Source organism: Apium graveolens, chromosome 1, assembly GCF_009905375.1.
Source record: "Apium graveolens cultivar Ventura chromosome 1, ASM990537v1, whole genome shotgun sequence".
Taxonomy (NCBI): Eukaryota; Viridiplantae; Streptophyta; class Magnoliopsida; order Apiales; family Apiaceae; genus Apium; species Apium graveolens.
The window spans coordinates 39,350,275-39,422,363 of record NC_133647.1 but is presented as its reverse complement, the minus strand read 5'-3'; the positions used below and the strand labels follow the sequence as shown (position 1 = coordinate 39,422,363).

The 72,089-nt window shown below is 35.2% G+C and overlaps 2 protein-coding genes across 6 annotated transcripts; both read right to left on the bottom strand.

The window, feature by feature from the left end:
• Positions 1–38,913: 38,913 nt before the first annotated feature.
• On the bottom strand, positions 38,914–39,980 carry LOC141665454 (uncharacterized). Its single transcript, XM_074471462.1, has 2 exons — positions 39,676–39,980; positions 38,914–39,409 (listed from the first exon to the last, which is right to left on the bottom strand). Exons 1-2 carry the CDS (start codon positions 39,978–39,980, stop codon positions 38,914–38,916), a joined length of 801 nt encoding a protein of 266 aa, XP_074327563.1.
• A 1,345-nt stretch (positions 39,981–41,325) lies between these two features.
• On the bottom strand, positions 41,326–64,100 carry LOC141663075 (uncharacterized). Of its 5 annotated transcripts, none has more exons than XM_074469259.1 (26): positions 63,754–64,100; positions 62,281–62,361; positions 61,314–61,451; positions 60,647–60,757; positions 60,485–60,535; positions 60,258–60,358; positions 58,579–58,672; positions 58,210–58,341; positions 57,797–58,051; positions 57,604–57,682; positions 57,066–57,154; positions 56,898–56,981; positions 55,897–55,971; positions 55,764–55,811; positions 54,992–55,087; positions 54,128–54,357; positions 50,078–53,595; positions 49,896–49,975; positions 49,652–49,732; positions 48,617–48,688; positions 48,430–48,535; positions 48,265–48,319; positions 46,776–46,904; positions 46,549–46,666; positions 42,421–42,497; positions 41,326–41,954 (listed from the first exon to the last, which is right to left on the bottom strand). In XM_074469259.1, the coding sequence occupies exons 1-26, from the start codon at positions 63,916–63,918 to the stop codon at positions 41,561–41,563; spliced, it is 6,459 nt and encodes a 2,152-aa protein (XP_074325360.1). In that variant the 5' UTR covers positions 63,919–64,100; the 3' UTR covers positions 41,326–41,560. The 5 variants fall into 5 exon arrangements, with proteins under 5 accessions (XP_074325360.1, XP_074325362.1, XP_074325361.1 ...); XM_074469261.1 differs by having other exon boundaries at positions 61,314–61,447; positions 63,754–63,891; XM_074469260.1 differs by lacking the exon at positions 63,754–64,100 and adding an exon at positions 63,022–63,327.
• Between the last annotated feature and the right edge of the window lie 7,989 nt (positions 64,101–72,089).

The following is a 72,089-nucleotide window of genomic DNA, read 5'->3' as shown; positions in this document are numbered from 1 at the left end:
GACAATCTAGGGCAACATTTCATAGCCAACCACGTGCCCCAATACCAGAATGTCAAACCTGTAAGAAGAGGCACCTTGGAGTGTGTAACCAGACAAGAGCCCCTCTGAGATGTTCCCTGTGTGACCAAATCGGGCACCTTGCCAACAGTTGCACCCGGCCCAAATTAACGTGTTTCCAATGTGGGAAGGTAGGATACATGAAGAGGGATTGCCCAACGTTGAAGCCCCCAGCCTCAAGAATGAGTAGAGCGCATCCAACCGACCTCCAGCCGCTAGGACCTTCAACATGACTGTTCAGGATGATGTCTGAAACACTGACGTGATAGCAGGTACCCTTTTGTTAAATTCCGAACATGCAAATGTCCTATTTGATTCTGGAGCAACCAAGTCTTTTATATCTCAAGATTTTGCTAGCAAGTTAAAACTTAATGCCATACCCTTACGTGAGGTATTACGAGTGGAAATAGCAAACAAGGAAATAATCCCTGTAAATCAAATATACCCTAAGTGCAAGCTGAAATTAGAAGAGAAGATCTTCGAGGTCGACTTAATACCATTCACGTTAGGAGAATTTGATGTGATCTTAGGAATGGATTGGTTATCCAGTAACGGAGCGCAAATAGATTGTGAACAGAAGAAAGTTAAGATAAGAGAGCAGAATGATAAAGAAGTAGTGTTTAAAGGTCAACGACAAAACCAGAAATTTTTGACCATGCTTCAAGTAAAAAGATTGTTAAGGAAAGGTAACGAGGCCTATTTGGCTTATGTAATAGATACCCAGAAGGAGGTCCCCAATATACAGAACATACACATAGTAAACGAATTCGAGGATGTATTTTCAGAAAACTTACCAGGATTACCACCTGACAGAGAAATAGAGTTCGCTATAGAGTTAGCACCAGGGACGACACCAGTATCCAAGGCCTCATATAGGCTAGCCCCAGTTGAGATGAAAGAACTAGCTTCTCAACTGCAAGAATTATTAGATAATGGAATGATAAGGCCCAGTGTGTCACCATGGGGAGCACCAGTACTATTCGTAAAGAAAAAGGACGATAGCATGAGATTATGTATAGACTATCGAGAGCTGAATAAGCTGACTATAAAGAATAGGTACCCTCTTCCTAGAATTGACGACCTATTCGACCAACTCAAAGGAGCTGTACATTTTTCCAAAATAGATTTAAGGACAGGATACCACCAGTTGAAAATCAAACCGGAAGATATACCAAAGACTGCTTTTCGCACTTGGTATGGACACTATGAGTTCTTAGTCATGTCGTTTGGATTAACCAATGCACCCGCAACCTTTATGGATTTGAATAACAGAGTGTTCAAAAAGTACCTGGACATATGTGTGATAGTTTTTATAGATGATATTCTGATCTACTCAAAGACAGAGCAAGAACATGCAAAACATTTGAGGATAGTCTTAGAAATCTTGAGGAATGAGAAATTGTATGCCAAATTTTCGAAGTGCGAATTTTGGTTGAGAGAAGTTCAGTTTTTAGGACATGTGGTGAGTAGCAAAGGAGTTTTAGTTGACCTTGCCAAGATAGAGGCGGTATCCAATTGGGAAAGACCAGCAACCCCAACAGAGGTTAGGAGTTTCGTGGGTTTAGCAGGATATTATCGCAGATTCGTGCAAGACTTCGCTAAGATAGCCGGTCCACTGACTAGACTTACCCGGAAGGCAGAAAAGTTCATATGGACGGAAAAGTGTGAGGAGAGTTTTCAAGAACTGAAAAAGAGGCTGGTGTCAGCACCAGTGCTCGCTCTTCCCGATGGAAAGGGAGAGTTTGTAATATACAGCGACGCATCACTTAAAGGATTAGGATGTGTACTAATGCAGCACGGCAAGGTTATAGCGTATGCCTCTCGACAATTGAAGGAATATGAGAGCCGATACCCTACGCATGACCTAGAATTAGCAGCCATAGTATTTGCCCTAAAAATTTGGAGACACTACCTATACGGTGAGAAATGCGAGATCTACACTGACCATAAAAGCCTCAAATATATTTTTACTCAGAAGGAACTGAACATGAGACAGAGGAGATGGTTAGAGTTGATAAAAGACTACGACTGTGAAATTTTGTATCACCCGGGTAAAGCCAATGTGGTGGCTAACGCCCTTATTAGGAAGGAAAGACTCAAGATGATAATGACATCGGAGGAATTAGTTAAGGAATTTGAGAAGATGGAAATTGACGTAAGAATGACCGGTAAGGGAACGGAAGGATTATTTGAGATTAAGCTAGTACCAGAACTGACTGCAAAGATACGAGTATGTCAGGAAAAGAAGATGAGTGAAAAAAAAGGGATATTGACCGGTGAAGAAATGAGATGCGAGAAGGATGAGGAAGGGATCATGAGGTATGCGTCCCGTATTTGGATTCCGAATATGCAAGAATTAAAGGACGAGCTGTTGCATGAAGGGCACAGCTCTAGATATTCAATCCACCCAGGAAGTACGAAAATGTACCGTGACCTTAAGGAATATTATTGGTGGCCTAACATGAAGAGAGAAGTAGCGGAGTGGGTTAGCAAGTGCTTGACATGCCAAAGAGTGAAGGCGGAACACCAGCAACCTAGTGGACTGTTACGACCCCTAGAAATTCCGGAATGGAAATGTGAATACATAGCCATGGATTTTGTGACAGGCTTACCTAGGACAAAGACTAATCACGATGCTATATGGGTTATCATTGATAGACTGACCAAGTCCACACACTTCCTACCAATCAACGAAAGGTACACCGTCGACAAGTTGGTAGATATTTACTTGAAGGAAATAGTAATAAGACACGGCGTTCCTGTAGCCATAGTGTCAGATAGAGACCCGAGGTTTAATTCCCGATTTTGGAGAAGCTTCCAGGAATGTGTAGGCACCAGACTAAACATGAGTACCGCTTACCACCCCCAGACTGATGGACAAAGCGAAACGACTATACAGACCTTAGAAGATATGCTGCGAGTATGTGCCATCGACTTCAAAGGAAATTGGGATGATCACTTACCCCTGATAGAATTTTCTTACAACAATAGCTATCACGCTAGCATAGGAATGCCCCCGTATGAAGCTCTTTACGGGAGAAGATGTCGCTCTCCCCTGTGTTGGGATGAAGTTGGAGAACACAAGCTATTAGGACCAGAGTTAGTCCAGCAGACCAGAGAAATGGTAAAATTCATCAGGAAGAGACTGGTAGCAGCCCAGGACAGACAAAAGAAGTACGCCGATCAGACCAGGAAGGATAGGGAATATGAAGTAGGAGATTTTGTGTTATTGAAGGTATCTCCGTGGAAAGGAGTGATGAGATTTGGAAAGAAAGGGAAGCTGAGTCCCAGATTCATAGGACCCTTTGAAATTTTGAGGAGGATAGGACCTCTAGCTTACGAGCTCGCCTTGCCTCCTAATTTGTAACAAGTACACCACGTGTTTCACATATCCATGTTGAGAAAGTACCATGCCGATGCCCGACATGTAATAGAGTACGAGCAGGTAGATTTACAACCAGACCTGACCTACATCGAGCAGCCAATAAGGATAATGGACCAGAAAGAACAAGTGCTGAGGAACAAAACGGTGAAGCTAGTTAGGATCTTGTGGAGAAATCAAAATGTTGAGGAATCAACTTGGGAACTTGAAGACACCATGAGGAATAGATATCCCCACTTATTTCTAGTTGATTCCGGGACGGAATCCTTGTTAGAGGGGAAGACTGTAATAACTCGAATTTTTGAGACCCTATAAAATGTTTAATGAATAGTAACCCTGACAGGCGGGAAAAACTTTTGAGCCCACACTATATAGTGCATAAGAAAATGAGTTTCGGAATCGATATTACAACTATACGTACCAAATGAGTGTATGTAAACGCTATTAGTTTTCGAAGAAAACGAACTTTGAAAAATGACCGTAATTACGACTTATCAAGGACTACGGGAATCACAATATAATTACGAGATTAAAATCCTACGGATTTATATTCAATTAGGATAAATAAAAATATAAGGAATAAATACGAAAAGAATTACATTGCGAACCATTTACGAATAAGTATTGCGGAAAACGTTTAAGTAACCGAGCGAACGCGTAAATGATTAATTAAACGTAACGTGCTAACTAAATAATGGTAAGGAAGTAACCATGGTTACTTCATCAAATAGTGAGCTAACCCTAGGATGACCAAGCTAGCTAGTAAATAGTGTGCTAAGGAGCTAACCTTGTAGTTTTGCTTGTAAGCTAGCAAGCTACAAAGATATGTCCATGGATTTGGAGACAAGGAATAAACCTAAAGCTATCCTAGGAAGAATGAAGATCAACTTGCAAAGATATCAAGTCACCTTCCAAGAAGTAACCTAGAAATTATCCAAGAGAAGCAACCAAGTGTTATAAATACCCCCCCCCCACCCCCATTTGCTCCCATTCGGCTATTTTGAAGAAAATAGGGAAATTGCAATTCAAAACTCCAAGCTCTAGTTCTTGTAAAATCCCAAAATTATTTCCCAAGCCTCCTAGCAACTAAATTAAGGTAAGAAAAATCTTTCATCTCTTTTTATCAAGGTTTGATGGGTGGAATAAATTCAAGAAACTCACTAGTGAATAGTGTGAATAGTAACCTCTCTTTGATTTCTTAATTTTAATGGTGGTTTTAGGTTCCAAAAATCATACCAAGCACTTCCAAGCCTCCACCATCTTCAAGAACACATCTCAAGCTTTCAATAAAGGTAAAAATCCTTGGCCTAACTTTATTTAAGGTTCATGTTTAAGATCCATTTAGTGGGTGTTAGTAAACCTTGCTTACTAAGTGTTGTTGATGAAATCTTGATGATTAAGCTAAGTAGATTTAAGGTTGGTTGTTGTTGCCTCAAGAACATGATGTTCTTGAGAGTATTTTGTGTTTTGATGATGATATGATGATTGTTGGTGGTTGTGTTGATAGTTAAGGCGTAAACGAAACCCCGATCGTAAACGTAACTTCGTTAAAACCAACAAACCGTAACTTTAAGTTTCTGCAGAAAGTCTCGAAGTTGTAAACTGTAGATTCTTGAGAAATAACATTTTTTTAAGATAGACAATGTTATAAGGATCGTTTAGGAGCTTGAATCGGTTAATTCCGATTTGCGGATCAAAAGTTATGATCGTTTTAGTAAAAGTGTTTTACGCGACAAAAACTGCTGCGAATCACGAACTTTGAAAATATAAAGGATAGACTTAAAAGTATTCATAAATCATAAAATTTTTACAGAGAGTAACATATGGAGTTTCCTAACTGTCATAAAAATTTCAAGTGAAAATAATGATTTCTCAATTTTATAAAAATATCGGAGCCGAGACCGCGCGAGTAGAAACCGTAAAAATCCTTAAGCGGAGCCGACGTCGATATTGAGAATGAACTAAGATACTTAGGAAAATGAAGTGACCATAAAGTGTTTATGACTTAAAAGAAATGTTAAGGGTAGTATGAATTGAGAGGGTGTATAATGAGTAGCACATGAGTGCGAGTTACCATAAGTTAGGACGGAACCTAACGAAATGAAATATGTTTATGGTTATAGATTTCCGAGCGGAACCTAGAGCATCCTCCACCTCGAGATACCCAGGCAAGTTTACAAACCCAACTCCATTTTTACTATTGTGTTGTGAAAAGATTATTTTACTATCATCGCTTAAATACCATGTTTGCCATGATACGTAGTTTTTGAATTTTCGCATAATATAGCGATGTTGTATGCTAAGTATATATCGTGAAATGTTATTTCGCTTTAAGCGTAATGTATTATATAAGACCGAGGGTCGGTCGGGATTTAAGATAAAACCCGGGAATCATTCCGGAGATATTATAGGGCGGATATAAGTCCATAATAGTACATTTTAAAGGGACTCATCGTCCACTTACGAAACATTAAAACACCTTAAACTTTTAAAACGATTTCCCAACGAGCATATTCCCTCAACTATATTTTATTGATTCGGATATTAAATATTATATACGTATTCCTTTATTATAGGAGTAGTATACTTCAACGTTTATTTAATTCAAAACCGATTAATCATGATAGATTATTAATTATGTAAACACAAACTAGTTGAGGAATACTATTTAAATAAATCTTTTAGAGAATAACTCATTCGAGGTATGATTAATATCAATTATCATTTAAATTATTTATAGAATACTTTTTAAGTAATGATTATTTATTAAGGATTGTTATTGGTTGAAAGATCATAGATCCTGATATACCTTCTGATTTAGAAGTATTATTCGAATAATTTCAGATCATCGGTGAATATTATTCCGACTTATTGTTATATTAAATATAGTTTCAAGAAGAAACTTTTCCCCTTATTAATTATCTGTTGACAACGGTCAACTCACATCCCTAGTACTTCCTCCGAAATTCTAGGAAGTACGTATATACATATATGTACACTTATATTTAAAAAGATAAACTATCTCTATCAACAAGCAAAACGCTTGGGGAAATTCGATGTGGTTCAAGTTCCCGAGATTGATAGAATTCTGTTGAAGGACAATGAAGGGGTAGACTCTGGTACTACGTGTGCTGGATGGGCTACCAAAGGTACCGCAGGCGAAGGTACTTTGTGTACTCAGGAACTTGTGAAGTATGTGCATACCCGAAAATGGGACACGTAGCCCGAATGCGGCCAGGGTGATACCCGAGAGATGACGGTATTCGTCCTTTTACTAGTAAAGAAGGTTACTTCCGTAGTACGACTGATCATCGTATGCGGTGGCTCCTGTGAGATGTCCAAACTCTTCCAATTGGAATTGATATGCAATACCGTAACCCAAGCCTAGGTGCTGGGATTACTATTAAGGTATTCGCAGGTTATAAAACCCCCTTAAAAGAATTGTTTTCATAAGAAGGTGTGGGACACCAAGAAATCTACTTTTAAATAAAACATATATATAATATATGATGTTATTATACAGTCATTTTCATACTGTACATTATTATGCTGAGCATCTTAGCTCACACTTGTTTTCTTAAATTGACACAACACAATAGTGAATCAAGATGCCTGCCATGAGAACCACAGCCAGGAAACGGGTAGGAAATGGCCAGTTGTTCCGTAGATTGTGGTGTAGTACCTCAGGTAGTCGGAATAAGCTGGATTAGTTTTCAGTTGTTTATAGTTCGGCTTATTTATAAGTATGGTTTATGTAAGATAAGAAATAAGAAACGTATATTCGGCCGGCGGATTAACTATACTTAAAGGTCACCCCCTGTAAGACTAATTATATTTGGGTTGTAATAAAATTTCTCTAGTAATGATGGTTCATTTCCAAGACAATAACTTGTAGTGTGTGTGTGTTAAGTGTGGGGTCGTGAAGCGTGAGTATTTACATATCATATTGTGAGTTGTGTAAGTTTAGATAGCGTGGCTTCCGAGACTCCTGACCCCGGGTTTTGGGGCGCCATAGTAACTCGTTCCAATTTGATGAGTTAGCTGAGGGGTTAAGCTGTGTCGTTGGACCGTCAAGTCGAACGGGACCTGTGTTATAAAGGTATTAAAATGTTTGTAAATGTGTATGCGAGATATTATTTGATGATCTGAATATGTCTGTCTGATATGTACTATGTGTCGAATCTGAGATTTTTCTAGAATTTTAAGTATTTATAAAAGGATTTATAAAGAATTTAGTGATCTTTAAACATTTTTATAAAATCAAAGGAATGTGATTAAGGTATGAAATTTACTTCATTCTCTTCAAAATATATCAAGAGACTTTCTAAAAATATTAGTTGGATTTATGTGAGTAGTTTGGCATTTTAAACTGATTTTATGAAGTTTAAATCCTATTATTTGGAATTATTTGTAAAATCCATAACAAATTATTTATTTGTTCAAAAAATTATTTAAAAATACTAGTGGAAAGCTAATTTTGTATTCTAGTTGATAAAAATTAAAATTTTAATTATGTGAATGTAAAATGTGGGTCATTATTTCATTATAGATATTTTTTAAATGGAAAAATAGATAGAATAAAGGAAAGTGGATTTGTGTTAATTACCGAAATTCCCCTGAGTGTGTATATATATACACCTCTCCCCTCTCCGTTTTCTTCTTCCTCACCCTGGCCCTGTCTCTTTTCTCTCATTTCTCTCATCTCTCTCGGCTTTTCTCTTCTCTCTCTTGGTATAATCTCTCTCTCTCTCTTATTTCTTCCATAACCTCCATTAAAACTCAATCTTATACTAAGATTTGAGTTCCTTGTACTCTAAAGATGCATGAACATACTTACATGTGGGTGTATGTGTGTGTGTGTATGTTCGGTGTGTTTGGGTTCACCGAAAACCTCTCGGTTCTTGGCTTCACTTCGTTTTTGAGCTTGATTCCTTGCAAATAAATGATATTTGAGTTATGCATGTTAGTTATTTTGAGTAATTGATGGATAATCGTAGGTTTCGTGGTTGGACACCCTCAAATGAGGGCACCACTATAAAGTCACCGCCACCGGTGATGAACTCCGATCAACCGATGGTGAGCTATGAAGCGTGCCTGAGCGCTACATATTCAAAAGAAGTTACTTTGAGTCTTGCATGTGATGCTTCTTTTAAACCCCGAATGGGTTCTTGATTTTTTGAAAATATTAAGTTGATTTTGTTGATGAAAATGACTTGTTGATAATTGTTCTTAGAAATTGTTGGACGATTATAATTATATTGATTTGTGGTTTAGAGACTCAATTTGATGTATGCATGTGATGGTTTTGTTTAAGTTTGAATTTGGTTCGGATTTTAGTCAAAAGAAAGTGATTTTAAAGGTTGTTCTTGCTAAAGTTGATTTAAACTAAGTTTAATTGGTGAAATTGTCTGTGCATGGTGTTTTATTTGATTAGGGTTGAATGGTGCATTGGTTTTAAGAAAGAAATTGATCAAAGTGACTTTTTTAACTCAGGTTTCTGGTGATAAATAAGTGTTATGAAGTCGTTCATTGAATCTAAGTTATAACGAGGCTTGGATGTTAATTTAGAATTATGCATGGAAAGATATACGGATGCATGTTAAGTTAGTAGGAATTATTGAGTATATTATATAGTTTTGGTTCGAATTTTATGGATTAAGAAGGGAAGAATAAGTCATTTTGATATAGGGTTATACAAATTGTTATTATAACTCAAGTATAGAGTTTTGGGTATAAAGGTATTACATGTTATATGTTATGGTAGTGTCGTATTATGTGATTCAATGATTACTTGTGAAGTTGGGAATATGTGAGTGTATCGTATTATATGCTATATGAATATGGTTGAGTTTATGTTTTAAGTGTTATCGCGATAAGGGGTAGTTGTTAGACGCTCTACTAAACGTCGAGTATTGAATAAGTTGCTAATTAGGGATTTCTGTTTGGATTGTAGATTTGGATAGCGGAGGCATTCAGGCTAGGAAAGGAAAAGCTATCTTAGGTGGCAGTAGCTCCATACCAGTTAAGCTGGAAAGCGAATTAAGACAAGTAACTCTGCCTTCTCTTTGATTTGATTATAGAGAGGAAAATTATTGATGCCATGATAAAGTAGTGATTCCCTTATAATGTTCATCATAAACCTGTTGTTTATTCTTGAGAATCCTTGTTATTGTTCCTTGTTACAATTTGTTATCAAACCATGTTTGATCTATTATAGTAACCCTGTTTGATCCTGACCCTTAATGTTTTACACTTTTACTTTGCTATCTTACGATCTCGTGACCTTAATAGAACCTTTATAAGCCTCCTTATGTAATGTTCTATTAACCTAAATTCTTCAACAACCCGTATACCTTGTCATATATTGCTCGTTGGAACTATTTTGATTTTCGAACTAGAATACCCCATTTATCATTTGATCAAGATCTTTGGTATTGATCCTTGTTTACCTTCGATTCGCTCGCATCATTCGAATTTTGAATTGAACTTAAGAATGATTTTCGACTTGAAAATGTCCGAATGATTTCACATTCTTGGTAATGATAAAATGAACTTAGTCAATTTTTCCTTCTTCAAAAACAAAGGTTTTCCAAATGAATTCCTGATGGATTGGATTGAGACGTAAGAGATTATTGTGACTAGTCCAGTCATGTAAGAGGCTAGCGGGGCCAGTCCAATTTAAGAGACGTAAGAGATTATTGATGTTGATATTGAAATTAATTTCCGTAGTTTGATTAGATATTTTCCTGTCAATTGAGAGACTTATTGAAATCCTACTATTGATTTGTGATGAAAGTCGGCTTTCACCATATATTGAGCCTTGATCCTTGAAAGCCCAAATCTTTCCTCATTACCTTTGCATAGCCAAAGATAGAAATCTGCCACCTAGAGATATAAAGTAGAATGCCTCAAGAGTTTATTTTGATATTGTTATTGTGGCATTATAGAACTGCCATATAATTACTTGTTGAGCTTTTGTGCTCATATAATTTGCTTTGTTCTAACCATGGCAATTAAGAAAGACGATGGCCGGACTTAGGCACACTGCTCGTAAGAGCGTACCTGGTGGCCCCTACCGTGTCGTAGGCTTCCAGATATCAGAGCAGGTAGTTACAGGATGTGTGAGCAAGCATTTTAGTTAGAAGGACTGTAAAAGATATAATGGGTTATTTGTCGGTTCCATGTCGAAATCAATTGTATTTGAATTTATAAATATTTTGGGTTGTTAATTATATTTTCTAGTTGGTAGTTGTAATCTTGTCTCAAACTTAATCCTGTTTAGACCCTGTTATTATTTATTCGGGGTTTATGTTATAATTGATGTTAGTTTAGCGGTCCGTGGGTCATTATTTCCTAACCCCGAGATTGAGGGCGTCACAAGTTGGTATCAAAGCTACAGGATCTAGTCCCTGAGACAAGTTAGGAAAAAAGGGTATTTTAGGGTATATATATCTATATCGCGAGAGTGTTCGACTCATATAGATTTGAGTTAGACTATTAGGTATAGTCTAAGCAAAGTGAATAGGTTAAGGTAGCAACTAGATCTAGGGTGTGAGTCAGTTGGAAGTCTTATTTAACCCTAACGCTATTTTTGGTTATTGTTTTGTGTTTTATCTCAGGACCCTTGTAGTGGTAGTGATTCAGACTCAGAGATTAGTTTGACCGGTACCCCAGTGGACTCTATTCCACCCTCACCAGAGGAGCTTGTGTATGTTAGTTCAGATCAGGAGGAAAATCCATCAGAGAGTAGTGAGACCCCTATGCAGGTATCTCCCTTGAGCTCAGAGCCAGAGACCCCAGCCCCTGAGCCAGAATCTGCATGCCTAAGCTTGTGCATGTTCGTGTTGATGGCAAGTTAGCCCAGGATCGAGACTTTGTTTACTCTGCATTCCTGAGTTGGGAGCTTTGGTTTTTAGGCTAGCTCGAGAGTCTAGGCAGAGGACTTCAATGGTGGAGGATGAGTGGAGAGTTCGTATTCAGATGGTGGAGCAGGTTTCCCGGAGGAGATTGGACGAGGGACCGTCTACTAGTGATGCAGATGTCGAGGCCCGGAGGGTGCATAAGATCATTCATTGTATGTTGACTGTGTTGAGTGAGATCTTGGATGGTTAAATGGTGATGATCAGGTGGGACATTTGGTGGAGCCCATAGTTAATGTTATTGTTTTTATTTTTTTCTTTTTCAATACCGGTAGGCTTAGGATACTTGGTCAGATGCCAAGTCCCATTTTATGATTGTATTCTGTTTACCGTACTGTTAGTTGGAGCCAGTAGAGGCTAGATAGAAGTTGGGGGTAGATATGGGATATTTTCCAATTTTTCCTCTGTTTAACTCTGCTATATTATTGTACCTTATTCCAGAACTTATTGTATTTGAACTTCTCTATTTATGCACTGTTGAATCCTTATATAAATCTTTCATCTTGTTTTATATTTTGGACCCCGAAAATCATTATAAACTGTTTTACATACCATGTTTCTAATTAACCGTATTTAATACCTTGTAAATCATACCATGTACCATATGAGAACACATAACTGATGAGAGAATTGTATAGTAATAGGATTGTATGCGTAAAATTGGGTAAAGTTTAAAACCCGTAAAAGTTATTTCTAAAATCACTATTGTTATATATTAATGCCATGTTAGTGTATTGCTAAATAATTGCTTAATCAGGTTTGTAAGAAATGGTCAACTCACCAAATCACCAAGAAGAAGAAACTCAAACTCAAGACCAAGAACTAAACCAAGATACACCTATGATGAACCGACTTGCTCAACTTTTGCAACAACCTGTAGCCCCTAAAGTCAAAAACTTCAAACATTTTCAGTCCGTACATCTGCCAGAGTTTGTAGGTTTACCAGACCCGTGGTTAAGAGAAATGGAAAAATCTTTTAAGTTAGTGGAGAAATAAACCAAACATAGTATTATAACTCTTCGATCAGATCGAGGTGGTGAATACTTTAATGGAGAGTTTCTAGCTAAATGGTATAGTCTCCCAGTGGACTCTTTCATATACTCCACAGTTGAATGGGGTATCTGAAAGGAGAAATTAAACTTTGTTAGACATGGTTCGGTCCATGATGAGCTATACGAATCTTCCAGTATTCTTGTGGGGTTATATATTGGAAACCTCAGCATATTTACTGAATAAGGTGCCTTCCAAATCTGTTCCTCAAACTCCATATGAGATATGGAAAGAAAGGAAACTGAGTCTTAAACACGTTAAGATTTGGGGATGTCCAGCCTATGTCAAGAAAGTTGACCCAGATAAGCTGGAATCTCGATCTGTAAAATGTAATTTTGTGGGATATCCTAAAGAGACTTTAGGGTATTACTTTTACACCGATCATCGGGTGTTTGTCTCCAGACATGCTACCTTCTTGGAAAAGCAGTTTATCCTTGAAGGAAACAGTGGGAGCAAAATTGAACTTGATGAAGTTCAAGAAGCACAAACTACTACGGATCAAGAGGAAACACCTATTCAGACTGAACAACCTTCTGTGGTATAGCCCATTCGTAGGTCAGGGAGAGTGTCTCGCCAACCTGAGAGGTATTATGGCCTTGTCATTGAGAATGACAATGAGTTGTCAATCATTGATGATGACGACCCTGTGACCTATAATGAGGCTATGAGTAGTGTTGACTCAGAGAAATGGCATAGTGCCATGAAATCCGAAATGGAATCTATGTATACCAACCAAGTATGGACTCTGGTTGAGGGGCCTGAAGGTGTTAAGCCTATTGGGTGCAAGTGGGTATACAAAAGAAAGATTGGAGCAGATGGGCAGGTGGAGACCTATAAGGCCAGGCTTGTGGCAAAAGGATTCAGATAAAGGCAAGGGATTGACTTTGATGAAACTTTTTTTCCTGTAGCCCTGTTAAAATCAATTCGGATTTTGCTTGCGATTGCTGCTTACTACGACTATTAGATCTAGCAAATGGACGTGAAAAAGGCCTTCCTTAATGGGAAACTTGAAGAGGAAGTGTATATGACACAGCCAGAGGGTTTTCTTTCCAAGGGAAATGAACACCTAGTGTGTAAGCTGCTGCGAACCATATATGGTTTAAAGCAAGCTTCTCGTAGATGAAACATCCGTTTTGATGAGACAATCAAAGAGTTTGGTTTTATCAAAAAACATAGATGAACCATGTGTCTACAAAACGGTTAGTGGGAGCGCGGTAACATTTCTTGTATTGTATTGAAAGAGGAGACGTCAAGTGAGTTGACACACATAACAACGTAGCAGACCCACTCACAAAGCCACTTTCTCAAAGTCACTTTGATCATCATAAAGACAAGATGGGTATTAGATACCAGAGTGATTGGCTTTAGTACAAGTGGGAGATTAAAAGAGATGTGTCCTAAGTCCAATCATGTATGATGAGTTAGGAATAACTTTTATGTAATCTGTTTTGATTTCATTGATATTAATAAAAGACTTGTTTTGGTTTTATTGCAGGCTTTATCTATTTAAGTGTTTAAATAAGATATACCATAGTTTAGAGTAAATCTTTTTATGGATTATGATGAAATCATAATAATGAGAGCTAAAAGATGATAACTCTAAACTTAAATATTTCCTGGTCGTAGGATTACTAACTGGTAATTAGTAATCCGAAAGAGCGGTACATACTATGCTTGCTTCATTATGAAGGATGTCTGTTCTCATAGACATTTGTGTGGTGACACTATAGCTAGTATGTAGGTGCTTATTATAGAATAAGTTCACTGAATATGACTCGCACAGCTGAACAACTGATAGAGTTCACTCACGTGTCAGCAGTTGTTCACATAGTGATAGTTGTACAAGTATCCTTAGACTTGAGGTCATCATAGTCATCTTGTGTACACTGAACTATGCTTTGGTTTAGTTCTTAGTCTCCAGGGACAATTATAAGGGCTCTACTGGGTATAGGAATCTGTACACGAAGATAGTGTATGATCAATAAAGGATCTACCCCTTCCAGTGAAGGAAGAGAATGTTCAATGCTGATCCACTTATGCTAGTTCAGGAATCTCTGGCCAGAGTGAATGAAATTAGAAAGGAGTTTCTAATTTACATTAAATAGAACTAAGCATAGTGAATGGGAAAGCAAGTGATTAAATAAGATAGGCTTGACACAAGTTCCATGCCTTGTATTTAATCGTGACATTGCAGGGTAGAAGGAATTGATTGTACGGTAACTACTCACTGAATAGGTTCTTGGTATTCTAAGCAGTGAATTCGAATTATCCGGATAGTCGCGATATGCTGAGAAGTATCCCTCACGATGTAGAATAAATATGATTAATTTATAAATTAATCATATTTAATGAATTAGAGAATTTATATAAATAATGATAAAATAGTTTTATTATTATTTATTTCTACTACAGGCTTAATATTGAACCTACAGGGTCACACCATAAAAGAAAATGATTTAATGGTGGAGGAATTAATTAATAATGGCTGGTAATTATTTATTTGTGAAATAAATAATTAATTAGAAGATTTAATAATTGATTAAATGAGATTTAATTAATTCTTAATATTATTAATTAAGAATTTTATGTTAGAAATTAAATCAGGTGAGAGAATTATTTTTCTAAAGTGTTTAGAAAAGGGATTAATGATTAAAAGGTTTTTTAATTATTAGTTAATTGGTTAATAAGAATAATCAATTAAAGGGTTAATAATAATAATATTTTATGGAAAATTTTCAGCTGAAAATTTTGCCTATAAATATACTATTATAAACCCTATTTGCCTCAAACCAAAATAATTAACCCTAATTCTAAAGTAGAACAAGAGGGAGGCAACTAATTCTCTCAACCTCTTCCTCCTCCATCACATTGTACTCTTGGTGGATACCGGTGGAGTGCTTCACACTTGAGGAGCAGCTGCTAGGGATTTTCGTTCATCGTTCTTGGATCGCTATTAAAGACCTCCATATTTCCATTAACGTAAAGCTTCTTAAGGTAAACATACTGAACTACGAATTAAATATTATTTTTCGCATGGATCCTGCGGAGGGTTTCGGTTTTTTTTTAAGATTTAAATTTACGTTTTCATTGCATTTATGTGCTAAAAACCCTTCAGATGTGTGCCTGAGTATGTTAATACTGAAGCAAAGTAGGCCAAAAGGTTCCAACAAGGACTTAGGTCGTGGATTCGGAGTCAAGTGGCTCTTTTGGAAATTAAGAACTATGCGACACTTGTGCAAAAGGCCATGATAGTGGAAGGTGAGCGGGAAGCTACAAAAAGAGAGAGAACGAAGGTAAGAAGAGGAAGTTTGAGGACTCTACACAAGATCAGGGAAGTTCGAAGTTTAGAGGGAAGTTTGTGAAGAATGTTGGTAGTCAGAATCAGAAGTTTCAGAGATTTAAGCATGGGAATGATATTCAGAAGAATAGGTTCCAGAAAGATGGACAAACAGTGAAAGACAATAAACCTCATATTGTGGAGTGTAAGGTTTGTGGAAAGAGGCACCCGGGGAAGTGTAATAAGTTGAATGTGATATGTTTTAAGTGTAATCAGAAAGGACATTATTCGACAGAGTTCCTAAGTGGAGTATGGAAGCCGAAATTGACTTGTTTCAAGTATGGAAAGGTAGGCCATATGGCTAGGAACTGCAAAGAGCCTGTTCAGAAGGCAAATGTGCTTAGAATTGCTGGACCATCGCCTTTATAAGCACCAGCAGCCCAACCAAAGGCTAGAACCTTCAACATGACAATGAAAGATGTCGCACAGAACACGGATATGGTGGCAAGTACGCTTGTTATAAACTCAGTAGAAGTCAAAGTATTAATGGATTCTGGAGCAACTAGATCTTTTATTGCTGAAAGTGTTATTGATAGATTAAAGTGTATTCTGTACCCTCTTGAACCTAATTTGATTATAAAATTAGCAAATCAAGAAAGAGTTACTGCCAATAGGATTTGTCCCAATTGCGATATGGTTATAGAAGGTCGGCATTTTTCTGCGGACTTAATCACTTTTAAGTTAGGAGAATTCGACGTTATATTAGGAATTGATTGGTTGTCAAACCATGATGTTCAAATCGAATGTAAAAGCAAAAAAGCGAAATTAAGAACTAAAGATGGAGTTGAAGTGATATTTTTAGAGGGAAGAAGCAAGAAAGGAAGTTTTTAACGGCTATCCAAATGAAGAGATTGTTACGACAGGGATGCGAAGCGTATTTGGATCATGTAAAGGATATATAAGCGGAATCTTTAAGAATTGAGGATATTCTAGTAGTTAAAGATTTTCCCAATGTGTTTCCAGATGAATTACCTAGACTACCTCCAGATCGAGAGATCGAGTTGATGATTGATTTGGCTCCTGGAACGGAACTAGTTTCGAAAGGTCCCTATCAAATGGAGCCTGTTGAGATGAAGGAATTAGCGACATAATTACAGGAATTATTGGACAAAGGAGTTATTCGCCCGAGTGTATCCATGTGGGGTGCACCAGTGCTATTTGTGAAGAAAAAAGATGGAAGCATGAGGCTGTGTATCGATCATCGTGAATTGAATAAGTTGCCGATTAAGAATAAGTACCCTCTACCGTGAATCGATGATTTATTTGATCAGTTAAAAGGAGCTACTTGTTTCTCGAAGATCGATTAAGATTTGGGTACCATCAGCTAAAGATTAAAGTGGAAGATGTACCCAAGACGGTGTTTCGAACAAGATATGGACATTATGAGTTCTTGGTAATGGCGTTTGGATTGACGAATGCACCAGCAGCATTTATGGATCTTATGAATATGGTGTTCAAGCAATATTTGGATAAGTTCGTGATAGTATTTATCGATGATATTTTGATATACTCCAAGACTGAGGAAGAGCATATGGAACACTTGAGGATTTCTTTGAAAATTTTGAGGAAGGAGAAGTTATACGTGAAGTTTTCCAAGTGTGAATTTTGGTTAAAAGAGGTTCAATTTCTTGGACATGTAGTCAATAGTGAAAGGTATCAAAGTAGATACTGCGAAGATAGAAGCTGTAATGAATTGGGATAGGCCCAAGACTCCTACCGAAGTCAGAAGATTTCTCGAATTAGCGGGATATTACAGAAGATTCATACATGACTTTTCTAAGATTGTTGTTCCATTAATAAAGTTAACAAGGAAGAACGAGAAGTTCGTGTGAACGGATAAGTGCGAAGAAAGCTTTCAAGAGTTAAAGAAAAGGTTGGTAACCGCCCCGGTACTAGTTTTACCCGACGAGAAAGGAAAATTCGTGATCTATAGCGATGCTTCGTATAAAGGATTGGGATGTGTGTTAATGCAACACGAGATAGTAATAGCATACGCGTCAAGGCAATTAAAGCCGCATGAACAGAAGTATCCTACGCATGATTTGGAATTAGCTACAATTATATTTGCTCTTAAAATTTGGAGACATTACTTATACGGAGAAAAGTGTGAAATCTATATGGATCACAAGAGCTTAAAGTACAATTTTACACAGAAGGAATTGAACATGAGACAAAGGAGATGGTTGGAATTGATTAAGGATTACGATTGTACAATAAGTTATCATCCCGTAAAGGCAAACGTTGTAGCATATGTGCTAAGCCGTAAAGAAAGATTGAATGTGTTAACTTCATCTGAGGAATTAATAAAGGATTTTGAGAAGTTGGAAATAGAAGTGCAGATTCCAGAAATGGGAAATGAGGTAATGTATGCAATGACATTTCAGCCGGAAATTTTATAAATGATCTGATATTGTCAAGAGCAAATGATGAACCACGTGAAGGATAAGTTATCTGGAGAAGAAATTAGAGCTCAAAAGGATGATAAAGGAATATACCGAGTTTGCTCGTGTATCTGGATTCCTAATGTTACGGAATTGAAGCATGAGATTTTTCACGAAGCACACAATTCAAGGTTTTCGATTTACCCTAAAAGTATGAAAATGTACAAGGACTTAAGAGAAAGTTATTGGTGGCCAAATATGAAAAAGGAAATTGCAGAATAGATAAGTAAATGATATACGTGTCAAAGAGTAAAAGCGGAATATTAGTGACGGAGTGGATTGCTTCAACCACTAGACATACCTGAATAGAAATTGGAGCATCTCACGATGGATTTCGTGGTAGGATTACCAAAGACTAGGTCTAATCATGATGCGATTTGGATAATAATTGATCGATTGACAAAGTCAGCGCATTTCTTGCCTATCAACGAAAGATTCTCACTAGAAAAGTTAGTTAAGATGTATATAGATGAGATCGTGATGCGTCATAGAGTTCCAGTGTCTATCGTTTCCGATAGAGATCCGAGATTTAACTCAAGATTTTGGCGACAATTTCATGATCATTTTGGAACTAAGTTAAAAATGAGTATGGTGTATCATCCGCAAACTGATGGACAAAGTGAAAGGACTATTAAGATAATCGAGGATATGTTGCGAACTTGTGCATTGGATTTCAAAGGAAATTGGGATGACCATTTTCCGTTGATTGAATTCTCTTACAACAATAGTTATCACGCAAAGATCGGCATACCACCATACGAAGTGTTATATGTAAAGTGTAGATCCCCTACGCATTGGGATGAGGTTGGCGAGCGCAAACTAATTGGCCCAGAGCTAGTTCAGCAAATGAAAGAGAAAATGGAAGTGATTCACAAAAGGTTAATTGTTGCTCAAGATCGATAAAAGAAATACACAGATCAGAACCGGAAGGATATGCAATTCGAGTCCGGAGATAAAGTATTATTGAAGATATCTTCATGGAAAGGTTTATCTAGATTCGGAAAGAAAGAAAAGTTGAGTCCTAGGTTTATTGGTTCTTTCGAAGTGCTAAGACAAGTCGGAAAAGTGGCATATGAGTTAGCGTTACCTCCGCAGATGCAATATTTTCATAACATGTTTCACGTTTCTCTTCTGAAGAAATATAATGTTGATGCCAGTCATGTGATCGAATTGGAACCAATAGAAATTCAACAAGATTTGTCTTATGTGGAACAACCAGTGCAAATCTTAGATCGAAAAGAGAAAGCACTTAGAAATAAAGTGGTGCCTTTAGTTAGAGTATTGTGGAGAAATCCTAAGATCGAGGAATCGACTTGGGATTAGAAAGTGAAATGCAAGAGAAATATCCCCATTTATTTGTTTAGACTAGATTCTGAGGACAAAATCCTTTTAAGTGGGTAGATTGTAGCGACTGGGATTTTCGCGACGTGATTAAGTGAATAAAGTATAATTTGTGTTATAATTGTGGATTATGTGAATAAATAAAGGGCTAATTTATTTTGTTGGTTAATTGTCGTTATTTTATATTAGTAACTGGGAACGTAAAGTAACACGTTCCAGTTTGATGAGCCAGCTAAGGGGTTAAGCTGTGTCGTCAGGCCGTCAAGTCGAACGGGACCCGTATTATAAAGGGATTAAAATATTTGGAAATGTGTATGTGAGATATTATTTGAAGATCTGAATATGTCTGTATGATATGAACTATGTACATATTCGAATCTGAGATTTTTCTGGAATTTTAAATATTTATAAAAGGATTTATAAAGGATTTAGTGATCTTTAAGCATTTTTATAAAATCAAAGGAATGTGATTAAGGTATAAAATTTGCTTCATTGTCTTCAAAATATATCAAGAGACTTTCTAAAAATATTAGTTGGATTTATGTGAGTAGTTTGGCATTTTAAACTAATTTTATGAAGTTTAAATCCTATTATTTGGACTTATTTGTAAAATCCATAACAAATTATTTATTAGTTCAAAAATTTATTTAAAAATACTAGTGGAAAGCTAATTTTGTATTCTAGTGGATAAAAATCAAAAGTTTAATTATGTGAATGTAAAATGTGGGTCATTATTTCATTATAGATATTTTGTAAATGGAAAAAAATAAAGGAAAGTGGATTTATGTTAATTACCGAAATACCTCTGAGTGTATATATATATACACCCCTCCCATCTTCTTTTTCTTTTTCCTCACCCCGGCCCTCTCTCTTTTCTCTCATTTTTCTCATCTCTCTCGGCTTTTCTCTTCTCTCTCTCGATATAATCTCTCTCTCTTGTTTCTTCCACAACCTCCATTAAAACTCGTACTCTAAAGATTTATGAACATACTTGCATGTGGGTGGGTGTCTGTTGTGTGTGTTCGGTGTGTTTGGGTTCACCGAGAACCTCTCAGTTCTTGGCTTCACTTCAATTTTTAGCTTGATTCCTTTTAAATAGATGATATTTGAGTTATTGCATGTTAGTTATTTTGAGTAATTGATTGATAATCGAAGGTTTCGTGGTTGGACACCTTCGAATGAGGGCACCACCGTGAAGCCACCGGTGATGAACTCCGGTGAACCGGTAGTGAGCTATGATGCGTGCCTGAGTTCTACCGATTCAAATGAAGTTACTTTGAGTCTTGCATGTGATGTTTCTTTTAAACCCCGAATGGGTTCTTGATTTTTTAAAAAGATTAAGTTGATTTTGTTGATGAAAATGACTTGTTGATAATTTTTCTTAGAAATTGTTGAATGATTATAATTAGATTGATTTGTGGTTTAGAGACTCAATTTGATGTATGCATGTGATGGTTTTGTTTAAGTTCGAATTTGATTCGGTTTTTAGTCAAAAGTAATTGATTTTAAGGGTTGTTCTTGCTAAAGTTGATTTAAACTAAGTTTAATTGGTGAAATTGTCTGTGCATGTTGTTTTATTTGATTATGGCCGAATGGTGCATTGGTTTTAAGAAAGAAATTGATCAAAGTGACTTGTTTGACTCTGGGTTTTGGTGATAAATAAGTGTCATGAAGTCGTTCATTGAATCCAAGTTATAACGAGGCTTGGATGTTAATTTATAATTATGCATGTAAAGATATATAGATGCATGTTAAGTTAGTAGGAATTATTGAGTGTATTGTATAGTTTTGGTTCAAATTTTATGGATTAAGAAGGGTAGAATAAGTCGTTTTGATATAGGGTTATACAAATTGTTATTATAACTCAAGTATAGAGTTTTAAGTATAAAGGTATTGCATGCTATGTCTTATGATTGTGTCGCAATATGTGTTACTTGTGAAGTTGGGAATATATGAGTGTATCATATTACGTGCTATGTGAATATGGTCGAGTTTATGTTTTAAGTGTTATCGCGATAAGGTGTGGTTGTTAGACGTTCTGCTAAATGTCGAGTATCAAATAAGTTGTTAATTAGGGATATCTATTTGGATTGTAGATTTTGATAGCGGAGGCATTCAGGCTGGGAATGGAAAAGCTATCTTAGGTGGCAGTGGCTCCATACCAGTTAGGCAGGAAAGCGAATTAAGGCAAGTAACTCTGCCTTCTCTTTGATTTGATTATCGAGAGGAAAATTATTGATGCCATTATAAAGTAGTGATTCCCTTATAATGTTCATGATAAACCTGTTGTTTATTCTCGAGAAACCTTGTTATTGTTCCTTGTTACAATATGTTATCAAACCATGTTTAATCCATTATAGTTACCCTGTAACCTTAATCCTTTACACTTTTACTTTTCTATCTTACGATCTCGTGACCTTAATAGAACCTTTGTAAGCCTCCTTACGTAATGTTCTATTAACCTGAATTCTTCAATAACCCGTATACCTTGTCATGTATTGCTCGTTGGAACTATTTTGATTTCCGAACTAGAATACCTTGTTTATAATTTGATCAAGATCTTTGGTATTGATCCTTGTTTACCTTCGATTAGCTCACTTCCTTCGAATCTTGAATTGAACTAAAAATTGATTTTCGACTTGAAAAGGTCCGAATGATTTCACATTCTTGGTAATGATAAAATGAACTTAGTCAATTTTTCCTTCTTCCAACACAAAGGTTTTCCAAAAGAATTCCTGATAGATTGGATTGAGACGTAAGAGGCTAGTTGGACTAGTACAGCCATGTAAGAGGCTAGCGGGGCTAGTCCAATTTAAGGCTGAAATAATATCATAGGTACCATAACGACCAGATGGAGGTTGGTATGGGTTGATCACCTGTATTATATATAAAAGATAAGTATTCCAATCAAGGGTTCCCTATCATTTTATAAAAGAGTAAATGATTACATTCATTTAGCATTTACTTCCTTCGAAAGAAAATGAATTGAAATGAGTTGAATTGTGACATCATTTAAAATTCTAGAATTTGAGAACCCTGATTCGTATCATTGATATTGATGTTGATATTGAAATTAATTTCCGTAGTTTGATTAGATACTTTCCTGTCAATTGAGAGACTCATTGAAATCCTACTATTGATATGTGATGAATGTCGGCTTTCACCCTATCTTGAGCCTTGATCCTTGAAAGCCCAAATCGTTCCTCATTACCATTGCATAGCCAAAGATAGAAATCTTCCACCTAGAGATATAAAGTAGAATGCCTCAAGAGTTTATTTTGATATTGTTATTGTTGCATTATAGAACTGTCATATAGTTACTTGTTGAGCTTTTGTGCTTATATATTTTTCTTTGATTTAACCATGGCAGTTAAGCAAGACGATGGACATACTTAGGCGCACTGCTCGTAAAAGCGTACCTGGTGGCCCCTACCATGTCGTAGGCTTCCAGATGCCAGAGCAGGTAGTTACAGGATGTGTAAGCAAGCGTTTTAGTTGGAAGGACTGTAAAAGATACGATGGGTTATCTGTCGGTTCCATGTCAGAATCGATTGTATTTGAATTTATAAATATTTTGGGTTGTAAATTATATTTGCTGGTTGGTAGTTGTAATCTTGTCTCAAACTTAATCCTGTTTAGATCCTGTTATTATTTAATTAGGGTTGATGTTATAATTGATGTTAGTTTAGCGGTGTGTGGGTTCTCATTTCCTAACCCCGAGATTAAGGGCATCACAAATGGTCAACAAAATGTCTTCTGATACGCCTTGATAAATTGCTGCAAGGGCTACCTGTATCGTCTTCTCGTCTGCGATTTTCTTAGGATCCTTTGGATCAATCGCATCCCAAACTCCTTGCGCTTTCATGAAGACTTCCATCTTCAAGGACCATACTGTGTAGTTGTTCTTAGTAAGCAGTGGGTAGCTTAAACCAAGAAGACCTTCCTTCATTTTTGACATTTCCATCTGTGCACTCGTGTGTCTGGGTTGTATTTTAGGCATGCACGTACCTACTATAACCAAGCTCTGATACCACAATGTAGCGAGTTGAACAAAATCTGCAAAATAAAATGAAGCTACTATTTGGAGGAGAACTTGTACTTTCTTATTCAAATCCAATGTTTTGTGTTACAGACTTAAAGTAGAAAAACACAGTACACCATAGTGCTAAAAACTAGGAACTAGAAAAACTGCATCATACTACTACTCCACAACGTACACTACTTCCTGATTTATCTCCACTACATTGAGAATTATTCAAACAAGCTACTACCTAATTAATTTATTTCCAACAAAAGTTTAGATTAATAAAAACATAATTCCAACAGCTATGGTGTCCGTTTATTTTCCCAAATGAGATGGCTCATACAAGTTTATTCTCAAAAAAGCTTCTTGTGCTAGAATTAATTTAGAATTTTTTTGTACTAATATGCGTCACCTTGTTTTGTTGATTTTTTGTATGTATGAGGAGAGGGACTGATACAGAATTTTGTACAAAAAAATTGTACATAATAACATGGTAATTGATGTGTGGTGTTTTAATTAATTTTGCTGATGTAAATATAGGGGCCCATTCCAATTAAAACACACCACATATCATTATATACAAAATTTTATACAACATTCTATACACCAAATATTTTCCTTCATGTTGATCTTGGACACGCATCATATATTATTTTTGAATTATTATCAAGTTTTTCCCAGCAGTTTTGTATTTATGATCATGACCGGACAATTTCCCGGCTATTTTATATTTATTTCATTTAAATTAACATAAAAAACTTATTAATATAAAATCAGGTGCATGAAATAATATATTTTAAGTTGATTTAATTAATTTAATAAAATTATTGACATATTTAAGCTTTTTTAAATAAATTTAATAAAAATTCTAAATATATAATAATTATAATATATAAATAAATAGTATGCAAACCTATCAAAAATTATAATAATTATATTTTGACAATATAAATTTTAAATAAATTAAGTATCTTGATAAATATTATTGATGAAATATAAGAAATTATGAAATTAAATAAGTATTGATAGAGGAGAAAACAAAAGTAAGAAAATCAGGGGAAAAGAAATAGAATTTTTAAGAAAATTAATGTATTTAATTGATGAGTAATTTAAATATTTAATTAAGAAAATTAATATGTTTTGAGAAGAGAAAATTATTTAATTTAGAGAAATGGAGAGGAAGAACTAATGGAGAAATTAGTGAAAATAGAAATGGAGGAAGGATTGGGTAGAAGAGAAAGAATTAGTGGTAAAAAAGATGATAAAATATTTAATGCAACGTAATTAATAATTTTGAAGAATAATAAAAAGAAATGATGACATGTGTACTCTTTTAATTTTGGAGAAAAGAATGTCAAGTATGTTATATAATATAAAAGTAGAGAGAGTAAGAAAGAATTTAAGATTTCATGTATATTCATATCACAAGATAATGTACATGCAAGCCTTTTATAGGCTTCTAAAATATAGGTTACTTGAGAAGTGAAAAGCCAAGAGTTTGTATCAATTAATGGGGTAAAGGTCAAAGGTCAAAGGACATCTAGAAAGTTAAGAGTCATACAATAATATCATAACACTCCCCATTGGATGACTCTTACAACTACATGCCTCATTAAACCCTTACTAGGAAAAACCCTGTGGGAAAAACCCTAGTCAAGGAAAAAGAGTATGTAATAACCCCAATTTTTGGAAATTTTTGAAACCCTTATGAATAGTGTTTTTGCAGAATGAGAAAACTTTTCATGCCACACTATGTAGGGGTTCTGTTATGGATATTCTGAGATTTTATTAGTACTCTATATGGTATATAAGTGTGTGTAAAGATCGTCAGAATCCAATTCCGAATACTTTGATTTTTCCCGAAAATCTACCAGATACCGACAGAATTGAGTATAAGGTAACATGATTGAAAGGATTTTAATTCAAGGATTATAAATGAGGATCATTAAAGGATTATAAAATATTAGGAAAGATTTAGGGAAGCTCAAATAATGAGATCCCGGATATGATCCCTCAAATGGGTATCGAGAACGAAAGTTAAGCGAACCGTAAAACAAATACGCAACCAAGAGATAAGCTTGTACAAGAATCCAAGGTATTATGACATCATCAAACCACAAGACAAAGATATGTGGCAAATAGATGACACAAGCAAGATGACATAAGCATGACAAGGGGTTTTGTTTTGTTGGTTGATTTTGAGCCATGTAAAATTTACCATGGTAAAAAGCTAAAACATTTTCCAAGGCAAAAAGGAGAAGCAACCAAGAAAATATCATAAAACACAAAAATTAGAAGTTGACTTTTGCTTCGAAGAGCAAAAGCTCTCGGCCAAAACAAACCCAGCAACTTTAAACCGCCATATCTCCTTCAATACTCACTCAAATTTTGTGTTCTATAGCTTGTTGGAAAGGTATTGAGATGGCCTACAACTCTTGTTCACAAGTCCCATCCAAATTAGCATGATCAAGATTGTAGGAGGCTCCATAAGGCTTCCTAGTAACTTTCCACCCTCCAAGAAAGGTTATCGGACCCACTCTAAGCTTAAGTCTAACCCGGAGCACTCAGGCAAGTTTTCTATCCGTTATACTGTTGTTGTGATGTATACACTTGTATATGCATTATCTTGTGATAGATGCATGATGGTTAAATTAGCAAATTCTTGCGATATATTGTAGCATGTGATATGGTACATATGCATGCCTGTTTCGTATTCTTGCCATATATATCTGTTGGTTCAGTTGATAATACCTATGTATTCTTGCCGTATTCTTGCCATGATGGAGAATATTAGGAGTTCAGTGTTCGGTTGACAAGTAAATCCGACAGGTTCTCCTCTACATGTAGAAAATGGTGGGGTTGCACTACTACAACTGATCATCGTAAGTGGTCTTCCTGGCGCGGTAAACTCCCGTAATGAGTTCATCATCCAATTGGATATTTCTGCAACACTACCCAGAGCACTTCGATAGAAAGGCTACGGTTGGGCGATTGTTGAGTGTTGGCAGGGTCAAGTTTTCAAAATGATGTTTGCATCAAATGAAGTATCTCGTAACTTCATTTTATTTTGATGATATTTTAAAGATTTAATCTATTCAAATATGGTCTTGTAGTCTCATCTATGTGATGAACTTTTGAAACTAATTATAACTTGAACGGTGGTAGCTCAAGTAGTATTTGGAAAAGATATAAGTATATTGGAGTATCTTGTAACTTCATCTTTTAAACTTATATCTACTAAATGATTATCTTATGCATGACAAAGATTTTCAGAAAAACGTTGAGACAAGGTTAGATATATGAGATCACCTTGCAACAATATTTTTATACAGTTATAAACTGGAACTCTGTGTATATTATGCATGGAAGAGGACTTCCAAGATTTTGAAAAGTATATATGTATATATACTGAATATTTTGCGACTTCATCGCATTAAGATATCAAACTTGGTTCATTTCTTTTGACCAAGACTTTCATGAGTACTATGAGAAGGCTCATATATTGTAAATTATTATACATATTATTTTGGTGGGCTTGCTGCTCACCCTTGCTTTCTTCTTTCAGCACACAACATCAGATAGACAAGATGAACAGGACCAAGCTCCCAATTCGTGAGCGGATAGGAAACGTTCCGCAGTTTCCTATAGGCGTTGATGTCGATGTAGCTGAGGTAGGAGCTACCAATAGGCTAGGCTTTCAACTTTTGATGTACCAGACTTATGTATATTATGAATTGTAATAATGGCAAAGAAATGTAAATTTATTCAGAAACCTGTTTAAGGTGTATTGGCATATAATTGTGGAATAAAGCGACTTGTGATTATTTTTGGATATTCATCTCTGAGACTATAACTTGTGGTGTGTGTGTTTATTGTGGGGTCACAGTACAGAGTAGTTGATTATTTATTAAGATTGGGTGTTATTAAGGGAAATGGAACTCGTGACAGCCCGGATCCCCGACCCCGGATTCGGGGGTGTTACAGAAATGGTATCAGAGCTAAGCGTTATAAACCTCAGAGATGATGTGACGTAAAGATAATAAGTTCACTAAGATAATAAGAACTCTTGCCAAGTTCATAGTCGGGCTACCTAACGTAGTACTGACAGTTAAAACCCTTATGGGAACCCTTATAAATATCGTGATAGAAGCGTAGTTCGTTATCGTATATGGTAGCGGGACTCCGAACCCTGAGGTTGAGGAGCAACAACGCGTGATGTTTTATTACTTATTGGAGATCAGATTATGGATCCGATAGAGTGTCCTAACGCGGGATCGGATGATGTTCATATTGAGGATGTAGCGGTTGAGGATGTTATCCTAGAAGGGACAGTTGCTGAGGAGGATCCCATGGAGGATCCTGACAAGAATGAATAAAGGACCACTGATGAATTGATGACCATGGTTAGGTCGACTACCAGAGGTAGGATTGGTCGATCACTACCGGAGGTTCGTTCAAGTTTGTAAAGATAGTAGCCCCCTTTAACGCGGCTTACTCGTAAGACTAAGAAGTTTGAATGGACAGAGAAATGCAAGAACAGCTTTCAAGAACTGAAGCAAAGATTGGTGATGGCCCCAATGTTGGCGTTGCCGAATGGAAAAAGGAGATTTGTGATTTGTAGTGACGCTTCGCATAAGGAATTTGGGTGCTTCTTATACAGCACAGCAAGATAATCGCGTTCGTGTCAAGACAATTAAGGGAATATAAAATTTGATATCCCCGCCCATGAGCTTAGGTTCGTGGCAATAGTTTTACCCTAAAGATTGGAGGCACTACTTGTATGGAGAGAAGTGCGGGATTTACACAAACCATAGGAGCTCTAGTACATTTTTACGTAGAAAGAGCTCAACATACGCCAGAGGAGGCGGTCAGAGCTAATCAAGAATTATGATTGGGAGATTCTTTATCATTCGGGGAAAGCCAATATGGTGGCTGATGCCCTTAGTAAAAAGGAGAGACTCAAGATGATAATGTCTTTTGGAGAGTTTATAAGAGATTTTGAGAAAATGGAAATAGAAGTGAAGGTAACCGGAGCCGGTACCGAAAGGCTGTTTGAGATTGCAATACAGTTCAAATTATTGGAAAAGAACAGATTGTGCCAGAAAAAATGATAAATGAAGGCAGAGAGCCAACAATTAGATAAAAGATTAATACCGAGAAAGATAAGGGGATAATGAGGTATTCCTACAGAATTTGGGTTCCAAATGTTCAAGAGCTTAAGGATGAGAACTTAGATGAGAGCCATAGTTTGAGGAATAAGATTTAGGGCAAACCCTGAATGTGATAGTCAGGGAGGTTGCCATCAAGAAAGAAAGAACCCATAACATAATAGAGTGGAAAGCAAGGTTTTTAATGTATAAGATAACCCCGATTATGGGAGAAGGTTAAAACATTTCATACTAAGGAAACAAAAAGTCGAGTAAGGAAAGGAGACCCAAGACGGTACTACTATATGATAATTTATGGACCTTTCTAGATAGAACTTAGACTATTATCCCCAACCACCACCCTGAGGAAACAATGCGGTGAGAAATTCTTTCAAGACCTTTAAGTTGCTAAGCTCTCAGAGTTCCAAGGAACAAGCTGACCCAGTCGAGGCAAGAGCCTGGCTAAAGGAAATATAGGAATCATTTGAGATTCTAAATGATTGATGAACCACAAAAGACTGTTTTTGTCACTTACCCTCCTAAGAGAGAGACCACCCGCTGGTGAAAGACCAAGGAAGGCACGGAGCAAGAGATTATAATAAATTTATTTAAGTTCAGTCAATTGTTTTCGAGAAAGTAAATCCCAAGGTTATGGAGGTAGTGTAACAGATTTAGAGCCAGAACAAAAGCGGACGAGTATGATGAATTGTGAATCTAAGTTGTAAAAGTTGTCAAGATTCGTTCTAAGGGCACGAATCCAGAATAACGGGATGTTTGAAATCAATGCTTATGTTGTGTTGGTTCATGAAATAATGATAAGAGAAAGGAAAATAAAAAGAAATTGAAGTGGAAAGGAATATAAAGGCAATAGAGTTTGAGGAATGATAAGGGAGTTGGGTATGAGGAAACCCTAAAGACTCGTAGCAATAGAAATAGAAAAGTATGCATTCGTCAGGATGAGCGTGATTCACCATGAGTTAAAATTGATGATTGAAGGCATAAGAGATACATATATTTTATCCCCTGTAAGTTGGGAGGATTCGAGGAAACCTTGAGATAATTCGAAGGATAAATAATGAGACGCGGATAGACTGAGGAGACAAGGAAGTAAGAAATTAGGAAAATTGGATGAAGGAAGTGACCTTCAAGAATGTGAAGTGTAAGACCGGTGGCTTGATACCCAGAAAGGGAGACGCCAGGTATGAAAGATATCCCAACATTGAGATGACTGTTGAAATAAATAACAAAAGTAAATAAGGAATTATTAAGAAGAAGTTCCCGTTGAACACGACCAATATCTTCCAGAACATCCTTGTTATTGTTACCAAATTAGGCAAGAAAAGCGGATGACCATTGTTATCTTTTGGAGGCCATATGGATTGACCTCAATTTAAATAAGGATTCTATTATGAAATTAGGTATAGACTATCGAGGTGGGAATGATGAATAAGATAATCTATCAAGGATATATGACTTGATTTATCCATGGAAGGATGCAAGTACCTTTTTAAAGGTGGGATTAAGGATATAACTTCGATAACTTGAGATGAACCATACGGGAATGCATGAAGGTTGGCATTTCACCCTTAATATGGATAGTATGAGTTTTGACAGTATGAATTGGAAAAGATTAAGGTAATGATGACCTTTAAGTATCAGTGGAGAAAATTTTTCAGAAACATATAGATAATGGTTCTAGTATTAGTAAAGGGTATTTTGATATGCCCTGTATCTAGGGAATACAGGAGGAACAAATCAAGGATAACCTTACAGGGAGAAAGGTAATATTCAAAATTCTCAAGAATAGAAATGTTGATAAAGGAGATATGACATAATTATAATGATGCCAAGTGGGGCACGTGTTAAACCACGAGAAGGTATGGATCGAACCAGTAATGGTCGAAATTGTTCAGGGCAATTAGTACTTAAGATAAAAGATGTTCTAGTTATGATTGAGAGTCAGTCATGACAGTGATTAACCTCTAAAGACTGAGGCAATAACTTATGGAAAAATGGTGATTTTTTTTTACTCATCAGATTTTAAGGAAAACATCTTCACATAAGCTGTGATTGAAATGAGGTAGAAAATTTATTTGGAGGTGGTTAAAATGACATTGACTGTAAGGAAATTTTACTATCAGGAAAGGCCAAAGAGGTGGCCGACACTTTAAAGGTAAGAGGATAAATATAGGCGCTTGTGCCAAAGGAATACAGTGATGATGGTTAAAGCTATGCAGATTGTATTATGGTTTGGAAGATTGACATTCCTTCTGATGACTGTGCAATACCCAACCGTAATAGTAGTTGGTAAAGGTTTAATTCGTGTAATCGCCATGAGCGGGCTATCTATCTCAGAAGATACTATCTTGAGATAATCCAGGACCATGTTTCAAAAAGGACTAGACGAACCCTTGAGTTAAGTCTTCTATTTAAGGCATACGAGTAAGAATGGTATTAACCTGCTATCGTTGCTTTGATTGAAACTCTTCTGCAATTTTATCTGCTTCATGTCATGTATGTATGTCAGGATCAGGAGTGTTCTTCATGAATCATGAATGGTGATTATGTTACCTCCTTAGAAGAATTTTATACGACATATATGGACTCTGTATGGTTAGATATTAAGATTTCATGGAAAGTGAATGACGACAGTAGGTCAGTGGTGGACCATAGTAATGCAGCACTGATTCTGCGAGTAATGAGTCGATTACAACCATGAGAGTTGTATTGGAATGGATGTTGAGATTGAGTACCACTAATCGGGTCGTGGTGGTGTATAAGTTATCATTGAATAGACTAATTAAGTAGATTATTTACCTATTGAATATTTATTCCTCCTTATCAATAGAGGGTCGTATGACTATATGAGGAAGGTTGCGGTGCAAGCATAGAATTCTAGTAACGATGATGTCTAGAATGAGATCCCAGATTCGATTTTCGATATCGAGGGAGTTTCAAAGGTGATTGTGTATAAGCTCGAGGAAGAGCATGGGTCCATAGAATGATGGACGGAATAGCAAAAATATTTAAGCATGCGAAATGCGATGCGATAATACTTGATGTTGATATATATACACATATGTTTTGTTCTCCTATGACAAACCTCTATAATTCAGAGGTAGGTTCCAAGCCAGATATTTTGTGGCAGTATATTTTTTCGTATATACAATTCTCTTCAGTTCGTTCTTTTCTCTTCTTTTCATTTCATGTAAGCTGAGAAGAACAACCCTTCCAGAAGGGGAGGTATTGCCGAATGACTATCTATCTTTGTGATAGAAGCCTAGTAGGATACCATCTATTGTTTAGTTGCTTGTCAAGTACTAAAGGCTGGCCACCTTCTGTACTAACTATGCGATATAACAAGTGTTTATGATCATAGTGATCTCTCAACGAATTCCTTTACTTCTATATGATTGATCAAACTTTGGGAAATAGAAACAGCTGAAAAAGGAGTAATAAAGTTGTGGTGGTATTCGGAATGGAAACACATTCGTGATACTAAGGTTGACGTGGTTATTAAAAGGTTATAGAACGCTAACGAGCAAAAGTATAACCAGTATAATATTAGGAACGGAAGGTAGTAGAGATTACGAACTGGAAAAGAATGGGTATTGAGAAGCAAAAGCTCTAATGCTAAAAGTTATAATGAGAGTCTGTGCAATAAACTTGAAAGAAATTGGAATGATCACTAAACATGGATTGAGTTTCTGACGATAATAGATCATATGTCATTATCGAGATGTCGCCTTATGAGATCCTTGAGGGAAGATAATGTCGATCTCCCTTATGTTAGGATGAAGTCGTAGAGCGCAAGATGCTCAGACCCGCAGTAGTCCAAAGGACCAAGGATATAATAGATATAATCAGAGGACGCCTGGTAGTAGCCCAAGATGGGAACACGAAGTATGTTGATTTGACACGAAAGGACAAGGAATAGGAAGTAGGGGACCTAGTGTTGTTATAGGTATCCCCTTGGAAAGGATGGATGAGGTTCGGAAAGAAAGGAAAGCTAAGCCCACGAATTGTTGCACCCTTTGAGGTATTAAGACATATTGGGAAGTGAGCATATGAGCTAGCCCTACCCCCGAACAAGTAGAAAGTTCATAACGTGTTCCACGTATCAATGTTAAGAAAGTGTAATTCGGATGCCAGATAAATAAGGGCATATGAGCGCATAGACATGCAACCCGACGTAACCTATATGGAGCAACCAGGAAGGGTTATAGATTGAAAAGGAACAATTGCTTAGGAAAAGGGTTATCAAACTAGTCAGAGTTTGATGGTAGAACCACAATGTGGGAAAATTTACTCGAGAGTTAGAAAGTGCAATGCTAAGAGAGTATCCCTATTCATTTTCTATTTGATTCCGGGACGGAATCCTTTTAAGGAGGGGAGACTGTAATAACCCCAATTTTTGGAAATTTTTGAAACCCTTATGAATAGTGTTTTTGCTGAATGAGAAAACTTTTCATGCCACACTATGTAGGGGTTCTGTTATGGATATTCTGAGATTTTATTAGTACTCTATATGGTATATAAGTGTATGTAAAGATCGTCAGAATCCAATTCCGAACACTTTGATTTTTCCCGAAAATCTACCAGATACCGACAGAATTGAGTATAAGGTAACATGATTGAAAGTATTTTAATTCAAGGATTATAAATGAGGATCATTAAAGGATTATAAAATATTAGGAAAGATTTAGGGAAGCTCAAATAATGAGATCCCGGATATGATCCCTCAAATGGGTATCGAGAACGAAAGTTAAGCGAACCGTAAAACAAATACGCAACCAAGAGATAAGCTTGTACAAGAATCCAAGGTATTATGACATCATCAAACCACAAGACAAAGACATGTGGCAAATAGATGACACAAGCAAGATGACATAAGCATGACAAGGGGTTTTGTTTTGTTGGTTGATTTTGAGCCATGTAAAATTTACCATGGTAAAAAGCTAAAACATTTTCCAAGGCAAAAAGGAGAAGCAACCAAGAAAATATCATAAAACACAAAAATTAGAAGTTGACTTTTGCTTCGAAGAGCAAAAGCTCTCGGCCAAAACAAACCCAGCAACTTTAAACCGCTATATCTCCTTCAATACTCACTCAAATTTTGTGTTCTATAGCTTGTTGGAAAGGTATTGAGATGGCCTACAACTCTTGTTCACAAGTCTCGTCCAAATTAGCATGATCAAGCTTGTAGGAGGCTCCATAAGGCTTCCTAGTAACTTTCCACCCTCCAAGAAAGGTTATCGGACCCACTCTAAGCTTAAGTCTAACCCGGAGCACTCAGGCAAGTTTTCTATCCGTTATACTGTTGTTGTGATGTATACACTTGTATATGCATTATCTTGTGATAGATGCATGATGGTTAAATTAGCAAATTCTTGCGATATATTGTAGCATGTGATATGGTACATATGCATGCCTATTTCGTATTCTTGCCATATATATCTGTTGGTTCAGTTGATAATACCTATGCTAGAGAATAGCGGTAATTTGCATATACCCTTAGTATAGGGACTCAAAGGTGAAAACATTTTCTAAAACCGGGAGTCGAGGATCCCAAGTAGATTTTATATATATATATATATATATATATATATATATATATATATATATATATATATTTATATATATGTATGGTTATAGTTTTCAAAACTATTAATCGAATAAGGTTTATTCGATTAACTTTATATTATTTATTGAATATTACTTGAATATTCATTCGAGGACTTATGACTCCTTTATATTATTTATTAAATATTATTTGAATATTTATTCGAGGACTTATGACTCCTTTATATTATTTATTGAATATTATTTGAATATTCATTTGAGGGCTTATGACTCAGTTCATATTATTTGATGAATATTATTTAAATATTTATTTGAGGATGTATGACTCCGTTATTTTATTTAATGAATATTATTTATAATATTCATTCGAGGTATTATGACTCCGCTTATTATTTAATAATATTCTTTATTTTATTAAAGAATAATGTGTCGATAATCAAACTCACTTTTGATTATTCAAATAAAGATATTACTTTCGTATAAGTATATCTTTGGTTATTTAAGAGTCATTTCAAGTATAAGTTTTACAACTTCTACTTCAAGTTATTTATATAGAGATTATCCTTATGGGAATATTATTTAATAATATTCAGATATTTTCTAATATATCGGGACTGATTTACTTTATTAAATCAGCATTATTCCAAACACTCTTTAAAGTGTTTTCGAGTCTTCAAAATGATTTTTAAGGTTAGAGCGGATCCCAAAACTCGTTTTCAAATTTAAGATCTTCCTTTTTGAAGGGGACTTGAATACTCGCTCAAAAATCTGAGGGATCCGGCTCTGTGGTGTGTTTTATATTCGCAACAAGGTTGCTGTTTTGATAAATGAATTGATTACTTACCCAACACTCGGGAAGTAAAATTCTTGGAACAAGTTAATCCATTAACAGGCATCGCCTGGGAAATATCGGTGAGTTCTCCTTTCCAACTAGATACGACTTCTTGGTGGAGCCGTATCAACAAGTTTCTACTTGGGGAAAGGGGGAACGAGCTTTACGTTTCAGAGTCATGGATTTCATCTGAACTAGGAGTGGCGTAAGTGGTCTAGTGGCGCCGGCCTAGCCTTATTATATTGGCCCAAATGGCCTGGAAGTTCCGCTAAGGCGGTCCATTCCTTAGGAGTTCAGTGTTCGGTTGACAAGTAAATCCGACAGGTTCTCCTCTACATGTAGAAAATGGTGGGGTTGCACTACTACGACTGATCATCGTAAGTGGTCTTCCTGGCGCGGCAAACTTCCGTAATGAGTTCATCATCCAATTGGATATTTCTGCAACACTACCCAGAGCACTTCGATAGAAAGGCTACGGTTGGGCGATTGTTGAGTGTTGGCAGGGTCAAGTTTTCAAAATGATGTTTGCATCAAATGAAGTATCTCGTAACTTCATTTTATTTTGATGATATTTTAAAGATTTAATCTATTCAAATCTGGTCTTGTAGTTTCATCTATGTGATGAACTTTTGAAACTAATTATAACTTGAACGATGGTAGCTCAAGTAGTATTTGGAAAAGATATAAGTATATTGGAGTATCTTGTAACTTCATCTTTTAAACTTATATCTAGTAAATGATTATCTTATGCATGACAAAGATTTTCAGAAAAACGTTGAGACAAGGTTAGATATATGAGATCACCTTGCAACAATATTTTTATACAGTTATAAACTGGAACTCTGTGTATATTATGCATGGAAGAGGACTTCCAAGATTTTGAAAAGTATATATGTATATATACTGAATATTTTGCGACTTCATCGCATTAAGATATCAAACTTGGTTCATTTCTTTTGACCAAGACTTTCATGAGTACTATGAGAAGGCTCATATATTGTAAATTATTATACATATTATTTTGGTGGGCTTGCTGCTCACCCTTGCTTTCTTCTTTCATCACACAATATCAGATAGACAAGATGAACAGGACTAAGCTCCCAATTCGCGAGCGGATAGGAAACGTTCCACAGTTTCCTATAGGCGTTGATATCGCCGTAGCTGAGGTAGGAGCTACCAATAGGCTAGGCTTTCAACTTTTGATGTACCAGACTTATGTATATTATGAATTGTAAATGTAAATTTATTCAGAAACCTGTTTAAGATGTATTGGCATATAATTGTGGAATAAAGCGACTTGTGATTATTTTTGGATATTCATCTCTGAGACTATAACTTGTGGTGTGTGTGTTTATTGTGGGGTCACAGTACAGAGTAGTTGATTATTTATTAAGATTGGGTGTTATTAAGGGAAATGGAACTCGTGACAGCCCGGATCCCCGACCCCGGATTCGGGGGTGTTACAGAGTACATGTGTTGCTCGTGTAACAACGAGTGTATTATATCTCCCCCTCATTTTGGCATGACTGTGAATATCAACATAGATCTCGAAGTTTGTGCATTCTAATTTTGTGCACCAATTTCTCGAACGAAGATGTAGGAAGTGATTTTGTAAACAAATCTGCTGGATTTTCACATGAACGAATTTGACAAACATTAATTTCTCCCCTTTGCTGATGTTCATGGGTGAAGAAGAATTTTGGATCAATGTGCTTTGTTCGATCTCCTTTAATGTAGCTTTCATGTATCTGAATGATGCAAGCTTCATTGTCTTCATACAAAGTGGTAGGAATTCTTTTGTTGACTGAAAGACCACATGAATCTCGAATATGGTGAACAAGAGACCTCAGCCATACACATTCTCGACTTGCTTCATGAAGGGCCAATAATTCAGAATGATTTGAAGAAGTTGATGCAAGAGTCTGTTTTGTTGAGCGCCAAAATATTGCAGTCTCTCCATATGTGAATATATAACCTGTCTGTATCTTCCTTTGTGTGGATCAGACCGATATCATGCATCTGCATAACCAACTAATTCCAATTTTGAGTCTTTTGAATAAAATAAACCCATATCCATTGTTCCTCGAAGATATCTAAATATTTGTTTCACACCAGTCCAATGTCTTCGAGAGGCAATAGGCTCATATGAAGAATTAGGGTCAATAATATTCTCAGGAGTTTCTGATGACTCTGACTGAGGAACAGAGGATTCAGTAATAGGTGAATCAAAAGAAATATCAATTAAATCCAGAAACAAAGGTGAATGAGAAAGATCAGATGAAACAGAGACTGATTTGAATGGAAAGACTGATTCAACAAATACAACATCTCTAGAATAGACACATTTTCTAGAGTGCAGATCAAGTAGTTTATACCCTTTTTCCAAAAGAATAGCCCAAAAACACCCCTTTAATATCTCTAGACTCAAACTTGTCATGAACTTGAAGTTTGGTGGCATAACAAAGGCAACCAAAAGCCTTAAGAAGAAGATAATTTAGAAAAGTATTATATAAAAGTTCAAAAGGTATTCTGAAATCAAGAGATTTGACGGGTAGCATATTAATAATATGTGTGGCAATTAGAACAAAATCTCCCCAGAAAGAGGTTGGTAGATTTGATTGAAATTTCAAGGCTCTAGCAATATTTAAAATATGCTGATGTTTTCTTTCAACTTGGCCATTCTGTTGAGGAGTAGCTGGACAAGAAGAATGATGAATGATGCCAATAGATTTAAAATAAGATTGGATGTCAGTGTTGGTAAATTCAGTACCATTGTCCGACCTTATAACTTGGACAGACTTGGAAAATTGATTATGCGCATAAGAAATGAAATTTTTAATGAGAGAAGGAACTTGAGTCTTAGTGCTGAATAAAAACAACCAAGTAGTTTTGGAGAAATCATCTAATACTGTCAAAAAGTAATTGTAATTATTGTGAGTTGCTTGTTTATAGGGACCTCAGACATCCAAATGTATGAGTTCAAATATAGCATTACTATGATGAGAACTGTGAGGAAAAGGTTGCCTATGCTGTTTAGAAAAATGACATGTATCACAGTCTATAAAATCATTGGAATGAGCGGAAACAAAAGAAATTTTATTAAGTATGGCTGTAGAGGGATGTCCCAATCTACAATGCCACAAATGTCCATCAGACTCTGTAACAGAATTACAAACAGATGTAGGAAAAGAACTACTTGAGTTACAATTGTGAACAGCAGACTGAAACTGATTATACTGAAAGGAACTAGGTACAGTGAACTTGTAAAGACCATCATGTAGTTTACCAATCTCTCTCCCCTTCTTCAAGGTAAGGTCCTGCGAATAACAGGTAGTGGCAGGAAACACAAGAGATTGTGAAGGGCGAGAAAGAAGTTTTGCTACAGAGATGAGGTTACAATTAAAATCAGGGACACACAATACATCATGAAGAACAATATCTTTGATTAACTTTAAATTTCCAGAGTGAGTAACAGACCCTGTCTTGCCATCAGGTAAGAACAATTCAGCTTGTAATGATGTTAAATCATGTAGGATGTGTTTATGACATGTGATATGTTTAGTGGCACCTGAATGTAAGACCCAAGTGTGAAATTTTGAATTATCAGGTGTAGTAACTGAATGCACACTAACAACAGAGCAATAATAGGGAGGTTTAGGAGTACACAGAGCAGTACCAGTCATCCGGGAAGATCTTGAGTTTAAATTCCAATTATTTGTCTGCCTGATAGACTTTTGGATCATTTTGGACAGCTGCTGACATTGTGCATCTGTAAATGTCATTGCAGAAGACACAGGAAGCTACACATTATGTTCAGAGGAAGAAGCATTTGCTGGATAGTTAGACACTTGAGCTGCAGTTCTATGCGGAGTAGTAGTGGAAGAAGAGTTGAAGCTCTTCCTTGGATTTGGCTTTGGTTTACCATAAAACTTATGCCAGTCAGGATATCCATGAAGACAAAACCATTTGTCTCTGACATGGCCATCAGTGTGACAGTAGTCACAAGTAACGTCAGTAGCTGATTTCTTTGAAGCAGTTGAAGTTTGGCTTGATTTGAACTTTGCCAGATTATTGTAGTCAACAGTCAAAGCCATATTATCAGTAAGTGGAGACTGACTCATTTTAGAAAACTCTCTCTGAGATTCCTCTTGTAACAACAAAGAAAAAGCTTGGCTGATAGAAGGTACTAGTTGCATCATCAAGAGTTGACCTCTAACTGAAGTGTATTGATCATTAATCCCCATAAGAAACTGACTGAGTTTAATCATATCCACATATGTCTCAAGTTTTTTAGCACTGTCACAAGCACAATTGCAGGATACGCATATGCACTTAGGTATTGGATTCAAAGTGTCAATCTCAGCAATCAGTGTTCAAAGTTTAGTAAAATAGGCAGTTATACTCAATGAACTTTGAGTTAGAGAACTGAGCTCCTTCCTTTAGTAAAAAACACGTGGAATATTTGATTAAGAGAATCTAACAGCAAGATCATCCCATATCTCTTTTGCAGGGGAAAATAAGCAACGCTATTACGAATTTCAACAGTTATTGAGTTTAATAACCAGGTTAATACCATATCATTACAGCGAGACCACAGAGCATAAGGAATAGATGTAGAAGCCGGTTTAGGTAAAGTTTCATCTATCATACCTAATTTCATTTTAGCAGGTAGAGCAATTCTGATGGAGCGACTCCGGTGATAATAGTTTCGCTCAGTAAGAGGTTGAGTAACCAATGGAATACCTGGATTATCAGATGTTTGCAGAAAGTATGGGTGATTAGTATCAATAACACTTGAAACAATGGAAGAAAATGCTCCCGATGTGTTTGATGTATTTCCAATTGTAGCTGCTCCATAAGAAGCCATAACAGTAACAAAATAGCAAAGAGATAGTAGATCGGTGCAAAAATTGAACACACTGTTACGAAATAAGCACTCGATAATAAGAGAGATCGATGCGAGAGAGACACAATCGAAAGAGATCGATACGAGAGGGAGATAGAAACAGCCGCAATTAGAACAAAATCAATTGAGCGAGAGATCAAAATCAGCAAGCAGCGAAATAAGGAAAGAGGAATGATGAAGCCTCTGCTATCATGTTAAATTCATGATCAGATGCAGATGACAACAGAATGAAGAAGATAATGTATTCAAATTGTAGAGAGATGAAATGTGTAAAGATAAGAATGAAAGTCTGGTCTCTATATTTAGGACTTGGTCAATCATGACACCTGGATGGTTGACTCTAGTGACTAATACAGTAGAACCTCGATAAATGAATGTTCGATAAATGAATAACCTCGTCTAATGAATAAATTTTTTCGGTCCCAACTTGGTCCAATTGGCTTAACGAATAATTTTGCTTAATGCATTAACGAATAAATACAAATGAAGTCTTTATACGCCCTATGTAATATAAATGACTAATCATTATATTTCAAATAATATATTTTTATTTATATAATATATCATGAATACATTTCATTCAATGACTAATTTTCTAACACATTAATAAGTCATATTTTTTCGAAAAATGCCTCCAAAATTGTTTCTTTCCTCCCCAAAATGCATCTGATCCTTGATTTTGTGTAAAGCATGCACCACTTCAGGAATATTTTGATCATGTTCTGGAATATTTTGATCATGTTGCAGCAGGTAGTTTTTTATAATTCTAAATTCTCACTGTATCTTTATAACACAATCATATTACTATTTTAGTGTTCAATCTACTATAATGGCTTCCAACGAGCAAGCAAAACCAGTAAATAAAAATAATGATTAAATACATGCATGCATGCATGCATGCATATACAACTGATCTAGAATTCTAAAAAAATATGAATGTAATTAAAGTTTGCATAAAAGTTATAACTACCAGTTACATTTGAACTTAATATATACAAAATGATATAATTACAAAAAAAGTCTAAAAATATCATCTAAATAAATTATTATTCATTTATCAATAAATAAATATTATATTCATTAATCGATAAATAAATAATCTCACCAAATGAATATTTTTTTTGTCCCAAAAGTATTCATTAATCGAGGTTCTACTAACATTCTTTATTTTACAATTTTCTTTTATTTTTTCTGTTACCTTCAACAATAGAAACCTCGAGTCACTACGCCTCGCTGGAGGCTTAAACCCTCAATTTCTTAGTCACCAAGAGGCTGAATTAAAATTTAAATATGCCTGATTAGGAGCTTGTTTGTGTAAACTGGGAATTTGGAATAGCAGTTTAGCAAGGTTACGGAGCAAGAATTTACAAAGATTAAACATTCTACAAAAGGCTGTCCAGTTCTACGCACATTATCAAATTTTTACTACATCACTACCCTCCGCAAAAGAGACAAGTTTACAAAATAAATCTAAAAATATGCACCCCCCTAAATTTACCCTGTAAACTAAATTTATGCACCCCTAAACTACTATTACTTAACTAATGTTTTCTCTCCCATTTACCTTCCCGACGACCATCCCGATCCCTCCGCTCCATGATCTGCCTATACTTGCTTCCTCTAGAACCATGCCTCTGCGAAGAACCAGATCCACCAGGCTGTCCTTCAAGGGCTGATACTAGTTCTGGGTCTCCAATGCTCCCTGTATCACCCGAGTCTCGACTTCCATCAAAATTTTCTTCATAACTACTGCCACCTTCATCATGGCGGTCTCGTAATTGAAGAATGGTTGGTAGTTGACCCAAAAACTGTCGAGACCCCGATAAAACAATCGTTGGCATCGACTCAGGTTGCATACTTCCAGCACTAGTTTTTAGGTTGCCTTCATTAATTGGTCTTCCATTTTCTCTCTCACGAAATCTCTCTCGAGGCCGACTGCATGTACTAAACATTAATACAATGGAAGTAACAGTGCTGTTTCTATGAGTATGAATGGTACTTCTTCAAAAGTTATATAAACTATTCAGTTACATGGGGGTACAACCATCTTCGAGTTGTATGAACTTTTCATTTTATCTACCAATTAAATAAGAAAGATGTGCTGCCATGTGCAATATTTATGATAAACATGCGCTTACTTGGCATAGGAAAAAAAAATCATTGTCACGAAGTTTTCAAGTTTAATATTGTATTAATAAAAGCATTTATTTCACTTCTCTATCCCCAAGGATCCTTAAAGCAAAACATGGAATGGAAGGAAAGTAAGCATCAACCACTTGATTTATGAACAAGCATCTCTGCTATAACAATAGGAACTTGATGAATCTAAATGACGGTAATTTCTGTAAGTTGAATGTTGGGTTTTATCAGCAATATATGTCACTTTGATGATGATATATACCTGTTAGAAGTAGAAAATTCTCGCCTTGATGAGCGGATTCCAGATTCTGCTTGCTCTAGCTCCCGTTGAAGTTCCCTCTGCAACAAAACAATCGTTAAGTGATCTGAACCAATATCCTAACAAAGCCTATTGCAACATGTGACATGTTAATACGACCACAGTTTATCAGGATGACATTGCTTCAAATTTCAATCTCTCAGATGATTCTTCAAAATTGTGTGTTAAAACAATATATGAAACATTTCCTAACAGTTTAAGATGGCAGTCAATAGAAACTGAATTCAACATGGTACTTATTTAAGTGCAGATTTAAACAAATAAAGGACTACTTATAAGGTATTGTTGTCAAGGAACCAGTTACTCTAAAACCACAAGGTGTTAGTAACCAGCTCATCTAAAACCTTAAGGTGTTAGAGGAAGGCCCCAATAGGATCATATATTTAACACTCCCCCTCACTCGAAAGCCCATTTATGGGTCGAAGAGTGGAACACCGGCACCCATCTTTGGGGTATTAATTGCCTTTAGTGTCCACATTAAATTGTGAGAATATTGGGGGTGGCTGGGAATCGAACCTTAGTTCTCCCGCCAGCCTAAGCTCTGATACCATGTTGAGTAACCAGCTCATCTGAAACCTTAAGGTGTTAGAGGAAGGCTCCAATAGGATCATATATTTAACAATTGTATCTTTCATTCCTTGTACTTTTTAATATTGCTCTTCATATTAAATATATAATGATATTGATATGTACCTGTAGCCTTGCTTATCATTAGTTCACATCACACTAGAGCGTTAACTATAAAACACAAAATCAAAATGACAGAATTTCGTAAGATGTAACGAATGTCTGAACAATCATATGAACCTAAAAAGAAAGATGTTCATGAAAGTCATGGCAGCAAGTCGGGTCTAGTTTATATTTTATATATAGTATACTATACATAATTTGATTCTGAGTACCGATACATACCATAGTGTTTTAAACAAGTAACAGTTACATGTATTATAAACAAGTAACAGTTGCATGTATTATAAACAAGTAACAACTAAAAAGTAATCTAATAACTAAACAGCAGATTAATTACATGTATGATTATAGCGAACTGTGTGTATGCGTGACAATGCCACAATGGCATATTATAACAACACCACATGTATGTGTGTTAGAATGGACTTTTAGCTTTTAAACTAAACACCGAGTAGAAGAAGAAAAACATACTTCAAATTGAACAACAATCAATACAACTCCAGAAAAAGAAAAATTTCCTTAATACTAAAGAGCAAATTAATGTAGTCCAGAAAAAATAGAAAATTGCACAAGCACCCGGTTTGCTCTCCCTCTCCTCTGCTCTCTCGTTCTTAATTAGGTAGATGAGCTCTTAATTAGGCAGACTGCAGAAAAGGTAGGTAGGTAGATTAGATTTAAGAGAAATTGTGTTTTTTAAATAAAAAAACAATTATTCAATCTGGATAAGCTTTTGCACCAGGTGATGATCTGAATGACTAATCGACTGAACAAGTTGACATCCCAGTCGACCAAATTTCTTACATACTAGACACAACCGAGACAACAATGCTTTACGCTTATTTTTCTAACCTCAATTGAAATTAGCTAGGTTTGCGCATGTAAAACAGTCAACATGCAACTGTGTCCGTGCGCATGCAGACAAACTGTTTCCAAGCATAGATAGCACTGTTTGTTATTTTATGGATCCCCTTCAGAATCCACAACCAGAGAACATGATATCTCAAGCTCTTTTCCTAAAAATGTCACCATTATATTACATAGATTTTGTATGTATATTGAAATAACTGGTATAACGGTAAATATGGTATACCTTACATTTGGATTTCTGCTGTACTATCATATTCTACGTAGGTGTATGTTAGCTTCAGTTGAGTTGGTGTATGGGTAACTTAACAGTTTTAAGTGTTTATTTCACTGGTCTGGTTGGAGCGTAGGGGGTGCTTGTATAAGCCTAAATTTTTTTGAAAAAGGTAGGTTGATTGATTAGGTTTTAGAGAAATTACATTATTTATTATAATTATATTCAATTTGGATCGGGTTTTGCACCACTCAACTTGGTTAGTCGGACTCGGCTAGAAGTGTTCAATACGGATATGTGTCCAAGTGTTGACTGGGATGACTAGTTGACCGGACACGTTGACACTTTCCTACAAACTTAAAGTCAGCTGATTCAGTCGATGCAGGACAACTCGTAGAAAGTGATTTGTAGAAGAAAAACGCGAATATGATAACACTTGGGTGAATTAACTTCAAATTATTGATTTTTCAACCACGGAAGGGAGAAAAGCTATGGATTGCAACCCATGTACGAGACCTAAATCAATATTGACATCAAAATACTATACATTAATTAAGTCTAATTATAATATAATATGGTATTTAGAATGTCTATATAGGGAACATGAAGCTAATAAAATAACCTAATGGACTATGGTCCGATAACAATTGGGTTTGTCATATAACGTACAAAATATTTTATTAACCTACAAACCCCACAAAAAAAACACATACACAAATAATTTCAATTCTCTCTCAACTAATAAATAACATATAAAAAGATTTCTCCACTTCTGTTTCTCAGCAAGTCAGTCCTGAAAAATTGACTGCTCGACTAGTGACGAGTAGTCATGATCGTGACAAAAATGTTTATATTTCTAACCCCAACCGATATTAGGTAGCTGCGGCATCAGAAAGTCAACTATAAAAGTGGGTATTAGGCGATTAAACGATTACCAAGCGTAGATCAGAACTACTCATTATTTTCTGGATTATAAATAAAAAAATCCTTCAGAATGCCCAACTTGAGAAAATAATATCTCAAGATCTGATCCTTAAAATTTTACCATAATATGTATCGTAAAAAATAACGTATTACCTTACGTACAAATTTCTCTTGTACTATCCCAAGGGGTTTAATATACAAGTTTACATAGGTGCTGTATCATGTATGTTTTCTTCAGTTGAGTTGAAGTCTTGGCAACTGAACTAGTTCTGAGCATTGTTAGTCGGACACGGATAGAAGTGTTCAATACGGATACATGTACAAGTGTCGGACTTGGCAACATTTTGAAAAATGTACATGTTTTTGGTCTCTTGTATCCAAGTTCGAGTACTGAGTGTCCGACACGGGTACTTCAGACAAAATGAAGAGTCCGAGTAACATAGGTTATGGGCATCAATTTCACTGATCCGGTTGGAGTATAAAAGGAAGGCTTATAATTTTCTTTTAATTTGCCCACGAGAAAATCAAAACCACCAAAATGACTATCCTTTCACCTTTCTTTATTATGTTAAAATGTAACGGAAAAGGAGTGATCCATGTGATCTCTTTCTACACTGTTTTCTTTGAACTTTTGAAGTCTCAAATTATTCTAACTCCAGCAGCAGTATCAACTTCTTATATATCAGGCATTACTTCAATATATACACACAATATGATAATAAGCACATCAGCTACAACAGGATTTGAAACATTTAAGAAAATGCAGTATCTTAATGAACCATTTAAGATACATTGCTTTGAACCATAAGAAAATGCAGTATCTTATTGTTCATATATACATTGCATACTGAAATTAGTAGCATACTGAATTTTTGGAAAATCACAAAAATATTTTCGCATAAGAAATGAATTTCTTCCAATATATGTCGAAGGTGGACTCTCAAAGCAAACAAGCATCAGAGAGCAGACATGATAAATAAACAAATACTATATTTTTAGGCACCGCTAATATAGTGATGACAGAGCGGCAGAAAATTCAGAAGAGCTTTTACTACCGGATTTAAGGAGCCTGATACTGAATTGATGTTTTGATTAGTTTATAATATTAAGACAAGCTATAGCAAATTAAAAATTTACACAGCGCTTTTTCTTACATATTCTAAATCATGTTATAACGTCTCTTGACCTCATAGAGTACCCATTGTTTTCCATGAAACAACACAAAAAAGAAGAAAACGAAAAATTAAAGAGAACAAAAGCAACAACAGACTAAGGGAAAGGAGAGCTAATAAACTGGTGTACATGGATAACTATCATTAACATATCACACACTAAAGAGAAGTGTAACAATTCGTAGAAACAAGTTTATTTTATCTTGCCTGTGTTTGCTTTTCTCTCTCCATATCAAGGTTGTGGCGAAGCTCTCTGGTTTTTGTACGCTCAACTTCAAGCAGCTGTTGTCTCTCAATCTCTCTTTCAACTTCAGCTGTCCTCTCGCTGGAAACATAAGGCAGTGTATCTCTTGGTTGAACATTTACTCTCACACACAAACACACAAATATTACAAAATTAAGAAAATTAGATAAGAAAAGATAAGATGGCGAACCTATCTAGTCGTTGAATAAGTTCTGCCTCACGTGAAGCTGCCTTTTCCAAATATTTTTGGCGGGTACGTCTTAGAAGTAGCTTTTGTTGCCTACGGGCTATTACATCTTCTCTGAGTTTTAACTTTTCACTGTTTGAATGGAAATACAAACATTTATAATACCAAATCAGTTCAATGACAACTGAGGATTTGGAGAAAGTGAAAAACTTAAAAGTTGCCAAATTTTTTATATTTATGAACCTCAGAAACCAACATTCAAAAACACTGTTCCAAGAAAAATAATTCACCTTAGTAAGAAACAAATTTTACTGAAATAGGGTCAGATCATGATTATTTTGCAGATTTTCTAGATAAGACTAGGTCAGGAGATAATGTCAAGGGCACAATCCATTTTTTCAGACGATAAAGGAAAAAAAAGATCTTAGCCATAATCATTCCACGACAAGAATATAATGTTCTACTATTTTTTTCAGGGTTCTCTAAACTCCTTTGATTAATACACTGGTACCATATCTTCTGAATAGCATACTGAAATAAGTAGTGTACTAACACCTTTTCTACTTGTGTAAAATGTTGCCAACATATTGTAGACTTGTAGATAGAACCGACTGTTTATAAATATTAATTGAATCAACCACTACTTTTTCTTAATATATACTCCTAAAGGTCCAATTTTCACATGAGATCGCCAAGGAATGGTACATTGCTCTAGAGAATTTTTAATTTAAATGATTTACAAAAAAAGTTGAACTTACAAATATAGGATAAGTTATTTGATAAAGGATACAGCTACAACAAACTAAAGTATAACCAAGGTTTTCGTCCACTCTACAATACCAATTACAAAAGACAATTGGATGCAGAAGTGATATCACATTTGAGCATCTCCATAGAGGTGCCAAAATCTATGTGGCTTGGCACTCTTAGGTACCTCCCTATTGGAGTTACAAGGGTTCCTGGAGAAGTTGCCACCTTTTGGCTCCCCCTCTAAATGGAAAAAAACCCAAATACTTGTTCTAAAAGTATATATTACCCATACTTTTAATATCTACATGTAGTTCTATTATTTATTTGGGGACCATCTAGGCACCATCTAGGCACCTTTTACGAAGGTGCCAACTATTGGACTTAAAGTGTGTCAAACATGACATAAATGGAGGAGAAAATAAAAAATTATTATTTATGGTGTGTTGGACATGAGGAGTGCCTCTATCGGAGATGCTCTTAGCAGCCAATTTCGAATTTTAAAAGGAAGACAATTGTGTAATGCTATGGATTCTCCCTCTTGTGACTTTAGACTATTTTTTACTCTTAAACGGTGTTAATTAACAGGACAAATATTATGCTACAAAGTTAGATAACAGGACATGAATGACTAAATAGTCCGTCCAGTCTTTTGAAATTTTTATCAACAGTGATATTTCTGGTTTTAACTCCTGCAATGCTGTTTATCTGTAATTAGTTAGGGAAGTATTAAAGAAATGCATACAGGGAGCTTATTTTATCTCTGATTTGCTGAATCCGGTTATCATCCTTCGCATTAACTGCAAAAATAAAGTGGTGTTACAGCCATCAGCTAACCATACTAAACGATTTAACAAATATCAGGATTTGTATTATAAATTGCATATTTTATAATAAAAAAAATGAATACATGAAAGAAAAGGAAGCTCCACAAAATCTTTGAGTTCAATAGATGATTCTTCCAGCCCTTGTTCTTTCAGGATAAGGTCCATCTCGATTTCAGCCTCCTCCAATTCCTGTAATTTATTAGAGCGACTCAATAGAAGAAATATAACAGGAAAAAGGAATCATACAAAATCTATTTTTTTTAGTCTTACCAAAACCTTTTCATCTTCTTTCTTTGAGAAAATTTCCAGATATGACTGGACAGAAGTTAAATTGGAAAGTACCTGCGATAAACATACTTAACTTAAGTTAAATATGAAGACTTGCAAGTTGCAAAGGCCAGCTAAAACTTATAAACACTAGCATATATTGCCATATCAAATTCCAAAAAAAGTAAAAAAACAATCAGAAATCTTGAATCCGCTAATTAAAAATAATGACAGAGTATAAATGTTGGACACTACAACGGCCATCATTGTTAGATGGGATTAAGTATGGGATAGGACCATAATCCTATACAAAATTTTAGCCCATGTTTGTTTTGTGTAGTTGGCCAAGGGATTATAATCCTAGGAATGAGAAGGATAAAAAAATTATGGAGGGGATTAAAAAATACTTGGTTCGACCCAGCATAATTAAGGATTAGCTTTATTTAGACAAAAACACTCATTAATGTTTAACTTAAATTATACCAAAAAGGGTAATATTGTCCTCTTGATTCGTGCTCAAATAATGGACTTTTTATATGATTTAAAAAACCAGGATACTAATGTATGGATTATTTTTCTTGGAATATAATTGTTCCAAAGACACATAACGAGCGATTAAATAATGGTGAAATTCCTGATCCACGCTCTAAATTGAGGAGACCTGGTTATAATTTTAGAACACTCCTGTCCCTATAGGGTTCTGATATTATTGTGCAATCTAAAAGTGTCTCTTCCAAATCATTCTAGGCGATTCTGATATAATTACGTAGAGAGGTATTCTAAGATTCAAAAATTATCGGCACAATTATACAAATATATGAACACAACTGACCGGGAAAAAGTATTTTTTATGCTTTTTCTTGCAATGCCTATCCATAACAACAAATGATTAAGCCAACAGAGTGTTGGAGCAGTGGTTGAGCTCTTGTCCCACTTGCGGGAGGTCAAGAGTTCGACTCCTGGCGTGCGTGTGTAATCAATTAGCAAAACCAACAAATGATTATGGAAGTTTTGTTTTACAAAAGTTAAACATTTTACCTGCAGAATTGTTTCACGTGTACTTTCAAAATCTGGGTCCATAAGCTTATGAAAACTTGAAGAAAACAATTTCTCTAGGGTCTACAGTCAAAAAAAAATCATTGAGTTTACATGCATGATCCAAATAAGCAATAAAATCAATTAGTATGTGAAAAAATGATAATCTGCAATTTCCATAAAATGAAAGAGCCCTAGGTAATACTTCCCCTATCAAAAGTAAATCAAGCTCTGCCGAATCAATTACCTCTTTCGCACCATCTTCTTCATTTCTTAGACCAAGCAATGCCATGCATGCTATTCTCTCAAGATCGCCTGATCTCTTCTCTACAGATAATTCAAAATAACAAACACTGAGAAAGATACTTTAGATAAATAGATGCACAATATGCAACTTATATTGAATGTATTATTTACTGAGGATCATACCAGTTTCTAGCTTTCCTATAGTCTCGATATTTTGCCAGATAATCTGGGGAATCAAAGAAAAATCTTCAACTGGAGAATAGAGACAAACACTAGCGACAAGGGCCAACGAAAGTTGTATCAGTGGACCTTCACAAGTTGGCTGAGCAAGATTTGTTAAACCATAAAGAACACTATCGACTGAGGTGAGAAGGGATTGCAACTGATATCGCTCAGCAAATGGAACATAGCTTAGGAGAAGTGCTATGGCCCGACTTCTTAAAGGTAATGACATGTCAGATGATGCTATTACAACTACCTGATCCCATGTACTAAAAACAAGAGGAGAAGATATTGAATGACAACTTGAGCCAACTAGTTCAGGCTTATTCAACTTGCTGCAAACAGTGAAAGCCGAGATTTCTGTACCACCATCAACGTCACGGCCTAAAAGCTTCCCCAAATGATTAAGTGCAAGAAAACGCTGTTCTGGTTCCGGGTGACCAAGCATTGACGAGAGAAGATCAATAATTGAATGATCAGTTCCATGATCGTAATAGGTGCCTCTCGCAAGCAAGGATGATAACCACTTATCAGACTGCAACCTCCATGACATTTTAGGTGCACTAGAAGAAAAAGTATTTATTGCAGAACATATGGAGGCAATCACATTATCCAAACAAAAACATATTGGCAGTCCAAGAATGCAATCAAGCATTACAGAGGCCACCACCCAGCAATGGGATTCTAGAAGGACACAAACCACTTCAGCTAAACCTTCAAGACTTGTCCTCCAATTAGCTGAAAAATCTAAAGCCAAGTCAGATGGAAGGATATTCTGTTTCTCAACACCAGCGGGAATAGAAATGACTTTTGCAACTGAAGTTGAGCATCTTGCGTACATTACACATTGGGCCGATGTGAGTGTCAGCTTCTTGGCCATCTGAGGATGAAGTTTGAAACAGACCTCAATAGTTGGATTCAGCTTAGAAATGAGACTCTCCACATCTTCAGAAAAGCATATAGCTTCCTCAACCGATAAATGATAGACCCTTTTATTCACTATACCAGCATCTTCAATAGCACAGTCCACTTTTACATCCCGTGCAGTTGGACTATTCTTGTTACTAATATCGTCTAGAAACCATGAATGTGATATGGAAGTATCACAAGGTTCAGAAGTGATAGTATCAGAATGCAGCTGCACCCTAGGTGGAATGACACCCCATACTCGTAAAGTCTCAGAAAGCAAAAGTTTACAACCCTCCATTATACTCTGAAATGCGCACATGTAGTCATGAAATGCCGATGTTGGCTCAAAGTCTGTAAATGCAGCCCAGAAGACAAGGGACTGTAAAATTTCCCTTTTACGTTTGAATGTTAGTTCAGGAAAAACAGAAGCCAATATAAATATCGTTAGTGACCTTCTGTAATTGCTATTTTCTGAAATCTCCTGTTTCTTGTAATTGGGTTTAATATTATGGAAAAGCTCGTCAAAGCATAAAGATTCAAAATTAAGACAGGGTTCATCGATCAAGAGTTTTTCTCCATCAGACACCTTATGCAGAGAATATGCAATTACTGGATTTAACAAGAGCAATATAGACTCGAGAAATGACACATCACAGTGTGAGGCCTGACACAAAGATACAAGTACTTGAACAACTCTAGGTACTTCAGGAACCATTGCTTCCATGTGCTCCACCACGATGGACTCGAGCACGTATAGGATGACAGCTTTTGCATTTTTCCCCACAAACCCTTTATATTGACTAGAATTTAAGAGAGATGATATACTATCATCGTCTCTCTGGATAAATGGCCACGAACATAGATCAGAAAACCAACACAATAGATCTGGAACAACACTTGAGGACAAAGATCTCAACTGCAATCTAACTGCCTCCAATATGATCTGTCCAAAGGACTCAAATTCTTTCTTAACATCAGGAAAGAAATGACTGATATCAGGGTAGATTGCTCGAAAAGATTGATCGACAGCCTTTATATCAGGAAATTTGATATCTTTGTCAGTAGGCAGACGTTTAATTTCACAAAAACTCGCTTCCTCATTTTCCTGATTAGCAATTCTATCCAATACTGCAAGTTCATCCGAAAAAATAGATAATAAATACATCAGCTGAGACAGATCTGAAGCAAGAAACAGCTTCTCCTTCTGATAGACCTTGGCGTTACGAGATACTGCCATCCAACCAAGGAAGCGGACCAAAGGAAAGGAAGAGAAAGAGAATGTAGGTATTTTCTGTATCCAGGCAGAAGGAGGAATCAAGTTCATATAGCGGAGGGAGCTGATGGTGCCCACGGGTTTATCTAGTCCTTCATTACCACTTGAAGCAGCTACCAGCCTTTGAAGTAGCACCCAGCGACGTTGTACCTCATGCACTTTGACCGGATCTAACTGCAGAGTTCCTTCTTTGAACTGAAAATAAAAAGACACCAGCAGCCCATTCAAGAACTCAGCAGATTCTAATATAATATCAATGACATTTTCAGGTGTACAATACAGCTTAGTTGCCGAGTGCAACAAGAATACAAGACTCTGCATGAGCACTTCATGCATGGAATTCTTATCTGCAAGTAGCCGCTTTATGAGAAAGTTGAATAACAATTCTTGATTCTGTCGAACTAAGGTGATCGCATCTACATACAAATCATCATGCTGTGACAGATTTATGACTTCTTCATTTCCTTCAGCGCCAGATGAAGTATTTTCCCCATCTGAAGATGTCCTCTGATACTTTTTGTCTAATTGTGCAGCCTCAAGTAAAATTTGAAGAACAACCGTGTCCCTTCTTCTTTCTAGATGAGATACAGTGTCCAATTTACTGTGGCTCTCTTCCAGAACCCTTCTAAGGTTGACTAAATCATTTGTTTTACTAATCTTGCTAACATCTGTCTTGTGGCTTAGCGTTGCAGATTGTTTAAAAGAATTCAAAAAGAAGGGATTTACATAACATTCTGCTGCTAAAAGTAAAGAATCAATAGCAGCCAGATGACTCTCAGGTGAATTCTCGTTTTGAAAGTTCAAATCCAAAGCCAAACGCCTAAACTCAGTAGCCCACAACTCAGAGTCATGATAGGTCACAAGCTGAAGATAATCTGCATGAAAATCAGTATACCTAATAGCATAACTCATATCCACTCCTACATTTTTCTGAAACTGAGTCACTACATTCCTCTCAAATGCATTTTTCTCTTTAGTGTCGGTGATGCAATGACTTGTATCTGTGACCTTATCAGGGTTGCTACAGACAGTTGTCAAAACCATGCTCCTAAGTTCCGGAGGGGCAAAAACAAGGCTTACATCTTCAATAACATCCGTCTTTGTAGCATCAGAATTATCTGCTTTTAAATTACCATCAACCTGGCTATTAAGCTTTGTAGAAACTCCATCATGATGATGAACAGAAGAAAGAGGCGGTCCAGTGGAGACTTGTTCCAATTTTTCATTAACATTGAACTTGCAAAGATCAATATCAGAAGGTAATTGCATGTGTGGATCCATTATTGATAGAAGAACACTGCAAGAAATACAACTCTTTATGGATACAGTATATAAAGCTGTTTAATCAGTTATATCAACTCATGTTGGGTTATGTTCAAGATGCTTTCTGATTTCTGTAAGAACTGCACTATTGAAACGAGATCAGAAATCTATCATGGTGTATTAAAATCATAGCAGGCAGGACAAAGTCGGACTTTGAATATATTTTCTTTGTCATCAGAGTCAGACTGACAGTATTTACATGCTGTAAATCTATACCTAGCTAAACTTTCTGGGGAGTCGGCGATCAACACAAGGCTTCTACTATGGTCATAATTTAGTTAATTTACAAAACAGAATTTTATGTTAAGACCCTGCTTGTGCTAACAGTCAGTATTCTAGTCAGGCAGTCCTCCACTCAAACTAAGAAACATAATCAATATCCAAAATTTCAAAAAGAAGGATCTACATGTATGTCGATCGTACATAATACTTTTTTTTCAAATTAGTCTACGCCAATAAAATCAGATAAATGGATATCCACGAGATTGTAATGCAAGTTATAAAACCTTGGAGCAACTGATCCACGCCTCCATTCAGATTCCAGGGAAGGAAGAACAGAACACTTTTTTACTCCTGTGCGAATGACATTGAGTGCGATTGCGCAAGAGTTTTCCTGTTTCTCAAGGAACATCGGAGCTACATTTCCGAAGGCTATTGAACTTTTAAGAGGGCTTATAGCTGGGTCAAGATAAGGTTCTAACATCTCCACAAGGAAGAGAATCCGATGTTTAACCTCCTGAAATGACAGAGACAAATGAGTGTGGGAAATATATCCAGTAGGTTTACAAGGTGTGTATAACTAAGTTTCGAGAAAAATGTATAAGCTAATAATTTGTGAAATTGCAATAGCGCAAAATGAAAAAGGAAATTCCTTTTATGCAAAATATATATATATATATATATAGCAGGAGATTAATGGAGACACGGTCAATAACAAATGACTCATGAGTTGAGATAGTTCATCACTTTATCACGAAATGATGGACCTTTTCCCCGACACTGGCTCTACATATAAAATTAGTATCAAAAACAGAATATCTGGAGTGTACATACGTCCCACTATTTATGTAAACAACACAACATTTTAGCCAGAAATGACATAGCATATGTACGCGACATTTATCTGGATTCTTACTGTCAATTAACTGGAATCTATAAACTAGTTGATAACTAGGAACCATAGATAAAAGCTTTTATACGTGAAATTTTTTTAAACAAGTAAAGCCTGCAATTACATTAAAATCTATTGGAACACTCCAAGAAGGTTTGTCTGATTACTTCAAGTTGAAGCACAGACTTGCTAGCAAACAACTTAGAAGTAATGAAAACATGAGGTCAAATACAGGATGGTCAAATACAGGATGTAATACCTTATATCTTGCCATAATATCATCCATGTGCCCAGATAGCGCCACTATAATGTATTTAAGGGCAGCACGAGCACGGGCCAATGAATGACTAGCATCCTAATGGATAAGATGAAGTAAACAACATAGTAATCTCAATTAAAAGCCAAAATAATGTAGTAAAGATGGAACCTTCACTTAAATGATAAGAGATAATCATAATACGGCAAGATTTAGCATTTCTAAGCATTAGAAACCATGTTAAGCAAATGAGCATATAACAAGACTTGTGAAATCCACAAATTCCGTCTGTTAAAGTGATTTCCAAAATATTTCTTAGGAGCCATTTAAACTTATACAATAGATCTTCACATCCTACAATCTCCCTACTACCATATTTAACTATAAGCAACAAATCCTTTTTATTTTTCTACTTCTATGATCTAGAATAATTCAAATAATATACTTAAATACTTATCTAATAAAACTAAATTTATGACTAACTAGTCAACTTCATTCCTAAATAATAACTATTAATAACTATTAAATTAATCTTTTCATTCCTCACACCATACCACTTTCTTATTATGTTAGATTATTCATCATTTCAGTCTTGCAACAACTTGATTTGGTACACTTGCATATCAGAACTTTTTAAACATCCCCTATTAGTTTGGCATAGAGAGCATGGCCAGGTTATACAGAAAACAAGCAACTCAATTCATTTAGGATTCTTTTGCATTAGAATAAAGCATGATATCAAGGCATTTAAAAGTTCACTAAAATCTTAACATACTTGAATTACACCCAAAAGATCCTCCAAGAGCTCCACAGTCAAGTCTACCTATATTACAGTAGGCACAAAATTAGGAAAGCATGTACAGAAAACAGAAGAGTATTTAAGCGTAGTGCACAATATCTTGTCTAACCTTTGCAGTCACTTGACCTAACCAAGGTGCGAGTACACCAGAGCACAGATCAATGAGAACGCTTGCAGCCCTGGCCTGTGAAGAAGGTAATATTACTTAAATGTGATTTTACTAAATCTCAAGTAGAAGTCTACATGTTCTTGTATTATTGTTGCACCCTTTATTTATATCTGATATATATTCAGAGTCAGACTAATCATGACATATTGACATGATTCAATTTTAGTAAAGTGTGGACAATTAAATGTCATCTGATTTGTGCAATTACGATTACATAAAAACGTTTTATATTTTCCTCAAAATTGACAAGTAGAAATCAACTATCATTGAGCAATTCAACTAATAAGTATGAACTGTGCAAAATTGTAACTAGTAGGGCCATAACAAGGCCACAAAGATCTGAAACTGATTGAAATGCTAAGGACTATGCTTGACAATTGACGCTGATAGCTGTGGAGAGAATACATAGACAATATATTGACAAAGTTCTTCTATGTATGCAAACATAGTTGCCTTTATTAAGGAATTATAGGCATTTTAGTGCCTTTTCTTCTTAATACATAGATGACATCAAGCTGAAAAAGCTTTTAATTTTCTTCTCATGATGAGGATATAGCTGGTTAAAATGTAGGATGATGATACAGGTCTATTACCTAAAAACACTTTAAATATCTTCCCAGGATGAGAACGTAGCTGGTTAAGATGTAGGATGAGGTTACAAGTCTGTTAGTTATTGGATGCTTTTTCTCCAGATATGAATCCAAATTCTATCTTTCTTTGGCAGTATAATCAAATTTACAAGCAATGATTTTTATAACAAGGGAGACAAACATAAGCTCTCTTTGAGCAGTTTATCTGGAAGTTATAGTAATTATCATGCTGGAGAGTTTGTCAAATGGAATAAAAAAAATCCAGTCAGTCAACACTCAGCTGATTTTCCTTACATTAAGCAAGTACATAGTGCCTTAGAATTAGTAGAAAGAGAAGAAAGCGTGACCAACATGTGATGGAGAAAACGATGACAAGTAACCTGCACATCCACGAAGCAATGGATAAAATGATGCTGATGATGATATTGCCACAATCTGAAATAAAACATCGAAGCTTAGACAAATCTGTTCTAAAATATAATAATAATTACTTAACTTAAGCTGCATATGGGGAACAACCTGCGACAGGGCATATAGCACATATGGCTGTTTCCATTGAGTAAAATTATCATCGACCTGATCAGGACTACTGACATTAGGACGAAGTGCTACAACACAACAAGAGAAACTGTCAAATGCTTCTAGTTATGCAACTTGAAAAATTAAAGAGCAAACGAAAGTCAGAGAGCAGTGTCTTCAGGTTCGAGAAACAATTAAATGTAAAAATTGAAGTACTGCATGAGTGCATATTGTTTCTCTTGAAGCAACAGCTAATCTTACTAAAACTAAAAGTACAAGTGTAGAGGAGTTTCGGTTGTGAGTATTTCTCACAAGTCACAAGTGCTTATCTTGGAGAAAAAAAAACTATTCTGGTTACTCTTTTACCCAGATTGCTATCCTTTTGAGGCAGAGGGAGGAATTCTCCCCTACACCCACCAAAAAAATTAATCTGCGTAGTATGCAGAAACAAGAGCCACCATTATTCTTGCACTGTATATGTTTAGTTTATCCATTGACTTTTAAACAATTTTGTGAGAATGACATATTGCACAGGAACCTGGAAGTAATGCTTGTACAAGTGGCAGTGCCACCCAAAAGTCACAAGTGCCGTTTGCGAGCTTGCTGCATAACAGAGTCTGTAACATAGATAATTTCAAAAAGACAATCATGAACAAGACAAAACAAAAATCCTAGACATCATAACATCATTTGGTTTATGAAGGAATACAGTAATTAATTCAGTGGCCTACCTGGGACGCACAAGCGTAAAGAACATGAAAAACTCCTTCAACGGCCCTATTATCCAAGAAATTAAGATAGCTAAAGTCCCAATGATCGCCCAAAATCTGGAATTCTTCGCCAAATAAGCTTGAATAATCAACTAAAGAAACAGGGTCAGATTGCTCGGCTAAAGACTCATCAGAAACAGAAGCTGTGGTATCAGAGGGAATAGATGCTTTTTGAGCTGATCGGGGATCAACCAACTTTAGCAGTATTCTAGATGCCTGAAAAAAAAAATAGTAAAAGTCAGGAATAACATATGTATTGAAATATGTCTTTAGAGGGGGGAGGGGGATCTGAAAAGTGTGTTTCATGTATCTGTCATTACGCATTTTAGGTTAGTATGATGTATTCAAAGTGCACATATAGACCATAACAGTACCATTCTGCAAACTGTTCCAAGTTTAGGATCTTTGTAAGCCTTCCTTAGCAACAAAATTGTTGCATGTGGACGAAAAACTATTGAGCTGGATGTGGGTAATATTATAGGTGACGGAGTGCGAGATCTCCTTGGCTGATCATTCAGAAGAAAAAGTATGATTACTCACAAAAGCTTAATTAATATGCAAATTCATGAAACCATATTTATGCAATATATCACCGAAATAATAGTTTGATCATAAACAAACATAACGCTATTAGGGACTTTAAAATCTCTTTTCAATGGTACTAAGGAACTAAAATATTAATATAAATATGAAACCGTTAAAACAAGTATGCTTGAAAATACAGGACAAGGAGTAGGAGTTACCTCAAAATTAGAGGAAACAAGTAAAGCTGAGGATGACTGACTGCCCTTAGCAGCTTCAGAGTCAGTACCGCTACCTGCTAATCTAGCAGTCTCTCTGCAATTTTTTATTGTTTTATAACAAAGAATTACTTAATTGTGAAGAAACAAAAAAATATAGAGAAAAATATTTCTTTCTTTTCGGTACGTAAATGCTATAAGATACATATACATAAAAAGAAGGAATTACATTAGGCACAAGTGATAGATAAAATCCACCTGCGTCGCTATCCTTTTTTAATTGTACTGAGTTTCTTGACCTCAATGTATATGGAAATAGTTGATAGTAACATATGATTGATTTTAAGACTTTGAAACAGTAGCGTACTCTCTAAAATATAGACTTCTGCAAGTAAAAACTTGCTTAGACGAAGGATCTAGCTGAGTCTGTGACGCACAAAGCTATGAATATTTAATTTAATAGATATTGCTAAGTTATGCCAACATAACAATTATCCATCGAAAATTAGAGTAAACTTTCTTGGTACCGAGGAAACATTGGGTATTCTCAATAACAATTAATGAAGATGGGTCAGATTATCTTGTAGAAGTACATTAGGTTGAGTTGGAACCAAAAAAGTTAGGATGACGCTGGATTGTAACCATTAGTCTTTTACAATAACTCGCAAAGATTGGACCATTGCTACATCCCCGTATTCTACAAACATTCAAACCACTCTAAGTTCGCACAGTTAACTCAAACCCACAGTTCTTTATAGCTTCCTGAATTCAGATGGCAAAGGGAAAAAATAACAAGTGATTCGCAATCGCCTTACCGGAACCTAAATCTCAGGCATAAAAGGCTCAGGAATTGACAATTGGACATCATAGTTATGCTGGCTTCATATAAATGGAGCAAATAAGAGGATTTCATTGTTTTGTTGCAAATATTAAAATTGGAGGACCTGTAAGTTCCAAATCAATGTTTTGACCATCTCTTATGACTTGTCTCACCTAAACCTTGCTGCAGCTAAATTCTTCTAGCATGATAAGATGTTAACCTACTGATGGCTGATGCAGTGTTTCTGTCTGCCAACCTTAATAGCTAGTTGTAGTATAAGAAACATATATAAGGGCCCCACTCAGAACCTGAACGATTTTGCAGCTAAAAATGGTGAAGTAATGCCAAACAGTGTAAAGAATGATGATGAAAATCGGTAAAACAAAACCAAAGGGACTTGTGCTTCTGTGTTCTAAGCTTTTTATGCATGTTTATCCCCCTGTGAAAACCTTTTAATGTGGTCTTAAACTTTCTTAAAGAGTTACCAGGGTTAAATGGTTCATTTAATCATATGTACTTTGTATTGGGTAGTTGTATAAGATAGAAGTTTCACTTCTGGTGTTCTACTATAAAGAAGGGAGGAATAAAAATTTGGACAAATGCCTTACGTGTGAGGAGTTAAAATGTGGAAGTTCTCCAAGACATTATTATGCGGAAAAGTAAAAATCTGTGGTTTTGTTTTGCATTTGATAAGCTGCTGTACAGCGACATTTGACTATAAAAGACACATCCTGATCAAGACCAGCTTACACTTTCATGAATGTACTGTCTAAAATTTATGGTTTATTCTATTATATAGACTGGCCCTTAGTGTATTGAGTTCATTGCAGAAATGTATATGAATATTAACCTCTTTACGTACCTCTCATTTACAATGTAAAGAATCGGATAAAAGGGACCGGCAAGCATAGCAAGAAAACGTATGTTCGGCTCTGGAGCATCTGAAAAGCTGTTAAGCTCGCCCTGAAATTCATTAAAATAAATTATAATTATGACAACAATAAAACGGATAAATAGAAGAACAAAATTAAAGCAGAAGATGACGCCCAAGGAAACTCTTGAATATCACTTGGAGTTATGGGACTTAACCTCAAGTTGTGGAAGGAACATTGTCAACCGATTTGCCATGTCTTGTAGTAACTACAATGTCAAAGGTGTCAAAAGGTAAATGTACAGGCACTTACGTCAGAGTACAATACATACAGAAATTATATTATATATGTGTGTATAGATAAAATTGTTATATCTCACCTGTAGATGCATATCATGACCATCTTGTTTGTGCGATATAATATGTGGTAATAAGTAATTAGCAACCGGCTGAAACTCGGGTTCAAGACCAGTAACTGGGACGCCAACCAACTGCAAGTAGTGGGATGAAGCATCAAGTAATAGTTGAAAATTTATTGGCTCAAACTGAAATGCAACAATCCCTGATATCTGGTCTCTTCACTGGTTTTTAATAAGCCTTCTTAACTGGAACCCCTTTGAGACGAGTCAGTTGAGGGTGAAAGAAACGAGGCAAAAGCTTTTCCTGTTAAGGATCCCAATAGCCCAGCCCCAAAAAAAATTATCTTCATTTCCTGTCTGGAAATTCAAGTTCTCTTTCTTGCTTAACTGTACTAACAAGTATTTGACTATCTATTGAAAGGAATGAAGAGAACGGTTATGGCTCTCCTAGTGAACTTTCTCGAACTTAGCCATCTTGTCAATATAGTGGACTAGTCAATACTAACTTTCTTGTCTGTAAATTTTGGCACTGAGTAACTAAGTTTAAATGAACTAGAAAAGGACTAGTATTGCACTCTTCTCTAGTAATTACATACATTGCACAAATGATAATGTACTATCAGACCTTATCAAACAAATATGGTGTCTCCATATATACAAATGTTGCAGAAAGACACTGAGAGCTAACCTGAATGAAGAATATAGCTATAGGATTTCCTCTGAGACAGGATATCCTCACATAGCGACATGGAGTGTAGTTCATTGGATATATCATGTCACGACGCGGTGCTTCGCAACGTGGACGGACTTTAACAAATGACTCTGGCTATTGAAGATGGTTAAGTCAATAAAAAAAGATTGGGAACTGCTAGACAAATTATGTAGCAGTCAACTTTCAAATATTTAAGCAACTATCAATGTTACTCATCAACCTGTTTCTATATATAAGCATATTAATAGTAATCTTTTGGTATTTCAAGCCTGCAAGGCCAAAATTTAATGAAGCCCACTCAGCCACTTATTTCACATCAGGTTATTCAAAATCAGTTTATTAGAAAATATAACACTTAAAAAATCCAATACCGTTCCAGAATATAAGAGAAATATATACCTATTACTACTAGTCACACATAATTTGGTTATAATTTCTTTGTAGAGATTGAGCATTAAATTGTTTGTAACGATGTTCTGTTCTGTGTTAAATAATATAAGTAGCATTAACAATACCAACAAGTCATTTTTAGAATAAATAAATAGATAAACACATGCATATGTGTGTGTGTATTAAACAGATTTGATGAGTAGGATAAAAAATATCCGTGGAAGATTACATGTTATTTATCCATTCGTTCCTACTTCTATTATGTGCTGAAGTTAACAATTTTCTTTTAAGAGAGAACGACTTTTATTGCCCGTCTTAACTCAAATTTGTTACCAGTTAGGGTCCTTTTTGTTCAACAGAGACAAATCACTTGTGTGTTGCATCCCTACAATCTGTTCCATCATTTATAGAATCAGTAGATGGGGCATTCTAGTAATACAAAGTAAATGTATATGTTGACATTAGAATTGCGAACAATATTACTCATTACAGTACTTCACTGTACAATCTAATCACCAAAATTGCGAAGTTCGAAAGAGTTCCAAGTTCCAACCTTGTAACGCAAGCCAACCGAGATTTCCCATTCCAAAACAGACTTATTGTAGATCCTTATATGTGATAATAAACAAGGTTCCTGCAATCAAACCACCGTTCAGAAAAGTTAACTAATATTTAGTAAATGAGAGTCAAGTTAATTTAACATAAAAGATTGTTTCATTATTTCATATCACTATTATATTAATTAATATTAAATATTAAATATACCCATAGCTTTCTAAGCAGGATTCGACTTGGCATCTAACATAGTAAATAAGAGTGAGTTTAGAAGTGAATTAACAACATCAATAAATGAAAGTGACATTTGAAATGTATTAGTTTAATTATTTACATTTGTCATAAATATTACTATTACTAATTACCATAATATGGTAATAAATACATCAAAAAGACAAGAAATCTGCATTCGCAATGCGCCAGTGCCCAAGAAAGTTTTTTGTCTGGACTCCTCAACGCAATCTAGATCAGCTCAGCTACATACTTTAACCACTCTAAATTCTTTAGAGTCTCGATGATATGAATTTCCTCAAATTATATATTAACTTTGACTGAAGTTGTATCTCGAGGTAATACAAATTAACTTTTATTAGGTGTAGAAGTTATAATGCATCATAAATATTCTTTGAATGGATATTATCGAGGCCCCAACAAGGTTTGGTTTATCTAGTAAGTTTTCCAAACAGAGACGAGCAACGTAAGCCACAAAGGCAAAGGAAACACCAACTCCAGGATTTACCTTTAATGATTCCACCATAACACCCCTAACAATATCATAAAAGAAGTTCCAACAGAAAATTCCATTTCCACGTATCTAAACAACAGAAAATAACAACATAACACCGATCCTTCTTCACCTTCTGGTGTTCACCCTTTATGGCACAATTTAGAAAACTGGCCCTTAGTGGCACTTAGAAATGCTTTCAAAAAACGCAACCTTATTTCACATTTCTAATAAAATTTTGATATTTTCTGAAACCGCACGTTCAACATGCATTTCTGAAAAAGAAAACTGAAAGATAAAAACTAATAACGCAACTAACTCCTGTTTGACAAGCCCAAATATGATAGGCCCAACGGAAAAAAAACAGGTTATAAATTTTAAATAGCATAAAAGCCAAACGCCTTCAAGTTTCTTTGTGCCCCGAAGGGCCATATTTTCAGAATGTACTATTAGGGGCATTTTGACTCCAAACTGTGCCATAAGTGGCCTTTTCTCTTTCACCTTTAGTTGATAGGTTAAAAACATTCTGACAACCGGAACCCAAACCAAACATAAAAACAAGAAAAAAGAAACCAATTTTGATTCAGCTGAGGGTGACAACAAAGGACAAAAAAACAACTCAAATGCTTGAGAAAACCCGAAATTCTAACAAGCATAACACAAAATTAAACACATCCCGGATAATAATATGTCAACTATAATAATAATAAGGGGAATTAAAAATTGAGGGACATAACATTAACATACATCGAGCTGAAGAAGAATCCACTCCTTAGTATTAGTAGCAGTAGACCAGTGAGTACGAAGGTCATTATCAAGAACATGAATACCCTTTTGAGATGGGGATTCTCTAGACATACCCTTTACTTTATATCCCAAACTCTTCACTCTAGCTTCTAGCTCTACCTCCATTACAATTCAACTCTTCACTCTGTACATACAAACAAATATTTTCGTAGTAGGGATATGTTTGAGATTGTTGGATACTGAAACTCAAAGCTATCAAGTTACTAGTTGTTCTTTTAGTATTCCGACAGTCTTTGTGAATTTTGTGGTGATTTGGAATGCGGAACAACCAAAAATATATTTATGTGTGTGATTGGAAAGAATGACAAAATTATCAGGTTTTAACACTTCTTTAACTAAAATACCACTTGTCGTGATACGTGGCAAAAAATACCTTTCTATTAATCCTATTTCAAATTTGAAATACCTAATAATTTTTAAAGCTACATATATAATATTTTAATCAACTATACACACATATAACACATACATGGTGGTAATGGCATTTATCCTCAAATTGAAGTTGGGCTATTAGTCAAGTATACGAGATAAATCTGGGATACCGAACATGACAAAACAAATTAAATCTCATACCCAAATGTGACATGCATAATATAGCTTATACCCATTAGAAAAGTACGGATTAGACTATGTTACCTCGCTGTCCAATGCGTATTACTTTCTGATTCTTTCTTTTAAAAAATAATTTAAAATAATACCCCTGTTATAAATGCGTAATAGGTATTACTTATTTTTGAAATGCGTGATGGATGGTAAATATGGCCTCCCACTCTGCATAGTTGTATTCCTGTCACGAGACTTAAAATATTCGTTATTTTTTGCCTTCTCCCGAGTAATTGTGAATTTTCTGGTGATTTAGAATGTTTCTTAAAAAATTCCGCTAATCATTAAAAATATAATTTTTATGAAATGAATTGTCTAAAAATTAGTCTTATTTTGCAGTAAGGCGCATTTTTAATTATAAATTATGATACTGAAATCAAGTTCTTAGATACTTAGTATGTAACGCCTTCCAGACTCGGGGTATAAGTCTGGGGATTACTAGCTAATCACCAAACATGTACAATCTGAATAATAAATAATAAAGAAATATATCTAAACCCCTTTAACACTAACCAGGATCTTTTTAGGTTGAAGTATGAAAACAAGAACAACTAACTACTTTATTACAAACCATATTTAAAATCCTACAAATTCTCTTTATTACAAACCATTGTCTAACCAGTTTTAAACTAATTTCATCTTTTATTCAAACACACATGCTAACGATCTACACTCCACCTGTTCGGATAACTCAAAACTTTCTTCCTGGATTGAGATCAACACCTTGGGTATGAGAGGATCCCGAGGCTTGACCCGCTTCTTTACCACTCGAGTCCTGATGGGTTTCATATTCCTTCTTAACTGAAATAATAAGGTGAATAACAACAAAAAGGGGTGAGCCAAAAATTGCTCAACAAGTCCGCAAAATATAAACATTGTTAAAGCAGTTTAAACGAATAGGTAATTTGAGTATATCTGCAAAGATATAACCCCGCGAGAATAGAAAGAAGGTCACTGCTGGCGAATGCAAACGAACTAAACTGGACACAAGTTCACATTTATACCCTACTGATCAGCCAGGATACAGTGCAGATCTATATTCCATTATATAGATCCAGTCGGGCAACCAGGCACTACGGCCCATCTCAAGGATCCGGTTATGTCACATTCCTTAGGATTAAGTAAAGCTTAATCCCTAAAATATCACTATCCAGTCCATGGAGTAGCAACCGGAATAATCGGTATGCTTTGATATATTCTAATCACCAGAATATACCAATGTGTATGCGTATCAATTGGAATATGAATAAGAGAAATTCAAAGGAAAAAAGAGAAATCAAGAATCGAAATGAAATATAAACAAGAGAATAATAAGTGTGTATCAGTGTTTATGAACAAGAATCAAAAGAGTGCAAGTGTGATATGAATCTGAGGAATATCACTATTCTGAAATTAGAATAGGAGAAAACTTGCATTCTACGCGACTCACTTCAATTATGTCATCTTCGTCTATCACCGGCTCAACCTGCCTTGCTGGTTAGCTTCTGTTAGAGAAATAGACTGGTTTAGTCATTTCGTACTTCAATTGCATCTCGAACCGACTTCACATCGTTCCTAGTATCTACCCATGCGCTTAAGACTGACTCGTATATTCTATATTAGCAAGTAAGACTCGAGTAACTACATAATACACATAAGCACATAAGCCACATAATCATTTTATAGTTAAAATAATTTTTAGAATCAAAATTGACTCGCTGATCGCTTAACCGATCATTATTTGACTTGTTTCCTATTTTCTGGGATTTTATCGGACTCGTCTCGGCACGCGATTCGGCTTATAATCAAACAAATAACAAAGTCAACTAATTTCTAAAGGAAATTAGGTTTTAATATTATTTTTAATGAAAATAATTCATTTTTCTAGGTCAAAAGGCTTTCGTTTCGCTCGAATCGGACTAGCGGTCTAATTATTATCAATTAAACACAGATAATTCAATTTATTATTCAATATAAATAATTATTACTATTTTTTAAACCCTAAAATAATTTTTAAATAATTATTTAAGAAAAATCAGAACTAAAAATAATTTTTCTATAATTTTTGGAATTAAAATAAATTTATTATGATTTATTGAAAATTATTTGATTAATTATCAAAATAATTAATTATTTTTAAATAATTAATAATTAATAATTAATTAAGAAAATAATTAAATCTGATTTTTAGAAAATATTTCAGAATTATTTATAATATAAATTAATTAATTAATTAATTAATTAAAACTGATTTTATAATTAAAATAAAAAAAATTATAGAAACAGTTGTCAGAATTGGAATTCTGACAAAAACAGATCAAACCCGGGTTGCAACTGGGTCACCAAGAACTGGCCGGGATTTGCCCAGAATCCGGCGACCAACCAGAATTCCGGCAACCTAATTCATGCCCAAAACAGCTTCGTTTGGTACGATTGTTAAGTCCAAATCATTCCAAATCACTTCACCCTTCTGATTCAGACCAAAAGATACTAAAAACATCCCTGAATATCCATCTCCGACCAAAATCGACATTAACTCCGGCCAAAAATCAAAATCACAGAATCGTACATGAAACTCAATACTTTATAGTGCAAATTAAAGCTAATAACATGTACAATCAAAGCCCTAACATCACAAGAATCAAATATTCACAGAAATTACGAAGCTATGTTTTAAAAATCGAACATAAACCCTAATAATCGAACTTTGCTATCCAGACATCGTTTGTTCAATTAAACACCATGAATCGATTGCAAATAACATCAGAAAGCTATATCAATCATCAAAACATCATAATAACATTAGAATCAAAAAGCCCTAATTCGAATATAAACCCGAGAAATCGAAAATCAAAAATAACGAATTAAAACGTGAAATTGATACTGGAAATGGAAAGAACAGATCAAAACCTTCGATTTGAGTACTTGAATCACACGATTTGATGTTGCAATCAGCGAGAAATCACGGCTTGAATTTTTTACGCGACCCTGTTCTTCCCGACCCGATTTCAGAGAATTTTCATAATTTTGCTGATTTTTAATGATTAATTATAATTAATTAAATAAAAATTAGGCTATTTATAGTAGTGAAATTAATACTCCTAATTAAAATTAAGGCCCTAATTCTACATCCTTTTAAATTAATAGGCCCCTAATTTTATAATTTTTGAGTATTAAAATTTAATTTATAAATATTTTATATATACAATATATATGCCAAAATTTCCCAAAAATTGTGAATAATGCAAAAATACAAAGAATGGTATAAATGAAAGTCCTATAATTTTATAAAAATAAAAATATGATTTTTATGGGGGTTTTTAACAGCAAATGGGGCCCAGAAAAGTCATTTTTCGCGAAACGAGAAAATTTATAAAATACCTAGATGTTCAGAATAACGCGATGGTAAAAGCCGTTTGATGAAAAATAAGGCCCATTATTTTATTGGAAATATCAGCTATAAAATCATGATTCGGGTCGTATAACTTTTGATATGAAAGATATAAATGCAAAATAAAATATCTGAAAATATCGTGAAAATACCTGGACGACACAGAATGCACGTAACACATAGCAATTAGGGTTTGACAGTTAATTACACATAAATGACACATTAACACACATAATTTATTATAAATATGATATAATACAGACGTAATTTTCTCAGACGTTATATAGTATCAGGGATATGTTTGAGATCGTTAAATGCCGAAAGCATAATTTTGTCTGAATTGAGCCGAGTTTAATTTTTTTTAAACGAGTCAAATCGAGTTTCATAATCGCACAGAAAGTGAATTCAAGACTGGCTTGTTAAAAATTCAATCGAACCCGAGCTGAACACGAGTTTATTCACGAACAATAAATCTGGGCCGAACTTGAGCCGAGTTCAAAAAAAATCGAGGTGTTACTAAAAGTTCACATGTATTTTTTAATTGACGAACATTAATGTATAATTTATAGTTTTAGAAGTTACATTGACATTAGATATTAGTCTTTATCTTATAATGATATGCACACTCACATTCTGCATTTGTTTTTTTTTTGGCAAATTAAATATATTTAATAAAATGGTATCACTAACAAAATATGATACTTAGTATACATTTTACAGTCATTACTAGCAATTCAGCCAACTAGAGCCTACCATACGGGAAATTCATGTACATAATATAATGAGCCACACTGTGTAACCTACTAATAATTAAATCTGATACTCTAACAAGAACCATGTCCGACGGCAAGAGGTATAGTCCAATATATCTCACCTTTACTTTGCGACCTCATTTATAAACTCTCCAAGAATTCCTCTCACGTAGCTTCAAGAATATCCCTAGCATAAGTACCCCTAAACACCTACTTGTTATAATATCTGAGATATATCGTGTAATTATTTTGCTAATAAATAAATATTATGCATATTCCGTATTTATTCTGTGAATTATTTGTTAAGTGATATATATGTTTGGATATTTAAAAATAATATAAATTGAGTATTTTAATTTTTATACGTCTAAAATAAAATATAGATAATTTTCATATCTTCCTATTTATTTTTATGATGATTTATGATTTTATAGGAAATTTATGGATTTTATAAATTCTTTTTCCGAGTAATTATAAACTATTTTATATAATCGGGAACCAGCCGACTTCACTAATTTTTACGTTTTTATAAACCGAAACTCTTCCGAGAACTCCTTCCTAACCTAATTGCAATATTTCGAGCATTTTCCATGTTTCGACTTTTTCGATCCGGCGTACGGTTTATCCTGTGCGGGTCCCGGCGCAATATTTTCGATACAAAATTCGTTTCGGTAAATCAATACAACTTGTATTTTCGATAAACGGGATCTTTTTATTAAACTATTATAATTATCACCTCGTAATACGTTTAACTAGGCGCTGAGACCTAGTTATTTATCCAAATCTTCCATCAATTTCACTGCAGATTTCAAAGGTATTTTCTGATTTAATTATTTATATTCGAATTTCTTGAAATTAAAATTATGATTTTTTGTTCGAGAGATTGTTTGTATGATTTGATGATTGCATGTTATAGAGATTGTCTTCTGGATGGTTTTGGTATATTATACTCTTGATTTGAAGTTCAATAACATGTTTAATTTTGAGTTTGATTTTCGAATTTCAGAATGTAGGGTTTATATTGCTTTGAATATTTTCAACTCGATTTTGGGGAATCTTTGTTAGCGGTTTTCAGTCGATCTTGATGGGTGCTTTGTGTTCCTTATCAAATTTGCAATCGAACCATGTATTCACATATCACAAACGATTCCTGATAAGCACGGAGTTGAATTATCGTTTTTCGGGTGGAGGTCACCAGATTTTGTTCGAGTTTGGTCGGATTTTCAGTTACATACGTCATTTGAACCATTTGTTGCTTGATTTGGACTCCTGGAGTGAATTAGAACAAAACTCACGCTTGAATCCTGTTAAATCACCCTGTTTTTGGCCGAATTGGAGCTCGCTGGAGTTGATTTCCGGTCACCGGAATCTGGGTTCTTGAAGAACCCGATTCTGTTCTTGGTGACCCGGATTTAAACCCGGTTTGACCCGGTTTTAATCCAAAAATCTCCTAAATCATAAGTGTTTTTGGCATATTTACAAATTGGTACCTTAAAGTTTCTGAAACTTTCAGGAACTGGATTTTTGTTTTAAACTCTTTTAAAAACTGGATTTCTTTTATAAATTCATTTCTAAAATTGATTTTTATTTTCAAAAATTCCAAAAATCATTTATTTTAATTCCAAAATTTGTTTTTAATTCAAAAATAAATCTAAATTACTTAATTAATTAATTTTAATTAATAAATAATTGAGTAATTGATCAATTAATTTAAATATTAATTGATTAATTAGTTTAATTATTTATTAATTGATTTTAATTAATTATTTAATTGGATTTAATTATTTTTAAATGATTTAAAAATTCCGAAAAATAGTTTCGAGTTTTAAAATATTATTTTAAATTATGTTCAAGGCTCGATAATTATTATAAAATTATTTTCAAGCCAGATTGGGCCAACCGAACCCTGTTTGTTGCTTTATAATTCATCCAACGACCCGTTTTGACTCCGAACAATGTTTTAAAAATCATATTAAATACCCGAAAGACTATTTATGACCCGGGACTTCCTTATAAATGAAATTTCATTGATTGTTTGACGTGCTACGTGTTATATGTGACTTTTTTGTTTGACTGTTGGACTATGTGATCAGTGTTTACTTGTTTTTAGCATAACTTTCAATCCGTAAGTCGGATTTGGGTAAAACGAAGGGTAGATAGAAGTGTATACTGAATAAAATCTTATGATTTGAGTATTGATAGATACTTATGATGTGTGAGCAGAAGATGCAAGGTGTAGGAAAGGGAAGAAAGTAGTTGAGGAATATGAGATTGTGATTGGAAGATAGTGAAGTATAGCAAGCTAATATCAGGCAAGAGTTCTGAACTTTCTCGAGATATATTGTAGATTATTGATAGTCCTGTTTTATATTGCAAGTGCTTTGAAGCACTGAACCCTAACCCTTGATTCCAGCTATTGATCTTTGAGCCGTAAACCTTATTCTTTCCGAACCATTGATTGTTGATTACCCAAATACGAACCACAGATATATGATACTACTCCACAAATACATACAAACTAAATACCGAATACTGAATCAGGATTGCTTACAGATTCAAACTATTGTACCTTATGCTTTGAAAGACCAAATCCTTATAACCTTGAAACTTTGATTCTTTTGTTATCCAATTCTTTCACCACCTGATAGCCATTCTTTGAAATTGCCATATTGTTTCCTTGTGAAGATTGAAACCCTCTCATGATTGGAAATCCAATATTGTTTATGATTATGTTTATTACTTTACATTATTTATTCTGTTATTGTGATAGAATTGGATTATTTTATAAAATTATGGGCCAGATTCGTGGTCAGACCAGATTGGTGGTCAAGTTAGGCCAATGTGTGCCTTAGATCCAGTAATTAGAGCAGAGCTGTGTGCCTTGCTCGGGGTTAGTGCATGACTAATCAACAACCTAACCTTGGTTTTTAAAATGAAAATATAATATCCAATTCTAAATCATTAATCATTGTTCACTTGATACCTTAACTCTTTTCACTTGATGATCATTATTCTCAGTCTTGTCAATGTGACTTGCTGAGCTAGTTAGCTCATTTGTGCGATATTGTTTATGTTCTTTTCCAGTTAAGAAGGAACCTGTTGGTAGCGAGGATCCCCAATTCAGTGCGAGAGCTAGGGGTCCAGGTTGATCGAGTTAAGCTAGCTGATAGCTTTTGGAATAGTTTAAGTTTGTAAAGTGTGTAATGATGTTTAATATTCAATTTTAAGTTTGAATAGTTGGGATTTAAGCGTTTGTAATATAAGTGTGTGTGTGTGGCTTGTGTACATACTTTAACCTGTTGCGGTCCGTGGTAGTTGGTAAGTAGGGTCACTGCATATTATTATTATCTTTATCATTATTATAAGCAGGTTATAAATAAGGTGTGTGTGTGTGGACCCCAAACTTCTGACTCGGGTTTGGAGGGCGCCACAGGTTTGGTATCAGAGCTACAAGTTATAAGTCACTTACACAAGCCTAGATTGACCGGAATGGGTAGAAGGTTAGGATTAGAAGTAAGAAATAGAAAGATAGAACGTCGAGTGGTTGAGTG

What these genes read in the sequence shown, in the direction of transcription:
- LOC141665454 (XM_074471462.1), bottom strand. Translation starts at nt 39,980, where the DNA reads ATGGCTTCTTATGGAGCAGCTACAATTGGAAATACATCAAACACATCG. An exon ending in AATGATATGGTATTAACCTG is followed by an intron (nt 39,410 to 39,675) that starts GTTATTAAACTC and finishes TGCTTGTGACAG; the next exon opens with TGCTAAAAAACTTGAGACAT.
- LOC141663075 (XM_074469259.1), bottom strand. Translation starts at nt 63,918, where the DNA reads ATGGAGGTAGAGCTAGAAGCTAGAGTGAAGAGTTTGGGATATAAAGTA. An exon ending in AAGAAGATGGTGCGAAAGAG is followed by an intron (nt 49,733 to 49,895) that starts GTAATTGATTCG and finishes TTTTGACTGTAG; the next exon opens with ACCCTAGAGAAATTGTTTTC. An exon ending in GGAGCTTCCTTTTCTTTCAT is followed by an intron (nt 48,320 to 48,429) that starts GTATTCATTTTT and finishes TTATTTTTGCAG; the next exon opens with TTAATGCGAAGGATGATAAC.